At 42.8% G+C, this 59,582-nt stretch overlaps 1 protein-coding gene across 2 annotated transcripts; it reads right to left on the bottom strand.

Annotated features, from left to right (window-relative positions):
* Nucleotides 1-4,672: 4,672 nt before the first annotated feature.
* Nucleotides 4,673-30,924, bottom strand: prim1 (DNA primase subunit 1). 2 transcript variants are annotated; one of them, XM_080217937.1, is made up of 13 exons: nucleotides 30,434-30,924; nucleotides 27,328-27,485; nucleotides 22,056-22,162; nucleotides 20,564-20,637; nucleotides 19,499-19,635; nucleotides 19,337-19,395; nucleotides 17,904-18,013; nucleotides 15,423-15,499; nucleotides 14,330-14,450; nucleotides 10,126-10,195; nucleotides 9,049-9,146; nucleotides 7,776-7,874; nucleotides 4,673-6,383 (listed from the first exon to the last, which is right to left on the bottom strand). In XM_080217937.1, the coding sequence occupies exons 1-13, from the start codon at nucleotides 30,546-30,548 to the stop codon at nucleotides 6,364-6,366; spliced, it is 1,245 nt and encodes a 414-aa protein (XP_080074063.1). In that variant the 5' UTR covers nucleotides 30,549-30,924; the 3' UTR covers nucleotides 4,673-6,363. The 2 variants fall into 2 exon arrangements, with proteins under 2 accessions (XP_080074063.1, XP_080074064.1); XM_080217938.1 differs by lacking the exons at nucleotides 4,673-6,383; nucleotides 10,126-10,195.
* Nucleotides 30,925-59,582: the final 28,658 nt, after the last annotated feature.

Raw genomic sequence — 59,582 nt, 5'->3', positions numbered from 1 at the left:
CCAGGAAATGGCGAATGGAATTTAATGTTGGCAAGTGCGAGGTGGTCCACTTTGGTAGGAATAATGGTAGGAAGGACTATTACTTACGTGGTGAAAAACTGCAGCAGGCGACGGTGCAGAGGGACCTCGGGGTCCTTGTGCATGAGTCGCAAAAACCCAGCCTGCAGGTGCAGCAGGTGGTCAGGAAGGCGAATGGGATGCTGGCCTTCATAGCGAGGGGGATTGAATATAAAAGTAGGGAGGTCTTGCTGTGGCTGTATAGGGCATTGGTGAGGCCGCAGCTGGAGTACTGTGTGCAGTTTTGGTCGCCGTACTTACGCAAGGATATTTTGGCCTTGGAGGGAGTGCAGAGGAGGTTTACTAGGCTGATGCCGGAGTTGAGGGGGTTGAGCTATGAGGAGAGGCTGAATAAACTAGGCTTGTACTCGTTAGAGTTTAGAAGAATGAGGGGAGATCTCATTGAGACATATAAGATGATGAATGGGATGGATAGGATAGAGGTGGAGAGACTCTTCCCGCTCAGAAAGGACAGTAGGACTAGGGGGCACAGCCTCAAGATAAAGGGGGGGCAGTTTAGAACGGAGTTGAGGAGGAACTTCTTCACTCAAATGGTGGTGAATCTCTGGAATTCTCTGCCCGTTGAAGTGGTGGAGGCTGCCTCGCTAAATATTTTTAAGACGCGGGTTGATGGGTTTTTGATAAGCGAGGGGATTAAGGGTTATGGGGAGAGGGCGGGAATGTGGAGCTGAGCCACGACAGATCAGCCATGATCTTATTGAATGGCGGGGCAGGCTCGAAGGGCTAGATGGCCTACTCCTCCTCCTATTTCTTATGTTATCCTATTATGTTATTCCTTACCCATATCCTGTGTATTCACTCATCTGGGATGGAGCCTGTTTATCTGTCTTTTCAGCTGCAGCCTGTCATTTTAGTTCTTGCCCAATTGTCCCAGAGTGCTTTACAAATCACCATTTTAGATGGCCCGTTTGGTCACACAACAAATGTGTTAAAGAAAGTCCCGAATCAACATCATAGTGATGACACCCATCTCCTTTGTCCTACAATTGAATATAAATCCTGGAAGATACCTACCTAGCTTGAAAGTATATCGAGAATAATTTCAAGAACAAAAATTGCTAGAAAAAAAACAGACTAGAAACATTGGTTGTTTCTCTCCACAGATGCTGCCTAAACCAGAGATTTTCCACTATGTTTTATTCTTGTTTTAAAGTTTCCAGCTTCCACAATCATTTTATTCATTTTCTTTTACCTTGTACTTGGAACCATTTTTCAGTTTAATGAGCCTCCAAACTAACCTTATGATACTACCTTTAAGAAATTTGTTTATATCACGTTTGTGAAGAGCATGTTTAAAATTTAGCTGTTTTACACAATGCCGATTTGTCTGCATCAGGCAGCTCACATGCTGAGAATGCAGACTAATAATTGACTTTAGCTAATGCGGTGTTTGTTTTAATTTCAGTTAATGCATTGATTAGGTTGATCGACAAGTGACAGTCATGTGAATGGGCAGAGCTACATTTATAGGGAAAAAGTTAGTTTCTGCATGGTCCTGAAAGAAGCAGGAGGTGCTTCAGCCTTTCTGAAGGCCGTTGTTCCAGTGGCAGAAGACAGGTGTCTCTCCAGAAGTGGCTCTAGAACTGTTAATGAGTAAAAATACAAAGCCTACAGCTTTTGCTAACTGATTGCAAAGAGGACTTGAAGTCTTATAAGAGAAATATTGTTTGGATTCAAACTAATAGAGATATGTTAATTAAGAATTAGATCCTGTCATGTTGTTAAAATTGTTTTGATTAAAAACTTCCCAGTGTGTCAATAGAATCACAGCTGGAGCGAAACACCTGATCCTCACACTAATGCCAAAATAACAAAAAAATAATTGGGGGAGTCTAGTCTAGCTTCATAAAATACTTTGGGAGTTTTTGCTCAGGTACCCTAACAAACGAAAAAAAATCCAATGCATAATCAGTAATCAAAAACGATGCTTCAGAATCAAAGCAGGTTTTACTAGTTGTTAGATACCACAGGTATCTTTTCTAGACTGCCCTATCTAAAGCTTATCTGTTGAACTTCTATGGAAGAACTGAAGAAAGCTGCAGAAAAATGGTGCCAGTTTTCCACAGTTCCCCTGCCAAAGTTACAACAGCCAAGCAGAACCACTCCACAGCAATAGATCAAGTAACAGATTCCGAATGTCGAGCATATTGTAGAGAACATCAGAACAAAATTGATCATTTGTGTATTGCCTCTTGACTAACATTATTTTAAATGATTACCATTGAAGAAGTACTTCACATCAACTTATAGTGGAAGGATAAAATACCAACAGTGTAAGGGAATAAAAAATGTTATAAATGAGACAATGGTGACACAAGGAAATCTTTTTTGCAGAGCAAGTAAACATAAGAACATAAGAAATAGGAGCAGGAGTAGGCCATCTAGCCCTTCAAGCCTGCCCCGCCATTCAATAAGATCAAGGCTGATCTGAAGTGGATCAGTTCCACTTTCCCGCTTTCTCCCCATAACCCTTAATTCCCCTGTCTATCAGAAACCTATCTACCCGTGACTTAAAATATATTCAGCGAGATAGCCTCCACCACTTCAACGGGCAGAGAATTCCAGAGATTCACCACCCTTTGAGTGAAGAAGTTCCTTCTCAACTCTGATCTAAACTGCACCCCCCCACCCACTTTTCTTGAGGCTGTCCCTCTAGTCCTACTGTCCTTTCTAAGCGGGAAGAATCTATCTACCTCTACCCTATCCATCCCCTTCATTATCTTATATGTCTCTATAAGATCCCCCCTCAGCCTTCGAAACTCCGAGTACAGACCCAGTCTATTCAGTCTCTCTTCATAGTCTAACCCCCTCATCTCCGGTATCAGCCTAGTGAACCTTCTCTGTCCTCCCTCCAAGGCCAATATATCCTTTCGCAAGTGTGGCAACCAAAACTGCACACAGTACTCCAGCTGCGGCCTCACCAGTGCCCTGTACAGTTGCAGCAAGACCTCCCTGCTTTTATATTCTATCCCCCTCGCTATAAAGGCCAGCATCCCATTCGCCTTCTTGATCACCTGCACTGGGTTTTTGCGATTCGTGCACAAGGACCCCCAGGTCCCTCTGCACCGTAGCATACTGCAGCTTTTCACCTTTTAAATAATAATAATCCCTCCTACTATTATTTCTGCCAAGTTGCTAACATTATACTCCATCTGCCAGGTCCTCGCCCACTCGCTCAGCCTATCCAGATCTCTCTGCAGACTTTCCACACCCTCCACGCAATTTGCTTTCCACTCATCTTCGTGTCATCAGCAAATTTTGTTACCCTACACTCAGCTCCCTCCTCCAGATCATCTATATAAATGGTAAATAGCTGAGGCCCCAGCACCGATCCCTGTGGCACTCCACTAGTTACGAACCGCCAACCAGAATAGCACCCATTGATTCCAACTCTCTGCTTCCTATTAGACAGCCAATCCTCTATCCACGCTAACACCTTACCCCCAACTCCGTGCATCCTAACCTTTTGTGAGGCACCTTATCAAATGCCTTTTGGAAATCTAAAAACACCACATCCACCAGTTCCCCTCTGTCTACCGTGCTAGTCACACCCTCATAGAAATCCAATAAATTTGTTAAACACGACTTCCCCTTAACGAATCCGTGCTGCGTCTGCTTGATCAAACCATTCTTTTCTAGGTGCCTCGCTATTTCTTCTTTGATGACGGATTCAAGCATTTTTCCCAACTACAGATGTTAAACTAACCGGCCTATAATTCCCTGCCTTTTGTCTGCTACCTTTTTTAAAACAGCGGCATAACATTAGCCATTTTCCAATCTTCCAGCACTTCCCCGGAGTCCAGCGAATTTTGATAAATAATCACTAAGGCATCCACTATCACCTCTGCCATTTCTTTCAGAACCCTGGGATGCATTCCATCCGATCCTGGGGACTTGTCTACCTTCAGTCCCGTTAGTCTATCGAGCACTACCTCTCTAGTGACAGTAATCACATTGAGACCCTCATCTCCTATCATCCTTCTATCTTTAATATCCAGCAAACTATTTGTGTCCTCCTCCATGAAGACCAAGGCAAAAAACTTATTTAAAGCCTCAGCCATTTCCTCATCGCCCACCGCTAAATCCCCCCTCTCATCCTCCAAGGGTCCAACATTCACTCTAGCCAGCCTCCTCTTCTTTATATATTTGTAAAAACTTTTACTGTCATTTTTTATATTTAGAGCTAGTTTAGCTTCATAGTCTATCTTTCCCTTCTTTATCACCTTCTTAGTCATTCTTTGTTGATTTTTAAATCTTTCCCAATCTTCTAATCGCCCACTATTTTTAGCCACTCTGAACGCATCAGCTTTTAATTTAATACTTTCCTTTATTTCCTTAGATAACCACAGCTGGTTATCCCTTCTCCTACAGTCCTTCTTTGCCATCGGAATATATTTCTGCTGAGTACCGAAAAAGATCTCCTTAAAAATCCTCCACTGTTCCTCAGCCGTCCTACCAACCAATCTGCGCCCCCAATCTACATTCACCAATTCCGCTCTCATCCCATCATACTCCCCTCTGTTCAAACAGAGGACACAGGTTTGGGAAGTGGTTAAGATCTGGTATGTATCGCCCAAGAGTGTGGTTAAAAAAAAATTGGACCATTATCTGAAGAAAATCTTGGAAGAGCTATGGGTGAAAGGTGGAGGAGTGGTATTAGATTAATTGCTCTTAGAGAGAGCCAGTATTGACATGATGAGCCAAATGCCTTCCCCCTCCCCTCCCCAAACGCTGTAAGGATTCTATCGCCATCTATGATTTAGATGTTCAGGTACACAATTCATTCAGTGCTGGCACACAAGTACAAGCAGCAATCAAAAGGAGGCAAACTGAATGTTGGCCTTTATTTGAAAAGGATTGGAATTCAGAAGTAAGGAAGAGATACTGTAGCGGACACAGCCTTGGACAGACCCCACCTGGAGTGCTACATTCAGTTTTGGGCACCAAATCTAGAGGAGATATTGATCTTGGACATCACAGATTTACCAAAATTTATACCAGCACTTTTAAGGGTGACATAAACTTACCTTGCATTACTTTGGTTTGCAAGGATGAATGGTGATCATTAAAAGTTTCCATAAAGTAGATTTCCATATAGAGAAACAGAGTTTGATAGATAGGCAACAATAAAGGCAGGTCATTGGAGTTGAGGTACAGGTCAGCCATGATGCAAATGGAAGGTGGAACAGGTTCAAGAGGCTGATTGCCCTGTGCCTATGTTACAGGGAGTGTATGTCCCCTCCCTTCCCAGTCAGCCACCCCAGAATAACTGTCTTGAACCTCTAAATTATGAGGTTATGACTAAGCACTGGCTGATGTTAAAAGGGCTAAACTTGGAACTCCTTGGGGAGGTGCAGAAGGAACATTGCAGGCATTCTCTGACATTTGAAGGTTATCTTTACTGCTGCCACAGTTCAGCTCAGTTGAGTCAGCAAAGGTCAGGGATCAAATCTGTCTCCATCTCTCAATAGGTTGCTAAGTACATTTCCAATTTGAGTCATTAAGAGAATTCTGCATTTCCAAGATAATATTAAAAGCAGATAGGTGGGTTGGGTCAATGTAAAATAAAATCAAGTGCTAGGGTTACATCAAAGGAAGAAATCAAAGACTGATAGTAAAAAGAAAATGAACAACTGGTTATTTCATTTAGTCTCCTATGGTATTGTTCATGGATAAAACCCTTTCTTTTCTCTCAACATACTCCAGAATCCCTGGTTTCCCAGGGTCCTCACCTTGACTACAAAGTTCATGCCCCCAATTTAATTACAATTTCAGTTGGACATACTACTCTTGTGATATATGTTACTCCAAATTGGTTCAATTTTGTTTGAACTTTGAAATGCTTTGAAGCTGCTTTATCATAAACATTTCAGGTGTCATTTACACTTCATGTTTGGTGTGGTGTGACTTGTGCTTAATCAGGATCAATTAGATCACAAGGGAAGCAGGAATCCATAAGAAAAATAAATGAGACCTTACAAACAAAATAACACAACGTGTATATATAAATAGCTGCTATTAGATACAAAATGATAACATTGAAACCTCAAATAGGAAATTTGAAACAAGTATTCCACTGGCCTTCTGAGCTGAAGGCTGTTCAGAACTAATAAAGTGCATTTTGGTACATCATGAAGAACTTTTAAATCTTCACTGCAGCTACAGAAGCGAAGTCCAGAAGGCAAAGTCCAGACGTCTGCCACTGGTTCCAGATTTTACAATCTGATGATTCAAGCCGACATACACCAAAATGCATTTGATAAAGGCATCCACTCATTGCTGACATCAAAAATCTCCTCCTCTATCTGGAAGAAAATATATAAGTGCTTAAAAAGTGAATCAACAGGCCCTTTAAATGAAAATGACACAGTATTTCTCATTTCTAGCTGTACTTTATATATAAAAAAACTCCAGTGACCGCATGTTCCCCATCCGAATTCTGAAAATCCTCTCACTTTGCTCTTGCCTCTTGAACTGTCCTTCATAACTACCTTATGGGAAATGATTTCTTGCTCAGATATCAGCACTTGCGTTGCCTCTAAGATTGAGGAGCAAAGTTGCAGTACCTGAGCAGTGAACCACACTGTATGTCTTAGGTCACCAGGCTGTAGCAAACCACTTGCCTGAGTCACGCTCAGTATTCTGACAATGTCGAATGCGTTATAAATGGTTTGAGTTATAAGGAAAGGCTGGATAGACTGGGATTTTTTTTCTCTGGAACGTAGGAGGCTGAGGGGTGATCTTACAGAGGTCTATAAAATAATGAGGGGCACAGATCAGCTAGATAGTCAATATCTTTTCCCAAAGGTAGGGGAGTCTAAAACTAAAGGGCACAGGTTTAAGGTGAGAGAAGAGAGATACAAGAGTGTCCAGAGGGGCAATTGTTTCACAGAATGTGGAGTGTGTCTGGAACAAGCTGCCAGAGGTAGTAATAGAGGCAGGTACAATGTTGTCTTTTAAAAAGCATTTAGATAGTTACATGGGTAAGATGGGTACCGAGGGACACAGGCCAAATGCAGGCAATTGGGATTAGCTCAGTAGGTTTAAAACATAAAGGGCAGCACGGACAAGTTGGGCCGAAGGGTCTGTTTCCCTGCTGTAAATCTCTGACTCTAATCCATTCTTTGGAGATGTTAAACCACATCCACCCCTAAGTCTTTCTTCTTCCTCTACAAGAATTGGCAAGACTTTTAAAGGCAACCTGAAGAGCAGGGGGATTGTCCCAGGTATCATGGCCAACATTGCTCCCTCAATCAATATCATCTAAACAGATTGACCAGTCATTCATTTCTTGTTGCTGGGTGGATAATGCAGGTCCAGAATGACTGCCTACATAAGCAACTTCAGCCCAAAAGCAATTACTGGGTGAGGTGCTTTTAGACATTGATTTTAAATGTATTTAATTTTTTACCAAAACTCAGGAGAAAAAGGCATAAGCCTCCAGCCCATCACTTCACAAGCAACATTCTCCTGAATCAAGCATGACAAAAAATACTTCACTCGAGAAAAACTCAAAGCAAACTTAAGCTTATAGAAACATTCCAAATTTTTTAAAAACGCATACCAAACAGAAGACTCGAACAATGGTCGTTTCTAGGGAAAAAATGTCCTACACTGACACTGGCTTCCCTAGAGCTTTGTATTTTGGCAAGCTCATACCATAGCATTTTTTGTGGAACATCCCGAATGATACTCACCACTCTGTTTCAGCATCTCTCCTTTTTGCAAATGCTCCATTCTCTCTATAAACTGTTCAAATAGCTTGATGGGCCCCAGAAGGCTTGTCTTCTTATAATCTGAGTACAGAGAAATTTAAAGGAATTTATTCACCCATGTGTGCCATTGTGCATTTCTGTTCAGTACTGAAGTTTGAGAAGATATTAAGAAATAAGAGCAGACCATTTGGCCCCATGAGCCTGCTCGGTTATTCAATTAGATCATGGTTGATCTGATTGTGGCCTCAATTCCACTTTCCTATCTATCCCCCAAAAACACTCTTTTGTTGATCAAAGTCAGTCTACCTCAACCTCGAATACATTCAATTACCCAGCCTCCATTGCTTCCTGAGGAAGAGAATTCCACAGGTTAATGACTGAGAAGAAATTCATCCTCATCTTCAATAGAAGACCCCTTATTCTGAAAATTGTGCCCACTAGTTCTAGATCCCCACACAAGGGGAAACATCCTCCCAGCATCTACCTAGTCATGCCCCTCAGAATTTATATGTTTCAATAAGATCACCCCTCATTCTTCTAAACTCCAATCAGTATTGGTCTAAACTGATTAACCGTCCGTCAAAGAACAAACCTTTCATCCCAAGAATCAGCCAAATCAATCTCCATAGGACTGCTTCCAACACAATGATATCACTCCTCAAGCAAGGAGACCAAAACTACATAGTACTTCAGATGACATATTGGAGGGTGATTAGCACCTTTGGATTGAAGCCCTAGCAGAAGTCAGGACATTCAGGGAAGAAGATGACAAAGATAGGTGTTGCAAGGTTTTAGAAGTGGTCAGATGATATATTGCACCTGCAACATTACTAATAACATTACTTCTCCCACAGAAGACAGTGCCATTGTGGTACTATCACTGGACTAGTAATCCAGAGTCCCAGCTAATAGCAAGGGAACATGGGTTCAAATTCCACCATGGCAGCTGGTGGAATTTACATTCAAATTAATAAATGCAATTACTTTTTAAAAATCTGGAATTTAAAGTTAGTCTCAGCTGTTGTGACCATGAAACCATTGATTGTTGTAAAAACCCATCTGGTTCACTAATTTCCTTTAGGGAAGGAAATCAGTCATCCTTCTCCAGTCTTGCTGCACGTGACTGCCGATCCATAGCAACACGGTTAATTCTTAACGACTCATAAGGATAATTAGGTTCAGGGAACAAATACTGGCCTCGTCAGTATCACCCACATCCCATAGAAGAATTAAAAAAAAAGTTATGACCATTTACCTCTGGTGCGACGCTTCATCTCTGGTTCCTCATCATTCTCAGCACTTGTATTCTCCTGCTCTGCCTTAGTTTTGCTATCAAGTTCCTTGCAAAGAGAACTGAAAGACAACACAAAAATCATAGGTTTTTCTGCTGTAAATTACAGGAGATATTTTCCCTCCACTTTTTCCCCCTCAAGGAAAAGCCATGTTAGGGTAAGGTTACACAGATGACAGGTACTTAGAACATCTAACCAGCTACATGCAAGTTTAGACAGATTGTATCAGAGGGTAAAGGGTATCATAGTCCAACACAAAATTGTCCTCAACCTGGTTTCCTCTAACTTCTGTTTGTGGTGCGCTAGTTGCACTGTGCAATCCTTCACATTGCTCACATGCAGCTTGTATGCTCCCTTCATATCACATTCCCAATTGCTGTGTGGACACACACACAGTAAAAACATGAGTTGCCTACCATCCAAACATACTATACTTCTAATAAGCAGGTTGGTATTGCAGTCAGGCAGAAACATCAGATGATTTTCCTCATGCAATAACTAGATGTCTCCCAAAAGGATTGGCTCCTTGCTGGGCTGTAGTTCTGTGGGGCCAGGCCAGCTTCACACAATGTGTGTCCAGGGACTGATAGGGTTGCTCCCTCACAGTGAGGGATGACTCATTGATGACTGCAGATACTGAAAAAAAAACACTTATTTTGTGCCTGCATTTTTCTGCATTTGCTCAAATTGTCTGGGCAGCAAACCTTATATAGAATGTGAATTTCAAACAGGCTGCACCAGTGTGTAGTTGGCACTGTAGTGCAATATTCACAATGCACAGGAAAAGAAATTGGGGTCAATTAAGTAAAATTGAAAATTTTAACAGTTTGCAATTTTTTTTTGATATCTTATGAAATCCTAGCTGATGCACTAAATTACATCTACAAATACCTGGAGACTCAATGCTGCAATGTCATTCTATGGAGCTACTTCTCAGCCTAATCTACACTTGAAAGAACCCTGAAGCGTGGCACCAAAAAAAAAATAAGTTAAGTGGTTTCTAAATATGCAAAAATAATTGATGCCAACATTCTTCCTACCTTATTGTAGGGACACTAAAGGGGTCAAACTTATCCAAATTCTTCACATCTATAGGCACTGAAATGCGCCCTGGAACAGCAATAAAAATGATGAGCAGTACATCACACTTGCACGCAGAGTATTTGCAATCAATGATGATGGCACGTAACAAAATGATGTGGCAACACTATAAAATATCAGTAACATAACAACTTTTTATGCAGCTTTTAATATCAAAGAGAAAGAGAAAGCTGCAAGTGATGTAACAGGAGTCCCGCTGGATGCTTGGCAAGTATAGGCCTTTCCGGACGTGGCACAGAGGAGACACACAATTGGTAAATGACAGGTGGGTTATTAGATTATATAATACCATAGTGCAGTAAACAGTTTAGATAAAATTTAAGGCATGTCTTCCTGGAAGGTGCATCCTGCACTATGTGGGAATTAATGCAGGCACAAAGTGCCCTCAATGACTACATCTGCAGAAATTTGAGCAGAAGCTGGCGTTACTATGGTGCATCTACAAGGCTGATAAATACGTGGATAGCATGTTTTGGAGGTGGTCACACCACAGCTAAGGAATATACAGATCAAGAGAGAATGGGTGATCGCCAGAGTATCTAAGACAAACAGGCAAGTACTGCAGGGATCCCAAGGCTACCTTACTCTCTAACCACTTTTTCACTTTGGATACTGGTGAGCGCGATGGTTCCTAAGCCGACTGTAGCAAGAGCCAAGTTTGTGGCACCACGGATGGTTCAACTGCATAGGACAGGTGGAGGAAGAGTGCTATAAGTGATTCCATAGTTAGAGGAGCAGACAGGCATTTCTGCAGCTTTAGACGTGACTCCAGGGTGTGTTGCCTCCCTGGTGCCAGGGTCAAGAATGTCATAGAGCAGCCGCAGGACATTATTTTGGGAAAGGGTGAACAGTCAGAGCTCATAATTCACATTAGGACCAATGACATAGATAGGAAAAGGGATGAGGTTTGAAAGCAGATGAGGTGTGAAAGCAGATTTTAGGAAGCTAGGGAATCAAAAAGCAGGACATCAAGAGCAGTAATCTTAAGATTACTCTCAGTACCACGTGCTAGCGAGTGTATGAACAGGACGAATGAAAAGTTCAACATGTGGCTGAAGAAATAGACGAGGAGGAGGAGGAGGAGGACTTTAGATTTCCGAGGCATTGGGGCTGGTTCTGAGATAGGAGGGACCTGCATAGGAAGAACCTGTTACACCTCAACAAGACTGAGACTAATGTTCTTGCTGAGAAGTTTGCTAGTGCTGTTGGGGAGGGTTTAAATAAGAATGGCAGGCAGATGGGAACTTGAGTGGAGAGGAGAAAAGAAAAATTGGCAGCAGGAAGTAGATGCAAGATCAATAAAATAGAATATTTGGAGAGTTTGATAGAATTAGAGTAGCAGGTCATTAGAGGTGGTCAGAGAAAAAGGGAAAAAGTAAAAAAGCCTTAGCCCAGGTTAATTCACATGTATGTGAATGCACAAGAGTGTGGACATTAAGTTTGGTGAGTTACAAACACAGGTTGCCAAATGGAATTATGATATTAGTGCTTTAACAGACTTGGGTCAAAGAAGGGCAGAACTGGGCATTAAACATTCCTGAATACGTGGCGTTTAGAAGAGATGGGAAGAGAAGAAAAGGAGCAGGGGTGTGGCAGTATTGATTAAAGATGCGCTGAGAGGGGGGTGGATGTGCCAGAAGGGTGGGCAGCACAGTTGCACAGTGGTTAGCACTGCTGCTTCACACTGCCAGGGATCTGGGTTCGATTCCTGGCTTGGGTCACTGTCTGTGTGGAGTTTACACATTCTCTTTGTGTCTGCATGGTTTACCTCCAGGTGCCCTGGTTTCCTACCACAGTCCAAAGATGTGAGGGTCAGATTGATTGGCCGTGCTAAAAATTGCCCCTTAGTGTCATGAGACATGTAAGTTAGAGGGATTAGTGGGTAAAATATGTAGGGATATGGGGGTAGGGCCTGGGTGGGATTGTGATTGATGCAGACTCAATAGGCCGAATGGCCTCTTTCTGTACTGTAGGGATTCTATGAAGGACAAAGGACAATTTCTGACTGAGGCAAGAAATAAAAAATGTTCAGTAACATTGATCGGTGTCGTATATAGACCACCAACTAATGGAAAGAATATAGAGAAACACGTTTGCAAAGAAATTACACAAGTGCAAGATTTGTAGAGTAATTGTAATGGGGGGCTTCAATTAGCCAAATATAGACCGGGATAGGCGTTGTGCAAAGAGACAAGATTTCCTGGAGGGTGTTCAAGGTAATTTTCTGCAGTAGTATGTTTCCAGTTCAACAAGACGGCAACACTGTTAAAATATCACTGGGAGAGCATTTAAGGGACAGCAACAAGGTTTAGGTTGGCCATGGAAAAAAGACAAGGAACAATATGTGCTTTTAGTCATTGATGATTGCAGAGCATGTTGACAGTAGTTGATAAAACATACAGAATCTTAGGTTTTATTAAATAGGGGCATTGAGTAGAACAGAATCCCTACAGTGCAGAAGGAAGTCATTCAGCCCATCAAGTCTACACTGACTCTCTAACAGAGCATCTTATCCAGGCCCTATCCCCGTAGCCCCACATATTTACCCCGCTAATCCCCCTAACCTACACATCTTGGGACACTATACCATGGTCAATCCACTTAACCTGCACATCTTTGGAGTGCAGAAGGAAACCAGAGCACCCGGAGGAAACCCACGTAGACACGGGGATATGTGCAAGCTCCACAGACAGTCACCCAAGACTGGAATCGAACCCAGGTCCCTGGCGCTGAGGCAGCAATGCTAAGCACTGCGCTACCGTGCTGCCCATACAAGAGTAACGTGGTGACATTGAACTTGTAAAAGACATTAGTTAGACCTCACCTGGAGTACTGTGTCCAGGTCTGAGTGCCATACTTGAGGAAGGATGTGAAGGCATTGGAGAGAGTACGGAGGAGATTCACAAGAATGATTCCAGGGATAAAGAACTGTAGCTACGAGGATAGACTGGAAAGATTGGGACAGTTTTCCTTGGAGAAAAGACAGAGGAAACTTGATGGAGGTATTCAAGATCCTGAGGGGATGGACAGTGAGAAACTGTTCAAAACTGGGAGCACAGAGTCAAAATCATTGGCAAAAGGAGTAAAAGTGACGTGAGGAAAATGTATTTCACGCAGAGGGTGGCTGGAGTTTGAAACCAACTTCCTGAGAGGGTGGTGAAGGCAGATTCAGTTGAGGTATTCAAAAGCTCATGCAAGAGTAAGGGCCATCTAGATTCGAAACATTGGCTCTATTCTCTCTCCACAGATGCTGTCAGACCTGCTGAGATTTTCCAGCATTTTCTGTTTTTATTCAAAAGGGAATTGGATTGCTATCTGAAAAGAAAGAATGTGCAAGATAACAGGGATAAGACAAAGGAGTGGCATTAGGTACAACGCTCTTTCGGAGAGCCAGTGCAGACTCAGTGGGCCAAATGGCCTCATTCCACACTGTAAAAATTTTGAGAATCAGAGTACAGAGATCTAGGGGACAAGGCCATTGAGGGATTTAAAAATAAGGATGAGAATTTGAAAATGAATAGCTTTAATGCATTGTTATTTTATGAGGCTTATGGTTCTAGCTTTAAATGTATAAAAGTCTTTGCTTTTCAGTTTCATAAGAATCTTGCAAGACCAATTTGGGATGCCTCAAACCAAATCTCTGGCCAATATTTTACAACCTCACTCAGGCCAATGGATAATTCTGTTATCTGAGCCTTGCCCAGCCCTGCCCTGGTAAAATTCTGGCTTCCATGTCTGAGCTAACAGCACAAAACAACAACTGATGACAAATCAACTCAGAGAGACTACAAGGGTATTAAAACTATAAATGGTAGTTGTAGAAGGCACTGCCAAGACACAGGAGAGGGTGTGTCATTTAACTCTAGATTTCACTTATGCTACATCAGGGGTGGAAGTAATTGATACTGGATGGCAAAAGAAGCAAGTGCTTCAATATCTAGGGCTGACGATCTCCACATTTAAACACAAAAGGTTATTGGGGGGGGGAGGGGGGCATGTGTTTAGGAGGCAAGGAAAATATACTTATTCACCTTTAAGTTGCAAAGTAGCTATAGACCTAGAATTATGTCTAACTACCTGACCAGGGTTGATGCAAATCAATGTTTAGGGGAATAGAAAATAAAAAAGACAAGCACACACTACCTGTTTTGGGATGGACAGAGAAAGGACTTTTCAGCAAATGGTTGATGCCTTTACTGACGTTCACGTCCAAACGAGGATAGCAGTACTGCAGCTTAATCTCTTCTAAATGGGTGGCAGTCAACTGTAGAAAACCATTTGATAAATGGCAAGTTATTTTTCAAAGACAACATAAGCAGTTTGTGCAGCAATAAGTCCAGCAGACTCCCAAGTCTCTTCAACCGTTATTTCAGTAGCAAGACTGACAACATCCACCGATCTTTCGAACAAAGCAGTTAACTCATTTTCAAGATTTAAAATCTTCGCACAGTCATGCAAGTATCAGCTATTTGTGACAAACAAACTCCAACATTTTGACTGAGAATCCTATTAATCAACATTAAACAAGCCTAGATAATGTATAAATGCATTGGCCACACCAAAGTTAAGAGCCATTATCCATATCATCCAGCTTCCCATTCCCTTTAAGGCACTGGTTCATATAGCGGTACAGTTAGCACAGATGCAGGCAGGCAGAGTGACTCACTGAGGGTGGCCATTCTTTACACAAGGCAGTGGAAGTGAGAGAGCTTTGAGACACGGGTGAGCTTAATCTGACATTCATATACACACAAACTCGAAAATCAATATAATACTTGAAAAATCAGAGGACCAATTCCAAGTAATTTGCTTGTTTGTGGTCTGTGTGATGGATTAACAATTCGTCAAGACTAAGCCATACTGACCAGAATCAGATTCAATTGTTAAGCCTGTGGGGAGCTGGCTATTTGCAGCCAAGGCAGCAAAGGAGCACAGTAGGGAATAATTAAGTGAGGACAAGATGAGATCTGCAATAATGTATTGCTTTCAAATAACCTGCTGATACTCTTGGTTTGGCATATACACAAATGATAATTTGGATGAGGAACCCATGGCTTCCAATAGTCATGGAACTGTACTTGAGCACGGCAGTGCTGCACAAGGAGATAGCTGGGAATGTTTAAAGATTCAAAGCATCAGCTTAATGTTGCCATCCCATTTTGTCAGTTGCACAGTTTGTTCGAATTGCTCTTGGGTAAGCTGTGGCTCATTAAGGTTTGAACGTGTGGTCACTTACGGCGTCTTGCAACAATTTCCAGCGCTCGGCTGAACTTCTCGCTTTGATAAAATCGATTTGCAATCTGTCATGCAACTGTGCATCACTGTTAAAGAAGATACCTCCATCGTCTCATGTAAATACTTTTTAACCACAGCATGAAAGTTTAAAGAAAAGAAACAAATCTTATCACAAGATCAATTCTTGTAAGGAATTTAACATGCTGCTTCTTTGCAATTTTGAAAAAAGAACTGTTGTGTAATACTAATCTAAGAAGTTGCTGTGTTCACATTAACTAGGTCAATATGTCCCAGCATTTTACAGCAGGAACTTTAGCTGCATTTTTGGACTCTGCGTGGTTACACTGTAAAATTTGGTGCATCAGTCAGACTATTGTATGTTTACATTCTTTCTAAATACTTGTATAAAACTGCGACCATAAAATGAGTTAATTACAGAAAACAGAGCTCTGAAAATTAGTTCACTGTCTGCATGTGGGAGTCATTGAAGCCAGAGCTTCCACTCCCTCTCAAGGCCAGAAGAGGTTATTTTCTGACGATTGCACAATGTTCAGCATCATTGCGACTCCTCAGATACTGAAGCAGTCTATAAAATATGCAGCAAGAGCAGGGCAACATTCAAGCTTAGGCTGCTAAGTGGCAAGTAACATTCACACCACCCACAAAATGCAATGACCATCTTCAACAAGACAGAAGCTAACAATCAATCCTTGATATTCAAGGGGAATGCCATCATTGAATCCCCCATTATCAACATTCTGGGGGTTATGACTGACCAGAAATTGAACTGGACTAGCCATATAATTATTGTGATTACAAGAGCAGGTCAGAGGCTGGGAATTCTGTGGAAAGTAACTCATGCCCTAACTCCCCAAAGCCTGCCCACCATCTACAAGGCACAAGTCAGGAGTGTAATGAAATATTCTCCATTTGCCTGGATGAATGCAGCTCCAACACTACTCAGTTCAACACCATTCAAGACAAAGCAGGCTGCTTGACTGGCACGCCATTCACCACTTTAAACTTTCACTCCCTCTACCACCAAGGTGCACTTCAGTAACTCACAAAGCCTCTTTCAACAGCACCTTACAAATCCACATCTTCTACCATCTCGGAGGGAGATGGGGCAGCAGATGCATGGAACAGTATCGCCTGGAAGTTCCCCCTCCAAGTCATGCACCATCTTGACTTGAACAATATTGGCTATTCTTTCACTGACACTGGGTCAAAATCCTGGAATTCCCTCCCGAGCAGCACTGTGGGTCAACCCACAGCACACGGACTGCAGCTGTTCAGGAAGCTGCTCACCACTACCTTCTCAAGGTCAACTAGAGATGCGCAATAGATTGTGGTCTAGCCAGTGACACTCACCATGAAATTTAAAAAAAAACTTTAATTGTAGGAAACATTGGTGTGGGACAGACGCCAAAAATAAGTCAGACCAGGAAATGATGACACATTTCCTTTCCTAGAGGACACGAGTGAATCAGTTTGATTTTTCCAACAGCTTCGTGGTCACCTTCGGACAACAAATTTTGATTTTCTGTTTTACTGCCATGGTGGCATTCCAGGCCTCGAAACCAGTAATACAACTACTGATCCCACACGTTTATAAATCAAATATTCCAGGAGATGGAAAAATACAGCCAAAGATATAACCTGCCATTGACTTCAGTGAACAATTTGAAAAACAAACCATCTGGTTGGAAGTTGAGAATTTCTCCATTAAGGTCAGAATTAGCAAAAACACCCAATTCACCTCCCTTCACCCTTACACCTATTCTATCTTGGCTGGGCTGAATATGGTACACTGCTGAAAGAGCAATCATAATGTTACTTGTTTTCTTTCACAATAAGAAACAAAGAGAATGTCAAAAGTCACATAACTGAACCTAGCCTCAAAGTGAATTTTTGGACTGGAGGTGAAGAATGTTTGCGCTGTTTTCTCACCTTCTGCTGTATTTTTCCATCTCCTGGAACTTTTGGTTTGTAAACGTGTGGACTCAGTAGTTGTATTACTGGAATCTAAAGGCCTGGAATGCCACCAAGGCAGTTTGCAAGCAGAGCAAACCTGATTCAAAACCCACCTTAATGCCAAGACAAGCACCCCTAGGGGACTTTCATAGTAACATCATTGCAGTGTTAATGTAAGCCTACTTGTGACACTAATAAATAAACTAAACAACAGAATGTGACAATGAGGTGTTTCCCGCACTAGAGGACACAGATTTAAAGTGATTGGCAAAAGAAGCAACGGAGGCGCAAGGAGAAACATTTTCATACAATGCGTGATTAAAGTCTGGAATGTGCTACCTGAAAATAAGGTGGAGGCAGGGTCAATCAAGACATTCAAGAGAGAACTGGACAACAACATTCAGAGACACTGCACCAAGCAAGCAACTTCAAATATCAATGGAAATAGGAACTTTAAAAATGTTGACCACAAATTCACCAGATGTTGTTAATTCCAATTAAAGGATATCATCAGGGACCAAAGCAAGGACTTTCTGCCAGGCTTCTTTACTGCTAAAGATGTCTTGTTCATTCACGGCATAGTCTTCAAAATAGTGATCGATCACAGTGATAGCTTGCCTACAGGTGGATCAACAGCAATGGTTAGCAATTGGACTGACATAGTAAACCCTTATCAATTAATTACTCCTATACCACGCTCCAGATCACGACGTCACACAAACAGAAAATTTGCTTAGACGTCAAGGTATCAAATTTAGTACACAAGCTAACCATCATAATCAACTGCATTACAATTTTAACAAAAATACAGAGTATGAACCTAGTAATACAACCAACACTCCCATATAAATGCAATTTAACTTATTCAATCACTGTCATCAGTGTTAATATAATGCACATTGTTCTGCATCAGAGTATTCTAAATAATGCCACAGGCAATTCACTCATACCACATGAATATAGAAGCTTTATATTTGCACACACCTCAGTCCATCACATGGGCAATACACAGAAAACATCACAGAACACAAATGGCTGGAGTCACAATACTTTGGCTCATAGTTGACCTTGTTAAAGATAGGGTTTTGATCAACAGGCTTGAATAAATTAACCTTTAAATTCATCACCATACTTTTTAAACTTAAAGGTACATACTTTAAGGACAAGACATTGTGTTTTAAATGATACAATGCTCCTGTCCTTGCACAGTAATGATTCAACTACAGATGCTGCCTCATGGCCCCAAGGACTTGGGTTCAATTCCAGCCTTGGGTGACTGCCTGTGTGGAGTTTGCACATTCTCTTGTGTCTGTGTGGGTTTCTTCCCACAATCCAAAGGTATGTAGGTTAGATGGATTAGCCAGGGCAAATGTGAGAGGTTACAGAGATACCCAGGCAGTCTTTCCTCGCTGTAAGATACCGTCAAACAGATGTTGCAAACCCAATGGGTCGAATGGCTTCCTTCTGCACTGTAAGGATTCTATTATTCTAAAGGCTTGAATTTCACAAAGTACTTCATAGCTAACAAAGTACTTTTGAAATGTAGCTACTGCTGCAACACAAGGAATCGCAGAGGCCAATTTGCACACAAGATCCCACAAATAGTAACGAGGCATTGTGAAGTTTACTCGAGGGATAAATATTAGCCAGGAAACTGGAGATAACTCCCCTGCTCTTTTTTGAATGTTCATATCCATTTCAGAAGGTAGATTTAATGTTCTCATCTCAATGATAGCAGATCCAACAATTCAGCCAATTGTGCTCAAACCTTTAGAGTAGGATTTGAACAAGTGACCTACTGGATGAGAGGAGAATGCTCCCAATAAAAGGCACAGTTGACATGTAAGCTACAAAATGAAGTTGGTATCTTATAGCCACATTCAAGCATCAAATATTCTCCATGTCGTGTAGATAGTGTTTTTTTTACTCTAATGCACTCACCGAATAGAAGGATGAATGGGATTAGTCAGATGAACTTTCTTGATTGTATCCGTCCCACCCTGTAAAACAGCCTTTGTTGTTATAAACTGATGGTAAAATGGTGACATATTATGTTTTCTCTAAAGGGGCTATTAATTGCATGGCTTAGAAGATAATACATACCTTAACCACACTCATGTACTCTGCAACAGCAGACCGAGCTGCTTGGGAAAGCTTCCGTGCATTTTCATCACAGACCCAGCAATGAACCCCTCTTCGGCCAGAATATACCCAGAGCCGGTGCTGAAACCCAAAATCCTCTGTGATGTGAACACAGGAAACCTGCATTATATCAGGTGCTTTGAATTTCAGAATACATAGACCACTGCACTGCTGTTACTACAATACTATTACAGTTTAAAAGGGGTACATTTATTCTCTCGCTTACCCTCAATTTTCCTTTAAGGGCAGTACATTGGATGATGCCACAAATTGATTAGATATGGGTGTGATCCACATTAAGTTGCTGCTCATAAAATATACTGCGCAGGAACAGGCCACCCGTTCCTGCTGGTTAGTTGCAAACTCAGCACACGGGGGAAGAAGCATCGGAAGACAGGAGTCACTCCAGCAAACTTCAGAGAATCCAGGCAGAATGACAGAACACCACGTTCCTGTCTCTCAACTTCAGAAAAACAATAAGATAGCAGCCCAATCAAGAATTCTACCAGTTCTGTGACAGCTTATTAAAGAAGAGCTAATGTGTTTTGAAAAATTGAGCACTTCAATTTGCACCAGTACTTAAAATCAACATCCATTTTAGCTTAAAAACAAAGCAAATACCTCCACATTAGTGCCTGATGTGTTGTGCCAACCTAGACAGATCAAACTACTAACAGACTTGGTTTGTGCTCAGGTCAGTTGGCACAGCAATAAGCATGTTACAATTCACCTCAGCACTCCAGGTGGCAAAGGAAGAGGAGAACAGTAAAGAAAGCAAAACAGGCAAGAGATCGTGTCTCCAAGTATTACCTGTAAGCCCCTACGGAATGTGTGATGCTCCCCCACTGTCAATTAGCTTGCTGACACTCACCCAAGGACAAAGCCACTTGCTTCAAGGATCAAAAAGCTGTCAGACCACTGTTGGGACTGTAGCCCAGAAAGAATCAGCACCTTCAGTAGAGATTAACTGAACTAAAAAGGCAAGAAGCTGAATTACTGGAGAAAAAAAGCACAATGCAATTTTACCTCCCAATACTCTGTCCAGAATCTTGATAGCAATGGTCATTAGTGTCCAGCACTTGGGGCAAATATCTGCAGAACTAAAGAATACAAAATAATTTTACAAGATACTTCTGAAAGATTTCAACGGCATTTTATGTCAACATGAACAGCACAGGCTTTGGTTGCTATGAACAGGAAACATGAGGAACAGTGAACCACGATGTTCGAATATGAGCCACTCCCCTTCCTATCCTTTCAAACATCAATCTGCAAAAGTTAACAAATTTAAGCAGCTTTCATGACCAAAAAACAAGTTAACCAGTAGAAACTATAATCCAATCTAAAATATCTTCCATTTCACTGAACATACTTGAAGAATAACTACCTAGTCAGTTTCCAACACAGTTATTGAAACATAACTTAAACTGCAAGTGGTGGTGGTGGTGTTGGAGTATCGTCACTGGACTCATAATCTGGAGACCAGGGTAATTTGAATTGAATTTTTGAAAAAAATCTCAAATTACAAGTCTAATGACGACCACGAAACCATTGTCAATTGTTCACTAATGTCCTTTAGGGGAGGAAATCTGCCATCCTTTCCTGCTCTGGCCTACACGTGATTCCAGACCCACAGCAAATGTGGTTGACTCTTAAATGCTCTAGCACTCAATTCAAGGGCAATTAGGAACAGGCAACAAATCTTGGCCTTGTCAACAAAGCCCGCATCCCATGAAAGGATAATAAAGATTCACATCTTTCAAACTATTGCATAATACTCATTTTTCTGCTGAAACTCTGGAGTCCTAGGACAAGAGGTCATAGTTTTAGGCTAAGGGGTGGCAATTTTAAACCAGAATTGAAGAGGAATTACTTCACTCAAAAGGGTGATGAATCTGTGGAAATCTCTGGTAGAGTGCAATGGATACTGAAATTTGAGGAGATAGGTTTTTAATTAGAAGAGGATGAAGGATTTTGGAGAGTGGACAGAAAGATGGAGATGAGCCGAGAGAAAAAAAAAGCCATATTCGTATTGAACGATGGAACAGGCTTGAGGGGCTAAATTGTCTACTGCTGCTCCTAGTTCTACATAAATGAAAATCTAACAGTAGCCCTTTCTATCACTAAAACTGCACAGCTCACAGGAAGTCTCAAAGTTCTTTATGAACATACCTGCCCAGCACAAAAGAGGCACATGTAATTTTATCACTTTACTCTTGTTAACTATGTTACACTTAGCACACACCGAGATACTTCAGCATCCTTGGTTGACAGTTCTACTGCTGGTGTAAGGGAGCTGCTTTTAGCGGGGTTAATGCAGGCAAACCAAACTACAGAAGTGCCAATTGTAAATACAGCTTTTCCCAGATCTGATGACAAGTCATTGATCTGAAACATTAACTTGGTTTCTCTTCTTAGAGATGTTGCCAGCATTTTCTGTTTTAGCTGTAAAAGCATCTCATGTTTAGCACTGCAAAATGCCTTGGTCCAGGCAAAAAACATTTGAATATCAATGTACCTGCAACAGGTTCGAACATCATCATAGTCTGTCATATCAATATCAAAGACCAGTTCTTTATACTCAGCATGGAAGGTTCCCGACTTCACAGAATTATGCTGACTAGGCTACAAAAGAAGAAAAACTGAACAGTTAGAAATTCCTGGCAAAAAGTCTAATCCCACATCACTAATTTCCTCCTCTCTTCACTGAAAGATTTAACACTTCTGAGAACTGCTATTAACTGAATTTTCTAAGTGTTGACAGGCTATCTTATTGTAAAGCAGCATAGCAGAGCTCGACATGCAAAAACCATAAAACTGCATCCAACCATGGTTGTTTGACAGCAGTAAGAAGTCTCACAACACCAGGTTAAAGTCCAATCAATTTATTTGATAGTAAACTCACAAGCTTTCGGGGTTTGCCCCTTCATCAGGTGAATGGAGAGTTCTGGCCTCAGACAGAACATATAACAGCACAGACAGTTTACAGATTACTGATTAGAATGCGAGTCTTTACAACTAACCTGCTATTCAAGTCTTAAAGTGGCCAACAATGTGAGTGGAAAGAGCATTAAGCATAGGTTAAAGAGATGTGCATTGTCTCCAGACAATACAGTAAGTGAGGTTTTGCAAACCCAGGCAAGTCACGGGGGTTACAGATAGTGCGACATGAACCCAAGATCCCTGTTGAGACCGTCCTCACGTGTGCAGAACTTGGCTACCAGTCTCTGCTCAGCGACTCTGAGCTGTCGTGTGTCGTGAAGGCTGCCTTGGAGAACACTTACCCGAAGGTGAGGCGCCGAATGCCCATGACCACTGAAGTGTTCGCCAACAGGAAGGGAACAGTCTTGCCTGGTGATTGTCGAGCGGTGTTCATTCATCCATTGTCGTAGCATCTGCATGGTCTTCCCAATGTACCATGCTTCAGGACATCCTTTCCTGCAGCGTATTAGGTAGACAACATTGGCCGAGTTGCAAGAGTACGTGCCGTGTACCTGGTGGACGGTGTTCTCACATGAGATGATGTCATCCACGTCGATGATCCGGCACGTCTTGCAGAGGTTGCTGTGGTAGGGTTGTGTGGTGTTGTGGTTTGCATGTTTGACAGCAATCAGGGTTTCCCTAGACAATCACACCCCCTCCCCCACTTACCAGGGCAATGGGCTTCTACTGCAGCTCATATTCCTACTGTTGCCCAGGCTGCAATCAGCTAAATTGTTCAATAACATGCCCGTCAATTCATTGGTACACAACGTATATTTATCATTCAAAACCTAACACACGTGCCTGCTTTACTGGTTACTCCTGTAGGTGGCACTGTGTTACAATGTGCACTAGTGCTACTCAAGTCTATATTACTAAGAATTATGGAGGTCTTGTGACGCAGTGGGTAGCATCCCCAAACCTGAGCCAGAAGCTCAAGATTCTAGCCCACCCCAGGACTTGATGTTCATAATGCAGCCAATCGGTTGGACCATTAACCTGCAAATCTTTCCAAAACATGCCAATGGCAGGTGGTGGGAGAAGGAGAAATTCCTGGTCAGCCATGTGATGGAAAGAATGTTGGAGCCTCTGCCATCACTATCCATAATTCCATAGTGCAACATGCACCCAGGTTAAAAGTGTGTTCCCACAGCACCTCAGGCTCTCTTTTTATTCATTTACAGAATATGGGCATCACTGGTTAAGCCAGCATTTATTGCCCATCCTTAGTCACCCTTGAAAATGCGGTAATGTGAACTGCTACAATTCCTTAAGAGTAGGTACACCCATAGTGCTGTTAGTGAGGGGGTTTCCAGGATTTTGACCTAGCAACAGTGAAGAACAGAGGGATATATTTCCAAGTCAGGATGGTGAGTGACTTGGAGGAGAACATGTAGTTGGTGGTTTTCCCATGCATCTATTGCCTTCCTCTTTCTAACTGATGGAGGTTTTTGGAAGGGCTTGGAGGGTAACCTTCAAGTGGTGGCATTCGCAGGTATTGGCTGCTCTTGTCCTTCTAGATGATAGTGGTTGGAAGGACAGTGGAGGGATTTGATGTTTGTGAAAGGGGTAGCAATCAAGCAGGCTGCTTGGTCCTGGATGGCGTTGAGCTTCTTCAATGTTGTTGGAGCTGCACTCATCCAGGTTAAGTGGAAAGTATTCCATTACCTGCCTAACTTGTGTCTTGTAGATGGTGGACAGGCTTTGGGGAGTCAGGAGGCTGAGTTACTCTCTGCAGAATTCCTAGCCTTTGACCTGTTTTTGTAGCCACAGTGTTTATATGGCAAGTTAGCCCAGTTCAATTTCTGGTCAATGAAAACCTGCAGAATGATGATAGTGGGAAATTCAATGATGGTAGTGCCATTAAACGTCAATGGGTGACGGTTAAATCCTCTCTTGCTGATGTTCATTGCCTGGCACTTCATTTGCCTCACCAGCCCAAGCCTGGATATTGTCCAGGTTTTTCTGCATTTGGACATGGATTGCTTCAGCATCTGACGAATGATAAATGGTGCTAAACAAATGTCCCCACTTCTGATCTTATAAGAACATAAGAAATAGGAGCAGGAGTAGGCCATCTAGCCCTTCGAGCCTGCCCCGCCATTCAACAAGATCGTGGCTGATCTGTCGTGGCTCAGTTCCACATTCCCGCCCTCTCCCTCCCCGTCCTTTCATCTTATGATGAAAGGAAGATCATTGATGAAGCAGCTGAAGATGGTTGGGCCTAGGACGCTATCCTGAGGATCCCTGTAGTGATATCCTTCAACCACCAGAATCATATTCCTTTGTGTGAGATATGACTCCAACCAGCAGATCATTTGCAGAATTGATTAGCTGTCTATTACTTTTTGCCTATGCTGTTTGGCACACAATTAGTCCTGTTTTGTAGCTTCACCAAGGTGACACCACATTTTTAGGTATGTTCAGTGTTTCTCCTGACATGTCCTCCTGCATTCTTCAGTGAACTAGGATTGGTAAGGGTGGTGTGTGTGTGTGTGTGTGTGTGTGTGTGTGTGTGTGTGTGTGTGTGAGAGAGAGAGCGAGAATATCCTGTGCCATGAGGTTACAGACTGTGGTTGAGTACAATTCTGCTGCTGCTGATGGCCCACAGCACTCATGGATGCCCAATCTGGAGTTGCTGGATCTGTTTGAAATCTATCATATTCAGTAACATGATAAGTGCCACACAACCCAATGGGGTGTATCCTCAAAGTGAAGATAGGATTTTGTCTCCACAATGACTGCACAATGGTCACTCCCACCGATACTATCACAGATGCATGTACGGCAGGCAGGCTAGTGAGAATGAGGCCAAGCATGTTTTTTCCCTCTTCCATAGAATCCCTAAAGTGCAGGAGGCCAATTGGCCCATCGAGTCTGCACCAACTCTCCGAAAGAGTACCTTACTCAGGCCCTCTCCATCACCCTATATCCGTGATCCCAAACGTTTACCATGGTCAATCTACCTAACCTACATATCTTGAGACATTAAGGGGCAATATAGCATGGCCAATCCACCTAACCCGCACATCTTTGGACTGTGGGAGGAAACCAGCGCACCCGGAGGAAACCCACAGACACGACAAAAACGTGCAAACTTCACACAGATCATATGTGGTTTCCTTGTCCATGTTTGACCTGGTACCATGAGACTTCATGGGTTCCAGAGTCGATGCCAAGGATTTGTAGGGCAACTGCCTCCCGACTGTACACCACTATGCCGATGCCACCTCTGCTGTGTCTGTCCTGCGGTGGGGCAGGACTTACCCAGGAATGGTGATGGTTGTGTCTGGGACATTATCTGTAAGGCATGATTCAGTGAATATGACTGTCAGGCTTTTGCTTGACTAGTCTGTGAGACAGCTCCCCAAATTCTGGCACAAGTCCCCAGATGTTAATAAGGAGGACTTTGCAGTATCGACAAGGCTGGCTTTGCCATTGTTTTTCTGGTGCCTGGGCCAATGCCAGGTAGTCCATCCAATTTCATTCCTTTTTATTTTCTTTGTAGCTGTTGGAGTGTCTTGCTCAGCAATTTCAGAGCGCATTTAAGAGTCAACCACACTTCTGTGGCTCTGGAGTCACATGTACGCCAGACCAGGTTAGGATGGCAGATTTCCTTGCCTAAAGGACATTAGTGAACCAGATGGATTTTATGACAATGGCTTCACAGTCTTCATTGGACTTTTAATTCCAGATTAAATTGAATTTAAATTCCACCATCTAACATGGTGCAATTTGAAACCAAGGTCTCTAGATTACTGGGCCAGTCTCACTTCTGCCGATAGAGTCATGGACAGATGCATTTATGGCAGGCAGGTTGGTGAAGATAAGACACCACCACACACCCCGAGATTTCACGATCTGAACATTATGTTCCTGCAAAGGTTGTCAAGAAGGCGTACGGTGTCTTGGCGTTTATTGGTAGGGGGATTGAATTTAGGAGTCGCAGTGTAATGTTGCAACTGTACACTACTCTAGTGCGGCCGCACTTGGAGTACTGTGTGCAGTTCTGGTCCCCGCATTACAAGAAGGATGTGGAGGCGTTGGAGAGGGTGCAGAGGAGGTTTACTAGGATGTTGCCTGGTATGGTGGGGAGGTCCTATGAGGAGAGACTGAGGGATCTAGGGTTGTTTTCGTTGGGAAGAAGGCGGCTAAGAGGGGATCTTATTGAAACATATAAGATGATTAGGGGTTTAGATAGGGTGGATAGTGATAGCCTTTTTCCTCGGATGGAGAAAGCTAGCACGAGGGGGCATGACTTTAAATTAAGGGGGGGTAGCTACAGGACGGATGTCAGGGGTAGGTTCTTTACCCAGCGGGTGGTGAGGGATTGGAATGCCCTGCCTGCTGCAGTTGTAGATGCGTCTAGTTTGGGGGCGTTTAAGAGATCTCTGGATAGGTTTATGGACGAAAAGGGATTGGTATAGGCTAGTGGGTCATTGTTTTTGTAACTGGTCGGCGCAACATCGTGGGCCGAAGGGCCTGTTCTGCGCTGTAATGTTCTATGTTCTATGTTCTAAATCACAAAACATTTCACAAAAATGTCTTCCATTCATTACACCACAAATGATCAGCTAATGCAAAATGATGTATGGTCACAGACCAGGAACGTTAGCTCTTGTTTCTTTCTCCGCAGATGCTGCCCGATCTGCTGAGTATTTCGAGCACATCATTTTTAAAAACCGTATAAAATTAACACTGCTGCCTGGAATATCACTATTATGATGTTTTAAAAATCGTACTTGAAGGTAGTTTTGTACCCAACCTGTGAGATTCGAGTCATCTGAAGTATTGCACTCAGGAGTTACCTTGTTTGAGTAGACAGCTCCAATGTCAATCTTATAAGGGACCATTTTCTGCATTTCTTTCTCCAGTTCATTCTGATTATTAAAGGATTGGTAACGCACATAGATGTCATCTTTCAGGGTGAAGGAGAATTCTCGATTTTGGAAATACTTCTTGGAGACTGTTGACACAAAGGGTGAGTACTATTCAACCAATAACCTTGTGAGTAAAGACAGTCTCAGTGTGATACTGAGCTACAAAGAGATCATATCATCCCAAGAAACGTATTATACAATGACTCAATGGTTTCTTTAGCATATTGGCACCAATACACTTTCATTTTGTGTTTTTGGCTTTTTGTGCGAGAGTTCATTTTTAAACTCTTGCATTCACTTGTGCCAAATGTATTTCACCATGATTATTCAGCTCAAAGTGTTCTCTATCCTGTCCCAACCCAAGTTTAGGAGGGGGGAAACATTGAATTGCAAGGCCATGGGTGCTTTTAAACTGTTCTGGTGGACACTTCAAAACATACACCATTAATAATGCATTGAATTTGGAGAGACAACAGATCTGCGAGTGTCACAGTGAAAGAGATGTTCACATGGCTTCATTTACTGTCCATCCTTTGGCTGTGTTTTCTTACATAGAACCATAGACGATAGGAGCAGGTGGAGGCCATTTGGCCCTTCGAACCTGCTCCACCATTTATCACGATCATAGCTGATTGTCCAACTCAATAGCCTAAGCCTGCTTTCTCCGCATAACTTTTCACATCATTCGCCCCAAGTGCTATGTCTAGCCACCTCCTGAATGCATTCAATTTTTTGGCATCAACCACTTCCTGTGATGATGAATTCCACTGGCTCACTCTTTGGGTGAAGAAATGTCTCCACACCTCTGTCCGAAATGATCTACCTTGAATCCTCAGAGCTCCAAAAAAAGAAAGCAGAGTCCCTGGCTCTGAAATCCCCCAACATCCAGAACATCCTCCCTGCATCTATCCTGTCTAGACCTGTTAGAATTTTATACGTCTCTAATGAGATCCCTTCTCATTCATGTGCACTCCAGTGAAAACAATCCTAACCTAGTAAATCTCTCCTCATACATCAGTCCCGCCATCCCCGGAATCAGCCTGGTAAACTTGCACTGCATTCCCTCGAGAGCAAGAACATCCTTCCTCAAAAGGAGACCAAAACTGAAGGCTGCCTTGGAGAACGCCTACCCGAAGGTCAGAGGCCGAATGCCCGTCAGCCATATTGTGGGACTGGAGCCGCATGTAGGCCAATTCAAGTGTGTTAGGATCCTGAACCAGAATCTCAAAGTACATTAGGAAGCCAGACTAGACCCCAACAATTTTTTCTATTTTGGTATAAATGTGAGGATAGGATGCTTCATTCCAGGAGTAATTCTGCTGACAAATTAGGGATCTTTTACAGTAAAGCAAATAGTTCAAGTATAACTAACAAGATGAAGTAGCTTAACTCTTAACAGTTGAACAATAGTTAAAAATGAAAATTTAAATTTCTAACTTACTGTTTCAGCTCCAAGAAAGCAATACTCACTTACAGTCTTAAAATTCCACTTCAAGTACAGTTAGCAACCATAAGTATACTAGCTATAAGGGATTGGACAGAAGATGTCAGAGAGAGATTTTATTTTCAGAGCAACTTGCATATCTGTCTTTGAACAAGCCCTTGCCAGAACGGAAAGCTATTTCTCCGCCTACATACCTAACTCCTCCTATTAACCACACTACCCTGTCACTCAACCTAATCAAAAGCTCCAGGGGAAAATTTTATATATAAACACATGGAACTGAGACACGACAGATCAGCCATGATCTTATTGAATGGCGGGGCAGGCTCGAGGGGCTAGATGGCCTACTCCTGCTCCTATTTCTTATGTTCTTAAACAAAAATCCATTAGTTCTCTCCTAAATAAACACTACCTGGCTAAATGAGTAATTATCCTAATCTCCTAGCATCTCAGCTGCATTCTACCCAGACATACCAACTGCATGTAGAAAAGCTGAGTTTTAAAACATTCCCCTTAAACATAAAATATATCAATAGCACATCATAAGTGGGAAAAGTAGGTTATCTTCCCTGCAGGGCATTTGTTGGATTTTTAACAGCAATCCAAAAGCTTGTTGTGTCAATTTTTTCTGTTGCCAATCTACAACATAAATGAGCTGTAGTTAAATTTTACTTCAGTGAAAATGGTGCTCCAAACCAACTCTGAAGCATCAAGAGATGCCATTTAACACATAAAACCTGCTCAAGAGGCAACAAACTCAAGGTGTTATCACAGAAGTTACACAGTAGACATGTAGCATTTATACTATTTAGTGGCAGAAACACAGGTTTAAATACAATTCTTGCTAATAACTAATTTCAACCTCCTTTCAATAGTTTTGCAATTGATACCAGGCTGTACCAGATAAAAAATCTCAACTGTTGACAATCACCTTCTTCGATGGCTGAGAGACAATCTAAAATGGATGGGTATGCCAAATTCATACAATTTGTAGCATTTACAGCTGTCAATAAAATATAAGACAGCAATTAAGTTGATGGGTTTTGACACATCCTAAATCACAGATATCAAAACACAGAGCTTTCTTACATGACTAGACTTTACTTTCAATTATAGGTTCCTTTATACTTTTGAACATTTAATATTTAACAAGAGAATTACTAAGTAGCAATGGAATACTACTTTAAAATATGTACAAAGGTACCTTTGAATAGAAAGCAACCAACATAAGGCAGCATGGTGGCATCGTGGCTAGCCTCACAGCACCAGGGACCCAGGTTCAATTCTTGGCTCAGGTCACTGTCTGCAGAGTCTGCATGTTCTCCCTGTGTCGTGGGTTTCCTCCCAGTCCAAAGATGTGTGGGTTAGGTGGATTGGCTATGCTAAATTGCCCCTTAGTGTAAAGGGGCCTAGCTGGGGTAAATGTATGGGGCCCGGGGTGGGATTGTGGTTGGTGCAGACTCGATGGGCCAAATAGCCTCTTTCTGCACTGTAGGGATTCTATAAGGTGAACAGTATCTTTCAGTTTTCCGGGAACAAACCCTTTTGGTAATACAATGTACACACAAGGGAAAAAAAACTCCTTCTTACCACCACCGTAGCTTAACCACCTGAAGTACTGCGAGTACGGAAAAAGGCGTTTGTAGTAAACGGGAAGTAAATCTGGTAATTCAGCCGCATCATATTGACTCTCACTTGAAGCCATTTTCTGAGGCGAAAAAAGGCGCGGAAAGCTCTCACCCGGAAGCACTTCCGGACACCGGAAATAACCACCGAGCTTACTGAGCGTTGTAGTTTATACAGCCTGCGAGCAACTTCCTGTCTTCAAGCTAGGAGAGCATCTGCAGAAGAATATTTGCCAATCTTGTTTGGATGTTGTTTTCCATTTCCTTTCCTCTAAATTAAAGAAAATGATACATTTTATGCCGAAACGGATCATTATGTCACATCCCTTCAAACCACAGAGCTGAATTTGTTTCTGGCTGGAGCAAGCATCACTGCCTATAAAGATAGGATTGGCATTTGTACTGAGCTCAAAGACTGAAGTTTTCCTGTGTGATGTCTTTACAGAACTGACATGGCTGCCCCCAGACATTCCCTCCTGCGAGAAGGCACATGACTATGGCAAGCCGAGTATTGCACATAGCAATGACTGTATTTCAAAACCTAAGCAGCATTTGATGCAAAGTTACAAACAGATTACTCCAGATACTGGAATTTGAAAGAAAAACAGAAAATGCTGGAAAACCTCAGCAGGTCTGACAGCATCTGTGGAGAGAGAACAGAGATGGTCTCTTTGGACTAGTTTTGATCACCTAAAGGAATAGGAGAGAGATTTTCCATACTTTTTGCCCATAACTTGCCTGGATTTTTATCCCATAAGCATAAGCTTCCAATTTTCTCCACTATCGAAATCGCTGAGTTTCATTTATCACCCTTGCATTCGCGGATCTGCTGCTGAAACCATCATCTACAACCTTATTACCTCCAAACTCAACTATTCCACGACCAGTGCCCCATCTTCCACACTCTGCAAACTTGAGCTCATCCAAACTGCTGCTTGTATCTTAATTTGTACCTATCCTGTTCATCCATCTGTTTCACTGACCTGCACTGGTTCTAGCAATGCTTTAATTTTCTTTCTCAAATCCCTCCATGGTTTCACCCCATTCTAACTATGTAACCTTGCCTACAACTCTCCAAGATATCTGCATGTACCCCTTACATTGTGACATCCTGTGCATCTTTGATTTTCATTACCTGCCATTGTTAGGTTATGCCTTCAGCCATATAGACCCTAGGCTCTAGAATTCCTTCCATAATGCTGACTCTGCAAGATGCTCCTTAAAACCTACTTCTTTGACCTTAGACTCCTTTCGCTTGGTGCCAATAATTTCTTAATACAGTCTTGTGAAGCACATTGGGATAGTTTACTATGAGAACAGTGTTGTCTAAATGTAAGTTGTCACTGTATTAGCCTTAAAGCTGCAACTAATTATAAAAATCAGTTGAAAGCGTTTGGGATTGAAATGCAATCATGTGCTAAAGGTCTTACCTGACTTGCCAATATACAAGGCTATCCTGGAGTGGAGAAACACATCGGCTGAAGACATAGAAAGTAATCCAGTCCAAATATAATGTCATTGCCATACCCAAACTACTCTTCCAGTATCAAAAAATCTACTGAAGTCAAAAGTAGAAACAGATGTGTGAAAAAAAACAAGGCAAGAAAGAATCTATAGGTATGTGACTGCAGTAACACAGGTCACAGTATCTGTGAATTCAGACAACTAAAATATGATCTAATTAAATATAGGATTGTCTTAGGCATAAGAGATGCTGCAGTGACAACAAGTCTACAGAGCAGAAAAAAACTTACTCTCAAGAAGGTGACAGACATGTACAGAAGAGGTTGTAAAAGGTCAGCTAGAACATTTGTATGACAGAACAGACCAGGGTTGCATTATACTGATAGACGTTCCATGCTGAAAGAACAGAGCCATCATGAAGGACAGGATGCAAATACTGCAGAGAACATCATCCAGACAAACAGCCAATGTCAATATGTATGCGTACAATTAAGAGGCCTGCATGATTTAACAACAATAGGCAGGATTTTCTGCAGGACCCACAGCATGTTTTGTGATGGCAGAGGCATCTTCCATTCCCACTGCTGTCCACAGGGTTTCATGTTCTATGCCCCTGTGGTGGGGGTACATCCGTAACAGGACCAAAAGACCCTGCCAGCAAGAGTGCCTGGAAAATACCAGCCTGGAGAGACTGATGAGAATAATAAATAGTTTGTATTTATTATACAGGAAAACAGTGGGTAACTTGAGTAACTCACATTTATGTATGATAGTGCATGCAAATTTGTCTTTTGTTCATTCTAAAAGGATGTTCTGATTTAAATGTAACCATGTATTAAAGGTCCGATCTGGTTTGCTGTGGTCATGTGACCGCTGCCATGTTGGGAGCACAGTAAGAAGTCTCACAACACCAGGTTAAAGTCCAACAGAATTATTTGGTAGCAAAAGCCACTAGCTTCGGGCCTCTGACCCTTCGTCAGGTGAGTGGAGAGTTCTGATGACAAACAGGATGTAAACAAAATGCACACTGGGAACAGAGTTGAGCATTGGATAGAATTATGCTACAAAACTACCTATAGCAGTATTGTATCAAAATTGCATCTAGAAAGTGATTCAGAGGATCAATTACAGCAATCTTACAGAATACTGTAAACTTTACATCCCCTGTTTGTGATCAGAATTCTCCACTCGCCTGACGAAGGGCCAGATCTGGACTCCGCATTGTCTAGTTTACTCCTGCAAGGCTTCCATAAGTTCTGTGGCTCTATCGCCATTATTCTGTGAGCTTGGTTGTGCACCATTCAGCCACTGGTGGTAAAACCCCATCCTTCGCTACATCCTTTTATTACTTGTGTGGTGGAAAGCACTGAGTACAATGAATAATTCAAACCAACTGTATTGTTGGTAACTTTATCTTATTTATCTCTCAAATGTAGAACAATTGTTGACAATTTAGGTACAATTTTAGAATATAAAGAATATTAGCATGACAAAGGTTGGGGAGGGGGTGGGGTTGGCCAACTATCCAGATCTCAGGCCTTCCTGTCTTTATTTATTTTCCAAACTTAGAAATGATAATTACGAGACTTTAATAACACTTCTACATCAAGGCTGAACATCCAAATTCAAACTTTAGTCTTCGTATCCTGAGATCCTCAGGATAGTGTCCTAGGCCCAACCATCTTCAGCTGCTTCAATAATGAACTTCCTTCCATCAGGCCAGAAATGGGGACCATTGCTGATAATAGCACAATATTCAGCACCATTTGTAACTTCTCAGGTAACAAAGCAGTTTGTGTCCAAATGCAGCTAAGCCTGAAAAATGACCAGGCTTGAACTGACAAGTAACATTCACAGCACATAAGTATCAGGCAATGACCATCTCCAACAAGGGAGAATCTAACCATTGCCCCGTGACATTCAATGGCATTACCATTGCTGAATCCCTCACTATCAACATTCTGGGGTTGCCATTGACCATAAACTGAACTGGACTAACCATATAAATATTGTGGCTACAAGAACAGGTCAAAAGCTATGAATCCTGCAGTGAGTAGCTCACTTTCTGCCTCCCCAAAGACAGTTTACTATCGACAAGACATAAGTCAGCAGTGTGATGGAAAACTCTCCCCTTGCCTGCATTAGTGTAGCTCCAACAACGCTCAAGAAGCTTGACACCATCCAGGACAAAGCAGCCTGCTTGATTGGCACTACATTCACAAACATACACAACCACCACCACACAGTGGCAGCAGTGTGTACCATCTATAAGATGCACTGCAAGAACTTGCCAAAGCTCCTTAGACAGCAGCTTCCAAACCCATGACCACTGCCACAGAGAAGGACAAGGGCAGTATACATATGGAAACACCACCATCCGGAAGATATCCTCCAATCTACTCACCATTCTGACTTGAAAATATTCCTTCACTGTCGCCGAGTCAAGATCCTGGAACTCTCTCATTGCAGCACTGTAGTGGTTCAAGAAGGCAGCTCACCACCATGTTCTCAAGGGTGAGTCGGGAAGGGCAGTAAATGCTGGCCTAGCCAGCCACACCCACATCACAAGAATGAATTACATTAAAATTGTTCTAAGATGGAAAGTCAATCTTAGATGTATCCATATTTTGTCTTTTATAACACCTATTTAAAAAAGCACTGTAAACGAGATACATGGAAAAAAATGAGGCAAATTAGTCAACAAATAAACAAGTAAATAAAATTGATATTACATTTTGAATGGTCTTGTTATTAAATGTTAACTTGTTACTACTCAAGATGCTAATCACATGATTGGTTTGTCATGTGCCTAAACATATCCTAAGGTTTATTATTCAACTAAACATTTTCTAAGTTTAGATACGTAGATATTGTCTACAATGCTGACAGAAATGCTCAGTTAAAGAGAATATTTCAGGATTATGCAGAGTGGATCAGGTGCTAGGCTAACTCCACTCAGTATTACCAGTTCTACAAACTGGCCTCAAAAATGGTCCTTGAAGGGGCTGCCAGAGATTGCCACTGGAAATGTATTTTGTTAATGCTCATCTGCAAAAATCTATTGCCAACTTACGCTCATCTACCACCACAGAAGACCATGAACATTGAGACAAGCAGTCCAAACTTGGATTGGGCCATTACTGAGCTGCTTTTAGGAACGCAACAGGTTCCAGCACCTGGCTGATTATTAGAGTGAGGCCTTAGGACTAATTTAGGGTGGCCTTCATGCCAGTTGGTTAGGGGATGACTGGAAGGCACCAGCAGTTATACACCCAAATATGGGCCATTGGATTAGTGTGTTCTGTAAATTTATCAGCAGGTCAATGTTACTGATTAACAGCTGATTACATTACAGTGATAAGACAATGTCCAAGATGAGATTTTGTACTCTGCTGTTTATAGGAACAGGAATAGGTAATTTCTGCTTCACCATTTTTGTTAGCAATAGCATGACAGCAACTACCTATTGAAGCCTACTTCCCTGCATTTTCCCATATTTGTTAATACCCTTACTTTCCAAGAACCTATCTCCATATTAAGGGTCAATTGATTTGGTATTTATGATTTTCACAATCTTCTGTGCAAAAAAATGATTCAGGTCGTGAGGCAACATCTGCTGGTTAAAATTTTGGTCAACTATTTAATTTAGTTTTAATAGCACGCAATAATTTTTCACTTTAAAATAGTTAAATGGATGGATAGTAACGTTGTTCCACAAATCTTACTCATCATTTCAGCATGATGAACAACTTTTCTGCCCAGTCACTTTGTGTGAAAACAGTCTGACACTATATCACTTTTTAAACAACCACTGTTAATCAGAGAATTCCAAAGTGCAGAAGAGGCTATTCGACCCATCGAGTCTACATTGACATGTGAGAAACACCTGATCTCCTACCTAATCCCAGTTACCAGCCCTGAATGTGCCAAGTACTCATCCAGGTACTTTTTGAAGGATGTGAGGCATCCTGCCTTTACCACCCTCCCAGGCAGTGCATTCCAGACTGTCACGCTCTGGGTAAAAAATGTTTTCCTCACATCACCCCTGAACCTCCTGTCCCTTACCTTGAACTCGTGTTCCTTCATGACTGATCTTTCAACTATGAGGAGCAGCTGCTCCCTATTCACACCCCTCATAATCTTGTACACCTCGATCAGGTCGTCCCTCAGTTTTCCATGCTCCAACAAAAACAACCCAAGTCTACCCAACCTCTCTTCATAAATTAAACGTTCCATCCCAGGCAGTATCCTGGTGAATCCCCTCTGCACCCCCTCCAGTGCAATCACATCCTTCCGATAATGTGGTGACCAGAACTGCACACTGTACTCTAGCTGTGGCCTCACCAAAGTTCTATCCAACTCCAACATGACCTCCTTGCTTTTGTAATCAATGCCTCAATTAATAGAGGCAAATTTCCCACATGCCTTTTTCACTACCCCACTAATACACTCTTTTGCTTTCAGAGATCTATGGGCAAATGCGCCAAGGTCCCTTTGTTCCTCAGAACTCCCTAGTGTCATGTTGTTCATTGAATACTTCCTTCTCAAATTACTTCTTCCAAAGTATATCACCTCACATTTTTCAGGGTTAAATTCCATCTGCTACTTGCCCGTCTATACTTTCCAGTAGTCCAAGACACTCGGCCTAACTGTTAACCACTAATTAATTGAATTTAAATTCTCCAACTGCCATGGTGAGATTTGAACCCGTGTCTCCAGAGAATTAACTTAAATCTCAGGATTACTAGCTCAGTAAGATTATCACTACACTACCATTGCCCCATACATAGTACATATTTCATAAGTTTGGCATCACTTATGTCCATTGGCGAAATGGAAATAAATAAACAATTACTTGGCTAGGGGCTTACAGGATATGCAAGTTTATTTGCAACTATAATGATCAGGTATACTGATTTGATTAACATAACATTCAACAGGGTCCAGGTACACTTTAGCCATGTATTATGGAACAGAGATGACAGAGGTGAAATTGATGTAGGGTGGTAATACAAAATGGACATAATTGGACTGTTATGTACTGTACGAGTTTATTTTCCACCGACCTCAACGAAAAGAAAATCGAGCTGAATGTAAAACAGAATGTCAATTCTGTCTGCTTCAATCAATTGGCCAAGACCAATTTCACTTCTATATTACTTTTTACATAACGTTAACAATCCTTTTTATTAAACTGTAATTATAAATCATAGTTTAGTAAAATAATTTTTCTATAACTTTTACACATGGAGGAATTACATATAGTCAATGTACTGTATAAAGGCTTGGAACTGTTAAATACCTTCTCACTGTACAATGTAGGTATATTCTGTCACAGTGAGAACATTAATAGAATATTTTATGCAGTGGATTCTCACTTTCTGCATTCAGACTAATTCCATGTGGGAACTTTGTAGCCAACAAACAAGGAGTGTATAGTGGGAAAAAAAATACTCAGCTGGGATTTCTTATATGTCTTGTTATGATCTTTATACATGAAAAATCCATATTAGCAATGAGTTAGTTGTCACTGTCTTCAATCTACAAAAAGAAGAAAATCAATATTAACTAGAGAACAAATATTTATCAAAAAGTCACACAAAGAATAAAAAAAGTCTATATATAGCTGAGCATGCATGAATGCCAGAGATATATCAAATTAAAGTGACACTAATTTCCCCCTTTTTATCCCTGAAGACCCAACCCCATGCAACACACTGTACCAGCTAAGTGCAGATTGAGAACTGCCCCTCCAGTACCACACTCTAACTAGTTGATGTTGAATGTATGAGAACAGTGTGGATTGATTTGCTCTGTGATCTTTCATCCCCTTGCTAACAAGAAGCCTGTTTCATTTGTTAGTTCATCCTTGTGAAGAAATTCAGTGCAAGAAACATTTGGGTGAAACAGACGCAATGCCCTATCACTCCATGGAACCGATGCACCCACACACTTCAGCAGACTGCCTAACTATAACCGATTTGCAGTTGCACCATGTAATTTGAAAGAAAATAACCCGAACAACCAGGTTACAACATCCAAGTAAGCTCTTAAATAAAACAAGAAGTCCTCCTCAATGTCACACTGGAACATAAATCTGTTATCACTCACGTTTACTTTTGATTCCAAGTTCACTGAGTTCTGCAATTTCATGTTCCAATGTTGCAATTTCTGCATCTTTCTCCTTCAGACTAAAAGCAAGAGAATGGCATATACGGTACTCATGGTATAAAGCTCATAGTGTGCTTCTTGTTTGAGTACAAATGTGATGTTAATTATATGCAATACATCATTGCCTGTGTGTGGCTGGAATTTCAACCAAAGTGCCAATCTATCATCAAAAATGGCATCATGATCTTCCAATGAACAAAGGCAACCATTAGTAAGAACAGAAAAAAACAGAAAGAGAGGGCAGCTGCACAAGCCAACAATCCTCCACCACATCTACCAACCAACAAACAATATCTTCACTGTTTAACAGGATTCAAGCTGGTTGGTGAAGTCAAAAAAGAGAGCCTTTCGTTGCTGTTAAGGGTTTATTGACAGTTTCAATATTCCTCCCCCACACCCAGTATCCCAGCAAGCTCCTAATTACATGTATTCAAATACACATTACCTGTATCCCTTAACAGTGATTGACACTAACAAACATAAACAATGCAATTGATAATACATTGACACTCACTGGTGGAGAGCTTGCAAGGCTAAAATAAAGCTCATAAGTCATCTGCGAAACTACAGCCAACACTGCAATCTTATTTCCACTGAGTTATACAAAATAATCATCCTCAATATGAGGGATTGCCAATGATGATGTGTCTATTTTTATTTGTCTAGATGACAAATGATATTGATATGTCTCAAATGTCAGTGATCGAAGCTACCCAGATGGCTCAGTGGGTAAATTTTCCACGTTCAATCTCTGGTCTGCCAGAAGAGCTGATTTCAGTTGGAGCAGCAGAACAGAAATTCGAGTGGCTTCAGTGTCCCAGGACCCGGGTGGGTTGGAGGGAAAATCATCCAGTGTTCCCACATCGAAAATTATAAAGTAACCATTGCTAGATTTTTTTTAAATGTAGATGCATAGGCTGTGAACAAAATCAAAGCTCAACTATGGTACCCCTACCAATTGAAAAACTCACTAATACTAAACATGAAAAATGATCACTTGGTTGAAATATGGGAGATGTGACAGGACCTGCACCCCAGGAAGAATTACCACCTCCAGGGGAGGAGGGTATAAAATTGAGGAGAATTTGGCTTTCTAGTTACTAATGGAATAAGGTTTATACTAATGATCAACTAGCATAAAAAATGGCTACAGTGGCTGATGGATTAAAATGAAGATCATTAATTATTCATTTAACAGTGCTTAGCACATCACAGGGATTTATAGTTTAAGGCTTTAGTCTGATCTTATGGTCAACCGAGGTTTACTTATCAGCTGGAGCTACAACCCAGAAAGGAGACAGATGAGAACATAGAACATAGAACATTACAGCGCAGAACAGGCCCTTCGGCCCACGATGTTGCGCCGACCAGTTACAAAAACAATGACCCACTAGCCTATACCAATCCCTTTTCGTCCATAAACCTATCCAGAGATCTCTTAAACGCCCCCAAACTAGACGCATTTACAACTGCAGCAGGCAGGGCATTCCAATCCCTCACCACCCGCTGGGTAAAGAACCTACCCCTGACATCCGTCCTGTAGCTACCCCCCCTTAATTTAAAGCCATGCCCCCTCGTGCTAGCTTTCTCCATCCGAGGAAAAAGGCTATCACTATCCACCCTATCTAAACCTCTAATCATCTTATATGTTTCAATAAGATCCCCTCTTAGCCGCCTTCTTTCCAACGAAAACAACCCTAGATCCCTCAGTCTCTCCTCATAGGACCTCCCCACCATACCAGGCAACATCCTAGTAAACCTCCTCTGCACCCTCTCCAACGCCTCCACATCCTTCTTGTAATGCGGGGACCAGAACTGCACACAGTACTCCAAGTGCGGCCGCACTAGAGTAGTGTACAGTTGCAACATTACACTGCGACTCCTAAATTCAATCCCCCTACCAATAAACGCCAAGACACCGTACGCCTTCTTGACAACCTTATCTACTTGATTCCCAACTTTCAGGGATCTATGTACACACACACCTAGATCCCTCTGTTCATCCACACTATTCAAAGTCCTCCCGTTAGCCCTATACTCGACACATCTGTTGCTCCTACCAAAGTGAATTACCTCACACTTCTCCGCATTAAATTCCATCCGCCACCTCTCGGCCCAGCTCTGCAACCTATCTAAGTCTCCCTGCAGACTATGACACCCTTCCTCACAATCTACCACACCTCCAACTTTGGTGTCATCAGCAAATTTACTAATCCACCCAACTATACCCTCATCCAGATCATTAATAAAAATTACAAACAACAGTGGCCCCAAAACAGATCCCTGAGGCACACCACTCGTAACTGCACTCCATGATGAATATTTACCATCCACCACCACCCTCTGTCTCCTATCTGATAGCCAATTCCTGATCCAACTTCCTAGATTACCCACAATCCCATACATCTGCATTTTCTGCAGAAGCCTACCATGGTGAACCTTATCGAACGCCTTACTAAAATCCATGTATACCACGTCAACTGCCTTACCCCCATCCACCTCTTTGGTCACCTTCTCAAAAAACTCAATAAGGTTAGTAAGGCACGACCTACCCGCTACAAAACCATGCTGACTATTTCTAATCAATTCATTACACTCCAAATAACTATAAATCCTATCCCTAATAATTTTTTCTAAAACCTTGCCCACAACAGAAGTAAGACTCACCGGTCTATAATTCCCGGCAAAGCCTCTGTTCCCCTTCTTAAACAATGGGACAACATTCGCTATCCTCCAATCCTCCGGGACTACACCAGAGACCAATGACGACCTGAAGATCTGAGCCAGAGGCTCTGCAATCACCTCTCTAGCCTCCCAGAGAATCCTAGGGTAGATCCCATCCGGACCAGGGGACTTATCTATTTTCAGCCCCTCAAGAATTTCCAGCACATCCTCTTTATCAACCGTAATACTGTCTATTTTACACCCCTGCAACCCAATGTCCTCCTCAGCTATATTCATGTCCCCCTGCGTGAACACCGAAGAGAAATATTGGTTCAATACTTCTCCAATCTCCTCCGGTTCCACACACAACTTCCCCTTGCTGTCTGTAACTGGCCCTAATCTTGCCCTGACCAACCTTCTGTTCTTGACATACCTATAGAACGCCTTAGGATTCTCCTTAATCCTATCAGCCAAAGTCTTCTCATGTCCTCTTTTAGCCCTTCTCAACTCACTCTTCAACTCCCTCCTAGCCAATCTAAAGCTTTCTAGTGCACTATCTGAGCCCTCCAATCTCATCCGAACATAAGCCTCCTTTTTCTTTTTAACCATCGACTCAACTCTTTTAGTGCACCACGGTTCCCTAGATCTACCAAATCCACCATGCCTGACAGGGACATATCTATCAAGGACTCGCAGTAGCTGCTCCTTGAAAAAACTCCACATTTCAGACGTTCCCAGTCCCTGTAATCCCCTAATCCAATCCATGCTTCCTAATTCACTCCTGATAGCCTCATAATCGCCCTTACCCCAGCTAAAATTGCTGACCCGAGGTTCATGCCTATCTCTTCCCATCACTAAGGTGAACGTAACCGAATTGTGGTCACTATCACCAAAATGCACACCAACTTCCAAGTCTAGCACCTGGTCTGGCTCATTTCCCAGCACCAAATCCAATATAGAGGGGACCCTCATGAGCTATATAAGAGTAAGTGGAGTTCAAGAGGCAGTTGGATGTTGTAATTAGATAGCCTAGGTGAGAAATATAAATTAGAAGTAGATCTAGATTTGATAGAGAAATGAGCCCTCACCTATTGGATGTCATTTAATATACTTTAGTGTTATGCACATGGGTACAAGCATGTTTCAGGAGCACAGTTGAATGCTCAAGGTTGTTGAGTAACAGAAAGATCTATGTGTCATCGGGGTGAATTTTCCAGTTCTGCCCATTGAGGGAAGCATTGTGGACGGGACAAAAATTTGGCCATTTAAAAGTCCATTGACCCTAGATGGGAATTTCCAGTCTCTGGGCAAGCACAACCAGAAAATCCCACTTTTAGTGTATGCACCGCAGAAGGTTTGTGACCAGTGCCGCAAGGCTATGACAATCAGAATATTAGGTAGTATTGCTGGGCTGGTTAACCAACATCACTGAAACAGTAACAGAAAAGAACTAATATTAACCAGCGAACAAATATTTATTGAAGATCACACAACAAATAAAAATGAAAAACAGTGTTTATACAGCTGGATATTCATGAATACCAGAGATATAAATGTTACTAGTTTCCAGTCTATTTTGTCCTCTGAAGACTTCTCTGTGCCATACACCATACCAGCAGAAAGGCTGGACTAATAACATATTTCCCAGTCCTATTCTCTAATTGCTTGGTGTTATGTGTATGGAAACAGTGTGGGTTGATTCATCTGGCAATCCTTCCTTTCCTTGCTAAGGAGAAGTTTCATTTTCATTTGTCCCCTCACCCTGATAGCTAACCTCAGTAATGGAACTCTCCAATGGCACATAATGATTTGGGTAATATTGTGCACAGATATATGATTAAAACTTGGAGACTATGAAATTGGTTCTTTAGATCAAGATTGCTTTATAAACCATGCAATCAAATACATGATTTTCACAGTGGTAATAAAGTATGTTACCTGTGTTCCAATTGTTCCACTGCTTCTAATTTGGTGAGCTGGAATAATGGAAAAAAGAATATCAAAATGGTGGAATGAGCAAATGCCATTCATCTCATTCAGTTTGTCATCATTTGCCTTTTCAGGAATGAGATGGCCATTTGTCATCTAGTTTTTATCTTATGCCAATGCTTTCTACTCCCTGATCAAATTAGTCCTTTTCAATATTTTCTGTGTCATGAATCAGTCCATAACTTAGCTCAATATGAATGAGGTCCTCCTTATACTTAACTGCATCTTAAAACTCTAGCGCTCGTATATATACCACTATATCTAACATTAAAGGGTTGATTGTTTCTTAATTAACCTGGAGTAACTGAGTGATGAGATGCCTGTATCATTACTATCCGACAGAATTCCTCAAGCATTTTTCAAGAAAATCCCAAAGGAACCTCGGTTGACTTCTCCAATTTCCTCCCCTCCATGCTGGAAAGCAATTGGCCTCTATTTGACACACTCCCTTGGCAGCATGGCTCAGTTCAAAAGATCTTGATTCACGAGTATGTGCATGCTATACAGCTTCATTGTATGGCATGTCCTTACACCTATTGTGGTGCTGTTCCAATGCCTACTGTGATAATATTGTAAAAATATTCAGATTTAGTATAATTTTGGACCATAAAGCTGATATTCAAATTTATTATTGTCTTAGGCCATAGAGTTGATTCTACAATGGTGCACTCCTGTGGCTCTATCCGGTCAGCATTTCTTGGCTGCAGCATAGCCTGCAGTGTTAAGTTCAATAATTGTGTGTTGTGGAAGAATGAGTCTGAAGCTAGCCTGAAAACAGGTTTGTCTCCAAGACAGTAAAGTCACAGACTCTCCCAATTCCTCCCAGACACCATAAGTAAAGTGGTTTATATATACTTGCAACTATTCCCTAATCCTTCACCAATTGGGAATAGCTGGGCTTAACTATCAACTTAAAGCATGTATCTATTGCAGCAAAATTGCAATACTAACAGATTACCTTTTCTTTAAATAAAGCACAAGTACATTTCCTTTTCAGAAAAAAAACTGAAGATAGAAAAATAAGTCATCTATTTTCAAAAAGGGAGTTCACAGCTTATATCAACCTATTGGAGCTTTGCGATTTTCTTTTTCTACACCATTTGTTCATCAATTCATAATTTTTTCACTCACTCTGTGTGTGACGTATATGTTATAACAAAGGAATCGATTGTCAATATAACACTCAATTTGGACATTTCCGTCATTATTCCCCCCTAGAGGTGGAATTTTCTGTTTTCTTAAAAACTAAGTCAACACAGGCAGGAAAGGTGGCTCCACTGCCAGCTTTTCCTGCCAAATTTTTGGAAATGTAGTTAAAAATAAATTCTAGAGATGGATCCCATGACATCACACTAGCCAGCAACTTGGGCCTGCAAGATACCAAATGAGGGTCCCACCTCTACCACCCCCCTCTTCCCCCATGTACACTGAGGACCCCCCTCCTACACACCTGGAGAAACCCCCAGCAGACATGGAGAACAAGACATACATGGCAAGATCTGCCTTCAATTGGAGACATGCCAACTTAACACAAATCTAACTAAAAAATGGCATACTCTAGAGAAGCATTGTTTAAACCACAGACACATATATTCAATTTCCAAAACTTTCCCTCCACCTGTGGTACCTCCTCTGGTGGTTTGAGCAACATTTCCCTTAGGAGGTGATCTCCTTGCTGAAATGCAGCTTTTATATCTATTGACTCACACTCCCATGAAAACATCACCAAAAGAGCCAAAGAAAATTTTCAAAATTACCTGAGTCCACTCTGATTTCCTTATCTGCTAAGCATTCTTCATTCTCCAGGCTGCTAACCTAGCCTTGGTCTTGTAAGTGCCACCTGGTAGGAGCGTTTCCATGCAGACGCACCTCTGTGATAATGCTGGCTGACCCCTCTTTGGGACTTCTGAATACACACCAAACTCTCTCCAACTGTCCAACTCCCTCTGTTTAGCCTCCCAAATGCCTTTATCCCAAACTTGGGAGCTGCTACGAAGACTTCTGTGTCATGGGACTCCTGCTACTTTGTTACGATTCAGCATTCTCCACTCTACTGTCATCTAGTCAGACTTACGTAAGTCTATTTAGGCTCTTATTGTTAAGCTATTTACCATTTATATAGATGATCTGGAGGAGGGAACCGAGTGTAGGGTGTCGAAATTTGCTGATGACACCAAGATTGGGGGAAAGGCAAATTGTGCGGAGGGTGTGGAGAGTCTGCAGAAGGATCTAGATAGGCTGGGCAAATGGGCCAGGAAATGGCAAATGGAATTTAATGTTGGCAAGTGTGAGGTGGTCCACTTTGGTAGGAAGAATGGTAGGAAGGACTATTACTTACGTGGCGAAAAACTGCAGCAGGCGACAGTGCAGAGGGACCTCGGGGTCCTTGTGCATGAGTCGCAAAAACCCAGCCTGCAGGTGCAGCAGGTGGTCAGGAAGGCGAATGGGATGCTGGCCTTCATAGCGAGGGGGATTGAATATAAAAGTAGGGAGGTCTTGCTGCAGCTGTATAGGGCATTGGTGAGGCCGCAGCTGGAGTACTGTGTGCAGTTTTGGGCGCCGCACCTGCGCAAGGATATTTTGGCCTTGGAGGGAGTGCAGAGGAGGTTTACTAGGCTGATACCGGAGTTGAGGGGGTTGAGCTATGAGGAGAGGCTGAATAAACTAGGCTTGTACTCGTTAGAGTTTAGAAGAATGAGGGGAGATCTCATTGAGACGTATAAGATGATGAATGGGATGGATAGGATAGAGGTGGAAAGACTCTTCCCGCTCAAAAAAGACAGTAGGACTAGGGGGCACAGCCTCAAGATAAAGGGGGGGCAGTTCAGAACGGAGTTGAGGAGGAACTTCTTCACTCAAAGGGTGGTGAATCTCTGGAATTCTCTGCCCGTTGAAGTGGTGGAGGCTGCCTCGCTAAATATTTTTAAGAAGCGGGTTGATGGGTTTTTGATAAGAGAGGGGATTAAGGGTTATGGGGAGAGGGCGGGAAAGTGGAACTGAGCCACGACAGATCAGCCATGATCTTATTGAATGGCGGGGCAGGCTCGAAGGGCCAGATGGCCTACTCCTGCTCCTATTTCTTATGTTCTTATGTTCTTAAGAACCCCTGCTTACTCCATCAGAGGCTCAATCCACTGTATGTGAACATTTCCTCACCCAGCAGTCATCTCCTGACCCATTACTGCAACTTGGGTTATGTTTCTTTATTTTCCACTCTCTTACTCAGTTTTCCCTGTCCATATCCTTTGTTGCTTGTTCATTATTTTGAACATTCAGTCAATTCTTGTATTTTTCAGTAAGTCTAGCTGCCCGCCCCACTGTTGTTGTATCCCTCCAATTACCCAATCTTTTTGGACGATACGATACCTGAGAATGCACTTTGGACAGCTGATCTATGGACAAAATAGTCCCTTCTTGTTTGCCACAGTCTGGTTTTCAATTGGTATCTAACTTCTGATCCATGTCCCTCTAGCTCTGCCCCAGTATGCAATGCACATTGTGTTTCTTCATCTTTTATCACATTGTCAGTATTTGCAAATTCATAATTTATTCTGATTGCTTGTGAGGAATGGGATTTTATGGTTTGATTCCCAGGATGAATAATTAGTTTTCCCTTCATGCCTGCTGACATAATCTGGACCTTTCCATTCCCTTTGCTCCTCTCACTTAGAATAAACCAAGTCACTAGAACTAAATTCTACCTCAAGTGGTCTTATGTGGCGTAGCAATGCTCTCCAAATTCTTTCTGAAAGCTTCACCTTGACGAAAGCTTTCCTGCTTGCATGCAAGGCATTTAAGTGGGGAGAAATAAAAGAGCTAATAGTAGTTCCTTCAAGTATAAGGGAAGCATTTAATAGCATTGAAGGCAACTTCAGATTCTTTCTATACACCAGTTGGTACAGGCTGTATGCTCCAACTATTTGTAAAGAATTCTTTGCACGTACTGCCCATGCCAATGCCATTGGCAACTTGCAATCCAGTTGTTTAGCCAGTCAAAATATCATTTATCACTGCATAAACCATTGTTGAATGGGCTACCAGCCACATCATGCATAACTATGATACTGAAATTTTCATATATGTCCTGAAATTTACAAATTCCCCTCCATTATCCATCAGGAATTTCATTAGTGTTCCTAATCCAATGTCCACACACTACTCTGTGTCTGTCTTCACCATGCATTTCTATAGATAGGCTAAATCTCATTGCCATCTCAACAAAGTAGCAAAAAAAATCCTTGTCCCATATTTTTAAGTCCATTGACACTACATCATTAAATGCCCAGCCAGTGGTACTCACAACAGGACATGGTAGTGTACTTTGATATTTAACACAGATGTCACTTTGAGCCATGACTTGTTCAATAAGGTTGTCATATTCTTTATCAACCACTCCAGCATCCTGCAGTGGAGCTATCAGCTTTTGTGGTGCTGAATGTGCAAACTGTCACTGCAACTTCCAAATAATCCTCTGTAGAAGGCTCCTTTGGGCTCAAAATGTCAACTCTGTTTCTCTCCATAGATGCTGCCAATCCTGCTGAGTTTATCTAGCATTTTCTGTTTTTAAGATTTCCAGCATCAGCACTATTTTGCTTTTAGTCTACGTAATCTTCTTGTCCACCAAACATTTATCCCCATCCGTTCACAAGACTGCTTGAACTCTTTGACAAGAATTATCTAGCTTCTTTAATGGCATGACTGAGTGAAATGAAGATCCACAGTTCTTACAAACACGATCGCTTGGTCATTCTCCATGTCTAGCTTCATCTGTTCTTTCTTCATCGAAGATCTGTTCAAAAATAAAGGTATCTCACTTGAGGCCACATCAATACTGAGACTGATCCAGCTATTTTGCAAGGGAGGCTGACTCTTTATGTTATCATCCCCAAACCCGAAGCAGATAAAGCTTCCATATTCCTTAACCTTCTGCTGATCTGCTTCGTCAAAAATTCCAGGGAGCAGTTGAGCCATTCCACCCCACACACTGTGGAAGTGCAACTGCTATCTAAAACTGCACAGTTGAATGATTCAGCCATCAAAATACTCATCAGCAGATTCAAATTCCAAGTGACCAACATAATTCCTTCATGGCAGTCACTAATTCAAAAACACAATTCTTTTGCCGCAGGTGATTCATTGTATGGTACATAGAACCTCACCAATTAATTATTCTCTGTGTACTTCTCAGGTTCAAGTACCAATGGTCACTGTCCCAGACCCACTTTTTGTCCCGACTCCCAAATTGGCGAAAGGTGTGACTATCTTCAGACCATGTATCAGCAACGCTGAGGGTGGTCTTACCGGCTCATCACACTGGTCAATCAACATGGCGAGCCACTAAGATTGCGCAAGATGCAAAAAACCAGATTCACACCCACTTTCTCGCCTCTCATGATCTTACCGCCCTGATCTGCCGGAGAAATGTGCCAGGCTGATTTTAATATTTACATTTTTATTTAAATATTATTAGTGAGTCCAGGATGGAATCGCTGGGCTCTCTTGCCTTAACAGCCTTGCTGACGGATCAGCTCATTGGCGAGAATTATGTTTGGTCCCCAGCAATGGGAGACCAGATGTGATGGCCTCGCCGATGGGACTGGAAGGCCATTGAGGCCCCCAGGCTGGTCGGGGGCAAAGCTGGGCAGTGCCCCTTGGGCAATGCCTATCCTGGGACTGCCCACTGGGCAATCTGTCAGTGCCCACTGGCAGTGCCAAGGGGCAGGGCCTAATGGGAGAGACAGGCCATGATGGGGAGACAGAGCAATAGTGAGGAGGCAGGGGCACTCTGCATTGGGGAGCAGCTTGGTGGGGGAAGGAACACACACATGCTGTCGGAGCAGCAATCAGCTAGGGAGGCCAGAGATCAGGGATGTGTGGCGATGTGTGGGTGGGGGGGGGGGGGGTGGGGGGGTGACAACGACTTCCTGGAGAATTGGGGGGAGTGACAGATCTCTTGTACACAGTTACCTGAGAGATCAAGGCACATGTTCTATAGTGTACCTCGCAATCAGTTGCTGGCTTCCAAGCAAGAATAGATTCCATCCGCACCCCCTACTGGTGTGAATCACACTTTGCCTCATGTTTTGCACTAAGTGCATGTGGGAGCTCACCCAAAAATGGGTGCAAGTCTCTCCCATTTTCATGCTCATTCATCACTTTGAATTTTTTTGTAGATCGCCCCCTTTGTTTCCAGTGGTAAGTGGGAGCATCAATCTTAAACAGGCAGAAAGACATTTTAAATATTCATTTTGGGTCGTAATGTTTTGCATTCCATTTTCTGTTACTCTTCTGTGCAGGATGTCAGATACAAATCACACCCCTAAAAATTACACCTGCAGGGTAGCTAGTTTTATATGGAAGGTCGTGGAGATGGCTCAGTATAATGTTAAAGTAAAACAATGTCAATCATTTTTCAACCAATTTTTAAGCCTCTGTGCCAACTGTCAACTTTTTTTTTACCTCCAGCACCATTACTAGCATCCACACATTTCCAAATGGGAATTTCCCTGTCTAAGGTGTTTAGAAGGACCAACCCTGGAATGTCAGAAAGGGCAGGATGCTCAAGGGGTGTGCTTTGTCCACCTGCCAAGTTCAACACTCCCACATTGATAAAAAGTCAACACACCTGTTTTGAAACACAATTTGTACCAACTGATGAAAGCAACATCCAAAGCTTGCCAAGAACAACTTCAGTGTAACTGTAATTTGAGTGAAAGCCCATTCAGTGTGTATGTGCAGAGTTCTTTTCATCACTATGCTTTTCCTTGATAACACTGGGTAAAGAATGTGCTTATAACCCCAAGTGCTACCTCAGGAGCTAAAGTATATGAGGTGGTGAGTTGCTGTATTGCCTTTTGGAATCTCTTCAGTTGAGGTAGCTCTCATCTTACAGAATCCAAGAATCAAGATGAACCCCCACAGACTGCAACTCTTATCCTGCTGCTTGAACTGCCTTCTGACCACATGTGTAGACATGGGAGAGACTGAGGCGATGTTTGCTGCTACCTGGAGAGACAGATGGGCAAACCAAAAGTAGTAGTCTCCAATCTGTCAGAGAGCACATTCAATGGAACCAATGAGACCGGTGAAGTTCAATACAGTGTTACCATCTGCAGCCCAGTCAAATCTTCTGGAGGCCATAAGAGTCCATCCTCTCTGATGACACCCCAGGGTTCTACAGCAGCACCCTACCAAAAAAGTACAGACCCCAATCTTGGGGATTATTGATATTATTGTCTCTGAAGCAGCCACCCACTTCAGGGTAACCTGCAGTGTTGCAAAGTCATCTAGCCTTGTATGGCGCACGTAGGTACAGAATTTACTTTGTTACATGCAGGACATTGCCTGACATGGCCCCAGTATCTGTACATATATTTCATAACCTATTAATATCCTTTTAAAAGCAGGATCTATTGAGATATTGATCACAGGCTCTTTAGTCATTGGATAATGTATCAAGTCAGCTTCATCTACTTCATGTCCAATGCACAACTGTTTTCTGCTCACTTACATTTAGTCTCACCCACTGCACTCCCCTCTGGATCTCTTTTTAATTTCTCCCAAAATATCTCTGGGCTTGTGCTTCTGAGGGAAGGAGGAAGTGACAGCATCTGCTTTGAGTGCTGGATGCACAGAAGCCTGACTCACCTTCTTAAAGCACATCTAGAGGAGGAAATAAGGAAGAGAAGTTAGAATGGGCTGCTGAGTAGAGCTCTCATGTCACTTTCAGTTGGAGTGTCATCAGAATCTCATAATATAGTTTTCTCTTGGGTAGCGTGGGGTATAATAGGATGAGAAGGGAGAGAAGCAGCCTGGAGCTGGGATCTGCCCCATATCCAGCATTCCCTATGGTTTCCCACCCCCTACTCACCCAGGATTTAGAAAGCTTCCTCTCAAGGTGGAGCAGAAATAAGTGATCAAAGGTTTGGAGGTCCATCAATTGTTGTAGCTCTCTCATGTTATGAGCTGTCTTGTTGAAAGAGAATGCAAAAATTGGTTATTAAGCAATGTAGCAAAATCCATCTGTCAACATGCAAGCTATAATGAGTGTGATGACTGATGCATACAAAAGCAGCTACATTCCATGACGAGCTTTTCAAAAGAATTCAAGTAAGGCTTTGAGTGAGGCCAGGATATAAACTCCACATCCCTGTCTACCCCTGATATTCTTTGACTTCCTTGTTAGTCAAAAGTTTATCTACCTCTGTCTTAAAAATATTCAATGACCCTGCCTCCACTGGTCTCTGGGGAAGAACATTCCAAAGATTAACAACCCTTATGACAAAAAATTCTTCTCATCTCAGTCTTGAATGCAAGACCCCCTTATTTTTAAACCATGTCCATGTCATTCTAGTCTATTCCACAAAGGGAACAGCATTTCAGCATCTGCCTTGTCAATTCTCCTCAGGATCTTATATGTCTCAACATGATCACCTCTCATTCGTCTGAACTCCAGTGGATACAGGAGTTCAACATCCTACTTCTAGTTTCTATGTTTCTATTGATTTCAAAATGAAATTAGATATAACTCTTGGGGGTAAAGTGGTCAAGGGATATGGGGGGAAGGGGAGGAATCAGGATATTGAATTCGATGATCAGCCGTGATCAAAATGAATGGCTGAGCAGGCTCGAAGGGCTGAATGGCCTCCCCCTACTTCTAATTTCTATTTCTTCATAAAGTACAACTCCTGTCAAATTATCCCTGAGAGTCCATATGCCTTTGCATACTCTCTACTTCTTCTTGAAAACCTACTTTATCTTTCCTACCTATCTCAGCGTCATTGGCAAATTTAGCTACCATACATTCGGTCCCTTCATCCAAGTAACTGAAATAGATTGTAGATAGTTGACGCCACTAGATACAGCTTGCCAACCTACAAAAGACTCGTTTATCTCTACTTTTTGCTTCCTGTTAGCTAAACGATCCTTTATCCATTCTAGTATATTACCTTTACATCTTTATATTACAGATGTAATCTCATCTTGTGTAGTAAACTCGAATGTTGCGCTCTATCAATTGCCTTCTGGAAATCCACACCTACAGGTTCCCTTTTGCTTGTAACTTATCCTGTGATAAAAATCTCTTTAATAATGGAGTCCAGCACTTTCCCTATGACAGGTGTTAGGATAACTGGCCTGTAGTTTCCTGTTTTGTGTCTCCCTCCTTTCTTGAATAAAGGTGTTACATCTTCTGTTTTCCAATCCACTGGGATCCTTCCAGAATCTCAGGAATTTTGAAAGATTATAACTAATGCATCTACTATCTCTGCAGCCATTTCTTTTCAGAAGCTAGGATACAGGCCATCTAGCCCTGGAGACTTGTCTGCCTTTAATTTTAATAGTTTGCTCAGTGCCTTCCCAACTGATTATGATTGTTTTAAGTTCCTCTCTCCAGTTTACCTCTTGATTTTCATTTAACTTTGGGAAGTTTTCCAGTCTTCTACAATGAAGACAGGCACAAAATACCTGCTCAGCACCTCTGCCATTTCCTTGTTTTCCACGGTCAATTCGCTCTCTAGAAGACCAGCACGAGTTTTAGTCACCCTTTTCCGATTTAAATACTTGTAGAAATTCTTACTGTCTGCACTTATATTACCAGCCAGTTATCTCTCGGACTCTACTTTCTCCCTCGTTTGTTTAAAATTTATTCTTTGCTGGTTCTTAAAATCTAACCAATCTTCTGATCTACCGCTAATCTTTGCAGATTTATCCAGTTTTTCTTTCAAACTGATGCTATCCTTAGTCAGCCATGGATGATATATCCTTTTCAAAGACTCTTTCTTTCTCATTGGGATAAATCTTTGCTGAGGGTTACTAAATATCTCCTTAAAAGTCTGCAACTGTACCTTTTAACCCAGTTTTTCAATTCACTTTGGCTAGATCTGCTCTCATATCCTTATAAGCACCTTTATTCAGGTTTAAATCACTAGTCTTAGGCTCACATTTCTCTCCTTCAACCTGAACACAGATTTCTATCATGTTATGATTGCTGTTATCTGGAGGCTCCTTTACTATAAGGTTATTGATTAATCCTGTCTCAATGCTCATTACCAGGTTGAGAATTGCCAGCTCCCTGGTTGGCTCTAAAACTTACTGCTTGTCCTCTCTGAATTAGTTTTTCAGCTTACCTCTGCCAATCTGATTCACCCAACCTACATGTAGATTAGTTACTCATGATTATTGCGTTATATTTCTGACACACCTTACTTATTCCTTCTTGTGCACTCTGTCCTGCTGTTTAATTACTGTTAGGCAGTCTGTAAACTACTCCCATAAGTGACCTCTTTCCTACCTCTACATAAACTGATTTGACATATTGCTGTTTCAACTTAAGGTAATCTCTCACTAAATGATACCCCTAATTAACATATTTTCCTAGCTTCCTATCTTATCAAAATGTTAAATACCCTTCAATATTCAGTTCCCAATATTCTTTGTCACTATATCCATGTCCACGTGATGGTTATCAGATCATACATATTTCTTTCTATCTGTCCTAAGACTTTATCCATTTGATACAATTACTGCATGTATTCATATACAGAGGCAGAATTTTGAGTCCGTGTTAGCTGTCAGTGAGAATGGCAACGTGAGAGTAGAATCCTGTGAGAATCAGGAAGCACGATTCCAGCGAGATTGTGTTTTCCAATTCTTCATGCCCATTGCTGGGACATATGAGGTTCCTGTGCAGGAAGGTCGGGAACTTCATTCAAATATACTAGCATCTTATTAGTGGGCCCCCTCAGTGAGTGCTCCAGTCGCCATTACCTTCTGTGGTATCCACTGGAAAGGGGGCACCAGAGAGAAGCAGGGGAATCAGTTAAGTGCCACTCGAGGCTGGGGGAAGGGGGATATATCTCAGCGTTTTGGGGAGGGTTGCTTGCAGGACTTAGCGACCCTTAACTACTTTGGTCCTCAAGGTCTCAAGAAATTTGGCGGCTAGTGTGCATGGTTTTGTTTCTTGGGTGCCCCGTGCTTGGCTTGTGGCCATTTCTCCACTGAGGGATTGCCCTTCTAGAGTGGCAGCTGGACATGACCGGGAGTGGGTGCAATCATTGGGTCAGCACAGGGGGTGACTGTGAGGTTCCTGAGTGGGGTCCCATGAAATGCCAGGCAGCATGGGTAAAGTGGAAACTCTGACAAGGGATATTCAGCATTTACGTGAGGGCAGGAGACCCGCACAAGTGCAGTCCGAATGACACCCCAACCCTCAGGCTGTAAAGTGCATCCAAAGGGCATGAGTTGTTTGGAAGGGAAAAGCAGCTGGTTTTGGAGGCCAGGCCATCAGGAAATAAAGTCTGGTGGCTGGCGCTCAAGGTGCAAGGCTCGCTTCATTCATTGCCCACGAGAGCTGGGGATGAGAGTGCCATTTAAGGATGATGGTGACTGCAAATTACTGTCTCAACATGAATCAAGTGTGCCTTGCCTGCCACATGAGGATGCCACTTGCTTGACCAGTTCCCTGACAATGTGACAAGTCAATTGTGCCAATCCAGTCAGTTCTGCAATGCTACTGATCGGCACCCTATGGGAGCTGAGCCCCAAGCATTGAACCAAGGCTTACTCCCAACCCTCTATGACAAAGAGGTGTCACACGTGTCGTCCCTAATGCAAGGCCAAAGGGTAAAAGCACTCATCAGTCTCCTGTTCAGGGCATGATGGGTGTCAGAGTATCGTTGCCTCAGGAGGTTGGAATGCATGTCAATTGAGCGCAGTCAACTGCCATCATTTCTCACCCTTGGGAAGGGTGGGAGGGGGAGAGAGAGTGTGTGGCCCACTGAGACTCTCAAGTGTCGGGGCACTTCTGTCAAGCAGAATTGAGGGGGGCAACTGTAGGCAATTGGCCACTGTATGACAGGGGAGGGAGTAAGGCTCATTGGAAAGGCATTCTCATAGGGTGATATGCATGGGTGGATGTCCCAGATCCTGAGAGGCTTGTGGGTCAGGGTATTGTAGGACTCCTCATCGCTCACCTTTATGTTCTCTTCCTTTCAGTTACAAATTTGAGAGAATCTAGGTATGCAGCAGCAGCAGTGACATCAATGTGCCACTGCACACGGCCAGGACCAGCACCTGGCAGAGGAGGGGGAGGTTAGGCCCACTGATCTTCTGGAACAGGGCCACAGATGGCAGGGTGTCAGAGGAGGCACTATGGGCCCTGGGTCTACCACCGGAGAACTTCCTACCTCCAAATTCAGAAGTCCATTCTTGGAGAAGACTGCACCTGTACAACTAGGCAATGCAAGAGTTGGCACCACATGGACTGGGAGGTCACCCCTTGCCTGTGGTCTTGAAAGTAACTGCCACTCTGAATGCTTATGCCAGCGGCTCTTTTCAGGGCTGCATGGGTGACCTGGATGGCATTTCCTAGGCTGCCACACACGAATGCCTAAGAGAGGTCACAGATGCACTATTTGTGAAGACCCGCATATACATCAACTTGGACCAGGATCAGCAAGCCAGTACACCAGGGCCATGGGTTTCACCCGCATAGCTGGTCTACTTCAGGTGCAGGGCATCATCAACTGCACCCACGTGGCTCAGCGAAGGGATTCCACTCCCTCACTGTTCAGATTGTGTGACCACACAATGCACATCATGTAGGTGTGTGCCCGTTTCCCAGGGAGCATCCATGAAAGTTACGCACTGGGACTCTCACGGATCTCAGCTGTTTATGAGGGAGAGCAGCGACTGGAGGGATAGCTCTTCAGGTACCCATTCAGAAGGTAGCTGACAAAGCCAGTGCAGAGGCCCCAAACACCCACTGAAACTTGCTACAAGGCACATGCATAAATGTGTGTGCTGGTTGAGTAGGCAATTGGCCACTGTTCCAGTACCTGAAGTGCTGGGGGAAGCCCACCAATACAGCCCCCAGAGGGTGTAAAACATCACTGTGGTGTGCTGTGCACTGCACAACCTGGCACTGCAGTAGGGCAAGCAGCTGGACCTGGAGGAGATGGAGGAGCACCACATCTCCTCTAATGAGGAGAAGATCGAGGATGACAGCGAGGGGCAATCCATGGAGGAAGGACATTGGGAATGGCCAAGGCCTGATTCAGGCATATGGTTAAGGATGTCTTTATTGCCTCTTGGTTTGGTGACAACCAGAGTAGGGTGGTGTCAAGACATCTTCCACCATGGGGTCTGACATCCATTCACAACTGTGGTGCCAGCAGGAGGTCATCATGATGGTTGCACCATTCATGGGCAGAGCATTAAAGCGATTGACCAGAAAATGATGATGACATGTAGTAAGGACAGAGCAATGCTCTTTCTATCCCCCACAAAATGTCTGACTCCTGTCTGATAGAGAGCTGAACTAGACTTGCCACTGAACAGGGTGATCCTGGGGCTCAGAAAGGTGAGGAATGACACATCTCAGCTGTTACTGCCTCCTGAGGTCAGGGGTTCCAGTGTGTTTCTCCACCGAATGATGAAGTAAACAGACTCGCTACACAGTTTCATAACTAGAGAATGCTAGCAGACATAAGAGGCCTGAGCGTTGATGTGACGGGAGGGGGGATCCTTCCCTGGAAGAGGGCTTTAGGGGGTGGGGCCAGGGGTTGCATGGCTTTACTGCACTATCAATGTGGAAGATGGGGGAGACATAGCATTGCCATTCTCACACTGAACAGGGAGGAACAGCTGAGTTTCCGTGCAGGTTTGCACAGCATGGTGCCACGACATGACTGCTTGGAGGCTCTTTATGGGTGGTCAAAGTGAATTTTAATGCGAGCTAGTTGTTACAATGTTGACCTTGACTTGTCTCTACTTGTGCCTAAGTTGAGCCATGCCTACTATGTGCCTATCGTTTCTTTATCTTCCTCACCCACTAACTACATTGGGGTGTATCCCCAGGATCCACTGCTGAGGTTGAGGCGGCTACTGACTTCCAGGTCCTGCTGCCTGAGATGACCTTGGTAGATGTCCCATAGGGGCTGGGACTTGAAGGTCTGGGCGTGCTTTCAAGCAGCATGGGTGTTGCACTGCTGCCCTCCTTGGAGGGGGTGTCAAATGGGCAGGCCATCCCGAGGGTCTCCTGGGTGGAAGGCTCTGGGCTCCTGCCAATCCTCTTCCCTCCGGGTGCCCTTGGGCTCCTCCATGGGATAGAGAGCCAGTGGAAGTGAAATCCAGAAGACCTGCTGTCCTCTGGCACTACACTCATGAATTCCCACCATTGCCTTCACCATGCAGCTCTGTACCATGCAGCTCATGCCCTCTGCCATGGAGGTCATGACCTGAACCATGGAGTGGACATCCCCCGCCCTTGACTGCACATTCTGCACCAAGGTCTCTGCTGTGGATGCCATGTTGCATCAGAGTGACATCACCATCTCCTCAGACAGAAGGAAATGGAACTCCTCCAGTCAACCTTGCAATCCGAGGAGGGATACTGTCTTCCCTTCCTGATGCTCATAACTTTACCTTTGTAGCTCCAGCAGCTCTGGGATGACTGCACCAGGGCATGTCATTGGCCTAGGGCTCAGCAAAACCCTGGGCTCCGGCCTCCATTTGAGTGCCAAATCCTTGGGACATCCCTGCCTTCACTTGCTGTGGAAAATAAGATGTGAGGCCCACACCAGTGAGTGACCCGAAGCTTCACACCAAAGCGCGAGTATCTGCGCTGGTGGAAGATGTGGGTGACCAATGCGACAACTCTTCAATGTTGGACTCTGAGATGTCTCCCTCAGAGCTGCTTGGATATGTGATATCCAGGGCCACGAGGATGGTCCAGGATGATCTGCTGATTGACTTGCAGTGGAAGGGAGATGGTATTTGTGCAGGACAGGGGAACAATGATAGAAGGCATGTGCCATGGCTGGATGCATTGAGGGTTCTCATTTGTGCCTCGGGCCCCCAGCTTGCCCTCTGCACAGATGCAGTCCAGCTCCTTGCCAACAAGCTCAAGGGCTCCTTCCTCCATTGGGGTTAGGTTCTTGAGCTCCAGCATCACTCCAGCTGGCTGTGCCCGCTCAAGCCTGTTGTGTTTGAGTTTGTCCTGCAATGAGACAGATGGGAAAATGTAGGTGGGAGTTGTGCCAGGTCAGATGGTACTGTAATGTGGCATTTGTGGGGGGTGAGTAAGAGTGAGGATGTGAGGAGCATAGAAGCTACTGGGGGGATAATGGAGAGGGGGTCGGCATGACAAGGGCTGGGACCCCACAAGGTAGATGGGAGTGGAGCTGTGAGGGGTGTTTAGGAGGTGTTGCAGGAAACATGGGAAGGCAGCCTTATCATTCTTCTTCCTCTTACCCTTCATCTTCTTATGGTGCTACAGCTACGTCCTCTTATAGAGTGAGCTGGCCTTCACAACCACAAAGCCTCCAGGTGGGGTTGGTGACTTTGCTGTCAGGTCTACTGCCTCTGCTGGACACCATCTAAAAGCTTGCTGAGGACTCCCTCAGTGAAGCATGGTGCAGACATTCCCCCACCCCCCTTCCCCCTGAATGGACTTGGAACAAATGCTGGGGATGCGTTTAAATGGTGAGCCCACTGATTGCAGCCATGAGGTCATAGCAGGCAAACAAATCAGAGGCAGGCCTCCATGGTGTGAAACTCATGGAAACACTTTTTGTTAAAGAGGCTGAATATATGGCAATTTTTCCCACCAATGGCACCAGCGGGATTCTCTCCGGTTTTACTCACCAGGCCCAACATTTTGAAAAAATATCAGAAAATTCCACCCCAAGCCATTAACTCTCTTTTTACCATTTTTTCAATCTATGGTCTGATCTGACGGTGCCCTATTAAACTTGCAATCTCTGTTCCTTCCTGCCACATACTGATTATCATTACCCAATTACTACCTTGTTCTACTTCCTCATTGTTTCCGTGATGATGATTGGGCAAGTGGAGATCTGCGGTCTCAATTATCAGAGATCAGACTGAAAAGCACCTCCAACTGGACATCCAACTCCTAACCTTAAAAGATGTGAATACCAGGTTAGCCCCCTGCATGGGGGAGCCTTTACAAATAAAAGACACCACAATGGCCGCAGTAACTTACAGGCAGCAATCAGCCTGTTTATCAGTCATTGTTCTACGAACATGTCCTAACCTTATGTGGAGAGATTGGCTCCAGCAGATTTGGCTGAACTGGTTGAAGATCTTCAGGCTATGTGAGGGGGACTGTATGAAATGATAAGTAGATACCCTGGAATTTTTCAAGAGGGCCTTGGGAAAATAAAAGGAATCAAGGCTAAGAGCTACTTTGACCTTGATGCTATGCCTAGGTCTGTCAGAGCCAGACCAGTCCTTTACTCCATGCTTGAGCAGGTGGAAACTGAACTAGGGCACCTTGAAAGCTTGGATATAAGGCCTGTGCAATTTACAGAACGGGCCGTGATCGTAGTCCATGTTTTTAAGCCTGACAAATCAGTTTATCTTTGTGGGGACTATCAACTGACAGTCAGTCGGGTCTCCAAAATCAATAGATACCCCATGCCCTGAATCAAAGTTAACGGACATGAGCCACGCCTATCTTCAGTTTGAATTGGACAGGTTCTCCCTTAAATATGTAACAATCAATACATATAAAGGACTCTACGAGTATATCCATTTTCCCTTTGGGGTCTCGTCAGCGTGTACAATCTATCAGAGTTACGGAGAACATCTTTCAAGGGCTACCCAAAGTAGCAGTATACTTAAGATGATGTCTTGGTCACAGAGGCTTCAGAACATGAACACCTGGCCTTGACCTAGAAGTCTTGGCAGAGATTTTCCAGAGTTTAAAACTAGCATGGTACATTAATACTCAGCAGCTCTTATAATGTGATGTTTGTTACAACCTAACTGGACCCAAGTCTCAAATCAGAGCATTTATTGAT

Source organism: Carcharhinus amblyrhynchos, chromosome X, assembly GCF_965287045.1.
Source record: "Carcharhinus amblyrhynchos chromosome X, sCarAmb.v2.hapA, whole genome shotgun sequence".
Classification (NCBI taxonomy): Eukaryota; Metazoa; Chordata; class Chondrichthyes; order Carcharhiniformes; family Carcharhinidae; genus Carcharhinus; species Carcharhinus amblyrhynchos.
This window is presented reverse-complemented; position numbering and strand designations above follow the sequence as displayed.

Excerpts from the sequence above, each read along its gene's own strand:
- prim1 (XM_080217937.1), bottom strand. The coding sequence starts at position 30,548 with ATGGCTTCAAGTGAGAGTCAATATGATGCGGCTGAATTACCAGATTTA. Across the intron at positions 18,014-19,336 it reads CCCATTCATCCTTCTATTCG|GCAAGCTATCACTGTGATCG; the intron begins GTGAGTGCATTA and ends ATCCACCTGTAG. Across the intron at positions 10,196-14,329 it reads CTCTGTCCATCCCAAAACAG|GGCGCATTTCAGTGCCTATA; the intron begins GTAGTGTGTGCT and ends TTGCTGTTCCAG.